At 39.6% G+C, this 72,089-nt stretch overlaps 2 non-coding genes and 1 pseudogene across 2 annotated transcripts; 2 read left to right on the forward strand and 1 right to left on the reverse strand.

Annotated features, from left to right (window-relative positions):
• Nucleotides 1-16,816: 16,816 nt before the first annotated feature.
• Nucleotides 16,817-16,923, reverse strand: LOC148561579 (small nucleolar RNA R71). Its single transcript, XR_015887876.1, has one exon. It is a non-coding gene; the product is annotated as a small nucleolar RNA R71 (small nucleolar RNA).
• A 19,886-nt stretch (nt 16,924-36,809) lies between these two features.
• On the forward strand, nt 36,810-37,493 carry LOC148561580 (uncharacterized; annotated as a pseudogene).
• An 11,103-nt stretch (nt 37,494-48,596) lies between these two features.
• On the forward strand, nt 48,597-48,704 carry LOC148561581 (small nucleolar RNA R71). The gene has a single exon (XR_015887867.1). It is a non-coding gene; the product is annotated as a small nucleolar RNA R71 (small nucleolar RNA).
• Nucleotides 48,705-72,089: the final 23,385 nt, after the last annotated feature.

Below are 72,089 nucleotides of genomic sequence, written 5' to 3' on the forward strand. Positions count from 1 at the left end.
GACCATGGTCAGAGGGAAGATTGTTCATACCACCCCTGACAAGATCAGAGAGATCTTAAAGCTACCTTAGCTAAAGGATGATCCAGACTCCTTCAACAGGAGGATGATGAGAGTAGACATTGACCTGGATAAGATTCTAGAGGACATATGTATCCATGGAGCCAGGTGGACCACCAACACAAAGGGTGTCCCAAATCAACTCAAGAGAGAGGATCTCAAACCAGTCGCCAGAGGATGGCTGGACATCATTGGGCGTTCTCTGTTGCCCACTAGCAACTGTTCTGAAGTCACAGTTAAAAGAGCAGTGATGATCCATTGCATCATGATGGGGAAGGAAGTGGAGGTTCATCAGCTGATTTCAACTGAACTCTACAAGATTGCTAACAAAAATTCAAAAGAGGCCAGGTTGGCTTATCCAAACGTGATTTATCTGCTCTGCAAGGACGCTGGAGTAAGGATGGGAATAACTGAGTATATCCTAATTGAAAAGCCAATCACCAAAGCATCAATGGAAAAACAACAAGCACAGGAGGATCCCATCAAAAAGAGAGCACAGGAATTCCTCCCAGAGATCCCTCAAGCTGAATACTGGGAGTATCTTGAGACGTCCGTTACCAAGATACGGGAAGCTATGGAGCAAATAATAAAAGAACAGAAGGAACACAGTCAAATGCTGACCTATATGTTTAAAGAACAAGAGGAGCAAGGGCGTGACTTAAGGGAATTGAAGCGCCAAAAATCTTCTCTTGTAGGACCAAGCACCCCAAGGATCAGAGGAACCCCTGTTCCCCCAGAATAAAGGTTGTTAATTTCCAATTTCTGCCTTAACTCTGTGACAGTGTCCTTATAGAAGTTTACCTTAGGAGTCATATAGTAGTAATTAGTATCTATTTTGATTTTATCTCCAATTAAGCTATAGTTTATTTTTCTCATCATCAGCAAACATGAATAAAGTAGTAGATCTTTTGAATAGGAGGCAATAAAATTTCGAGTTTTAATAAGAGAAATTCTAATTAGTTAAATGTGGTGGCAATGCTTTCTGTCTTCTGAATGAATGCTTGAACAGTGCATATGTCTTTTGAATTTGTTGCTTAAGACTGTTAAATATGTTGGCTCTTGAAAGAATGATGAACATGAGACATGTTATTGATAATCTGAAAAATCATAAAAATGATTCTTGGAGCAAGAAAAAGCAGCAAAGAACAAAGCTTGCAGAAAAAAAAAAGCGAAAAAAAATATAGAAAGAACAAGAAAAAGCAAGCAGAAAAAGCCAAAAGCTCTTAAAACCAAGAGGCAAGAGCAAAAAGCCAATAACCCTTAAAACCAAAAGGCAAGGGCAAATAAAAAGGATCCCAAGGCTTTGAGCATCAGTGGATAGGAGGGCCTAAAGGAATAAAATCCTGGTCTAAGCGGCTAAACCAAGCTGTCCCTAACCATGTGCTTGTGGCGTGTAGGTGTCAAGTGAAAACTTGAGACTGAGCGGTTAAAGTCAAGGTCCAAGGCAAAAAGAAGAGTGTGCTTAAGAACTCTGGACAACTCTAATTGGGGACTTTAGCAAAGCTGAGTCACAATCTAAAAAGGTTCACCCAGTTATGTGTCTGTGGCATTTATGTATCGAGTGGTAATACTGGAAAACAAAGTGCTTAGGGCCACAACCAAGACTCATAAAAAAGTTGTGTTCAAGAATCATCACACTGAACTAAGAGAATCAATAACACTATCTGAATTCTGAGTTCCTATAGATGCCAATCACTCTGAGCTTCAATGGGTAAAGTGAGATGCCAAAACTGTTCAGAAGCAAAAAGCTACTAGTCCCGCTCATCTAATTAGAATCTGAGCTTCACTCAAAAACTCTGAGATATTATTGCTTCTCAACCTATTAGTCTTCTATTTTATTTGTCTAGTTGCTTGAGGACAAGCAACAGTTTAAGTTTGGTGTTGTGATGAGCGGATATTTTATACGCTTTTTGGGGTTAATTTCATATAGTTTTGGGTATGTTCTAGTTAGTTTTTAGTCTATTTTCATTAGTTTTTAGGAAAAATTTATATTTCTGGACTTTACTATGAGTTGTGTGTTTTTCTGAAATTTCAGGTATTTTTCTGGCTGAAATTGAAGGAGCTGAGCAAAAATCTGATTCAGGCTGAAAAAAGACTGCTGATGCTATTGGATTCTGACCTCCCTGCACTCAAAATGGATTTTCTGGAGCTACAGAACTCGAAATGGCATGCTTCCAATTGCGTTGGAAAGTAGACATCCAGGCCTTTCCAGAAATATATAATAGTCCATATTTTGCACAAGGATAGATGACGTAAACTGGCGTTCAACGCCAGTTCTCTGCCCAATTCTGGCGTCCAGCGCCAGAAAAGGATCAAAAGCTGGAGTTGAACGCCCAAACTGGCACAAAAACTGGCGTTCAACTCCACAAATGGCCTCTGCACGTGACTTACTTAAATCTCAGTCCCAGCACACACCAAGTGGGCCCCAGAAGTGGATCTCTGCATCATCCATCATAGTCCACTTATTTTTTATAAACCTAGGCTACTAGTTTAGTATTTAAACAACTTTTAGAGACTTATTTTGTATCTCATGACATTTTAGATCAAACCCTTGTATTCTCTGACGGCATGAGTCTCTAAACCCCATTGTTGGGGGTGAGGAGCTCTGCTGTGTCTCGATGAATTAATGCAAGTATTTCTGTTTTCCATTCAAACACGCTTGTTCCTATCTAAGATGTTCATTCGCGCTTAAATGTAATGAAGGTGATGATCTGTGACATTCATCACCTTCCTCAAAACATGAACGTGTGCCTGACAACCACCTCTGTTCTATATCCGATTGAATGAGTATCTCTGAGATCTCTTAATCAGAATCTCCGTGGTATAAGCTAGAACTGATGGCGGCATTCAAGAGAATCCGGAAAGTCTAAACCTTGTCTGTGGTATTCTGAGTAGGATTCAAGGATTGAACGACTGTGACGAGCTTCAAACTCCTGAAGGCTGGGCGTTAGTGACAGACGCAAAAGGATAGTAAATCCTATTCCAACCGGATCGAGAACCAACCGGTGATTAGCCGTGCTGTGACAGAGCGCGTGTGTAGTTTTCACTGGAAGGATGGAAGGTAGCCATTGACAACGGTGATCCACCAACACACAGCTTGCCATAGGAGGACGTGCGTGCGTGAATTAGAAGACAGAGGAAAGCAGAGATTCAGAAGACAAAGCATCTCCAAAACTCCAACATATTCTCCATTACTGCACAACAAGTAACCTTTAATTTATACTCTCTTGGTTATTCGCAATTCAACTGATAAACATAATTGACTTCCTGACTAAGATTTACAAGATAACCATAGATTGCTTCAAACCAACAATCTCCGTGGGATTCGACCCTTACTCACGTAAGGTATTACTTGGATGACCCAGTGCACTTGCTGGTTAGTGGTACGCGTTGTGAAAAGTGTGATTCACAATTCGTGCATTATGGGCCCCTAAAGCTTTATAATATTGTATTCTATAGCATGCTTGTTTGCACTTGTCTTGGCACCCTTCCGGGTTTTAGAATACTGGAGCCTTGCTGCTCGGCCTCTTTGAACTGCTTTGTACTTGGAGGTCGTAGATTCTTGGATCCAATTCGTATTTGCTTGCTCTTACTTGTATTTTATCCATAACCGATTTCTTTGCATCCTCCTTTTCCAAGTTATTTTTGTAGTGGACCGGCTTCGTCATGTCGATCTCTTCTAAGTTATTTCGTAATCCACTTTCTTGGGCCTTTGTTAGGTCTCTTTCAGGGGCTACTTTTATAACTTTTCGTAGGAGGTCGACATCTTTACGTCGTCCTCTTTTTAAGTTATTTTTGTAATCCTCTTTCTTGGACCTTTGTCAGGTGTCTTTCAGGGATTACTTCTATAACTTTTCGTAGGAGGTCGACTTCTTTACGTCGTCTTCTTTCTAAGTTATTTTTGTAATCCTCTTTCTTGGACCTTTGTCAGGTCTCTTTCAAGGATTACTTTTATAACTTTTCGTAGGAGGTCGACTTCTTTACGTCGTCCTCTTTCTAACTTATTTTTGTAATCCTCTTTCTTGGACCCTTGTCAGGTCTCTTTCAGGGATTAATTCTATAACTTTTTGTAGGAGGTCGACTTCTTTACGTCGTCCTCTTTCTAAGTTATTTTTGTAATCCTCTTTCTTGGACCTTTGTCAGGTCTCTTTCAGGGATTACTTTTATAACTTTTTTCTTGTAGGAGACCGACTTATTTATGTCAATCTCTTCTAAGTTATTTTGTAATCCTCTTTCTTGGACCTTTGTCAGGTCTCTTTCAGGGATTACTTTTATAACTTGTTTTTCGTAGGAGACCGACTTCTTTATGTCGATCTATTCTAAGTTATTTTGTAATCCTCTTTCTTGGACCTTTGTCAGGTCTCTTTCAGGGATTACTTTTATAACTTGTTTTTCATAGGAGACCGACTTCTTTATGTCGATCTCTTCTAAGTTATTTTGTAATCCTCTTTCTTGGACCTTTGTCAGGTCTCTTTCAGGGATTACTTTTATAACTTGTTTTTCGTGGGAGACCGACTTCTTTATGTCGATCTCTTCTAAGTTATAGAAATTCCTCTTTTATAGGGTTGGCCAGACCTCTTTCTAGGGATTTGCTAATAACTTGGGTTGACTTGGTCCGACTTCTCAACGTCGGCCAATCTTTAAGTTATTATTTAGCAATCCATAAGACCTCGTCAGGTTCTTTTTTTTGGATCACTTTCGATAACTTCTTGCATTATTCTGTGTTCATCTTTGCCGATTTGTAGAAGGTCGTTTCTGTCTTTCTTTGGTCGACCTTTAGATGAATCGCGTTTTCATCTTTATTGGTCTTTTACCGTGATCGTGCAGTGAATCTGTTTTTCACTTTCTGCCGATCTGTTGCTTTATAATCGGACGATGAATGCTTCAAATTAATGCGTTTTGAGATTTGTAGAATATCTAAAATATTTTTTATTCAAAAGAAAGTACAAATATATACATGTTGGAGTTTTTCATTCTTTTAAGTCGGATAATATCTGGATCTCAACTTGGTGCCTCATTAAAAAACCTTTTCAGGAAAAAGAGTGCATTCTATGATGAGATCTTTTACCTTTTCTAGCTATAGTACCTTCTTAGGTTGCAGGTGTGCCACGATCTGGGAAGCTCTCGTCCATCGAGTTCGGACAGTCTGTAGTAGCCCTTCCCAAGTACTTCTATGACTCGGTAGGGTCCTTTCCAGTTTGCTGCCAACTTTGCTTCTCCGAGTCGAGTTTTTCCAATATCATTTCGGATTAGGATGAGATCATTCTCTGCGAAACCTCTTGGCACTACCTTTTGATTATATCTTGAAGCCATTCGGCGCTTTAGCACTTCTTCCCTTATCCGAGCTCTTTCTTGGATTTCCGGAAGTAGGTCGAGTTCTTCTCTTTGAAGTTGAGAGTTGGCTTCTTCATTGTAGTGGACTACTCTAGGCGACCCTTCCTCGACCTCTACTAGGATTATTGCCTCCACGCCGTACGCTAATCGGAACGGTGATTCGTTTGTGGTGGAATGTGGCGTAGTTCGATATGCCCATAGGACCTGTGGAAGTTCTTCAGCCCAAGCTCCCTTCGCATCTTACAGTCTCCGTTTCAACCCAGCCAATATGACTTTGTTGGCAGCTTCGGCTTGCCCATTGGCTTGAGGATGTTCGATGGAGGTGAACTGGTGCTTTATGTTCAAGTCGGCTACTAATTTCCTGAAGCCTGCATCTGTGAATTGAGTGCCATTGTCTGTGGTGATGGAGTATGGAACCCCGAACCTCGTGACAATGTTCCTATATAGAAATTTCTGACTTCTTTGAGCAGTGGCGTTGGCTAGGGGATCTGCCTCAATCCACTTTGTGAAATAGTCTACTCCGACTATGAGGAATTTGACTTGTCCTGATCCCTGGGGAAAGGGTCCGAGAAGATCGAGTCCCCATTTTGCAAATGGCCAAGGCGAAGTTACGCTGATGAGCTCTTCTGGCGGGGCGATGTGAAAGTTGGCATGTTTCTGGCATGGGGGACATGTCTTTACAAATTCTGTAGCTTCCTTTTGTAGAGTTGGCCAGTAAAATCCCACCCGAAGTACCTTTTTGGTGAGGGCTTGTGTCCCGAGATGATTGCCACAAATACCACTGTGTACTTCCTCTAAAACGTCCCTTGTGTTAGAAGTCGGCACACATTTTAACAATGGTATTGAAATTCCTCTTTTGTATAGGGTGTTGTTTATGATGGTGTAGTACTGAGCCTCCCGTTTTAACCTCTTTGCTTCCTTCTCATTTGTGGGGAGTGTTTCTTTTTTGAGGTAATTAATTATGGGGGTTATCCATCCTTGATCCTGACTTGTTATAGCTAGGACTTTTTCTGCTTCCGAGATTGACAGGTTTTGTAGCATTTCCTGGATGAGGCTTCTATTGTTGCCCCCTGGTTTGGGGCTGGCTAGCTTTGAGAGTGCATCAGCTCGGGCATTTTGTTCACGGGGTATGTGGCAGATCTTATATTCCCCGAGTTGTCCGAGCTGTTCCTTGGTTATATCCAAATACTTTTTCATGGTGGGATCTTTGGCTTGGTAACTCCCTGTTATCTGTAAGGTGACTACTTGTGAGTCGCTGAAGATGTTGAGTTTTTGAGCTCCAACCTCCTTAGCCAGCTTCAAACCAGCTAGTAACACTTCATATTCTGCCTGGTTGTTTGAGGCCAGGAACCCAAATTTGAGGGAAAGCTCAACTTGGGTTCCTTGGTTGCTTTCTATTATCACACCTACGCTTCCAGTCTTATTTGAAGACCCGTCCATGTAGAGATTCCATTCTGTGGGGGTTTCCAGGGTATCTGTGAATTCTGCAATGAAGTCGGCCAAGTATTGTGATTTGATGGCTGTCCGAGCTTCATATTGGAGGTCGAACTCGGATAACTCGACTGCCCATTGTAAAATTCTGCCTGCTAGATCTATTTTCTGCAGTATCCCTTTTATGGGCTGGTCGGTCCGAACCTTAATGGTGTGAGTCTGGAAGTACAGGCGTAGTCGTCGAGATGTCAGTATGAGAGCATAGGCAAAATTTTCTATTTTTTGGTAGTTCAGCTCGGATCCCTGCAGTGCTTTACTAATGAAGTATACAGGTTGTTGCTCTTTGTCATCCTCACGAACTAGTGCTGAGGCTACTGCCTGACTTCCTACCGCAAGGTACAATACGAGTGGCTCTTCCTTTCGTGGTCGAGTTAGGATAGGTGGTCGTCCCAGGAAACTTTTGAAATCCTGGAAGGCTTGCTCGCATTCCATTGTCCACTCGAAGCTCTTTCCTTTCCTTAGAGTGGCATAGAAAGGAAGGGATCTTATCGCTGATCCCGCTAGGAACCTGGACAAGGCCGCTAACCTCTCGTTGAGTTGTTGTACTTCTTTGACACAAGTTGGGCTTTTCATGTTGAGTATGGCCTGGCATTTATCCAGATTTGCCTCAATTCCTCTTTGTGTGAGCATAAAACTCAAGAACTTGCCTGCTTCTACTGCAAAAGTGCATTTTGCGGGATTGAGGCGCATGTCATGCTTCCTTATAGTGTCGAACACTTGGGCCAGGTTGGACAATAGTGTCTCTTCACTTTGTGTCTTTATTAACATGTCGTCCATGTAGACTTCCATGATCTTTCCGATATCATCTGAAAAGACTTTATTCATTAGCCTTTGATACGTAGCTCCCGCATTCTTGAGACTGAAAGGCATTACAATGTAGCAGTAATTTGCTTTTGGCATAAAAAACGAGGTCTTTTCTTGATCTGGTGGATACATGGGAATTTGGTTGTATCTGGAATATGCATCCATAAACGAGAGGTATCTATATCCGGATGAAGCATCTACCAGAGCGTCGATACTTGGGAGTCGGTAAGGATCTTTTGGGCAGGTTTTGTTGAGGTCAGTGTAGTCGGTGCACATTCGCCATTTTCCATTTAATTTTTTCACCAAGACAACGTTAGCTAGCCATAGTGGGTACTTGACTTCTCTTATGAATCCTGCCTCCAGTAGTGCTTGTACCTATTCTTCCACAGCTTGGGATCGTTCTGGCCCAAGTTTTCTTCGTCTCTGCTGTACCGACTGAGATCCTGGATAGACTGCCAACTTGTGACTCATTAGCTTGGGGTCTATGCCTGGCATGTCTGCGGCTTTCCATGCGAAGAGATCGACATTATCTCGTAAGAACTGTACTAGTAATTCTTTTGCTTCTCCCTTCAGGATCGTGCCAATATTAGTTGTTTTGTCCGAGGTATCTCCGATCTGAACTTTCTCTATTTCTCCTTCAGGTTGTGAACGGAGTTCTTCACGTCTCTGAACTGCACCAAGCTCAATTGTATGAAATTCTTCTCCTCTACCTCTGAGGTTTAAACTTTCGTTATAACAGCGGCGTGCCATCTTTTGATCTGCTTTTATCGTGGCTATCCCTTCTGTAGTTGGGAATTTCATGCATAGATGTGGAGTCGAGACTATTGCGCCGAGTTGATTTAGTGTTGTCCGACCTATTAGGGCATTGTAGGCTGAACTCACGTCAACCACAATGTAGTCTATCTTGAGTGTTCTGGATTGGTTCCCTTTTCCGAAGGTTGTATGTAGCGACACATATCCCAGTGGTTGTACTGGGTATCTCCCAGTCCGAACAGGCTGTTCGGGTATGCTCTAAGCTCCTTTTCTTCTAAGCCAAGTTTGTCGAAGGTAGTTTTGAATAAGATGTCGAAAAAACTCCCTTGGTCTATTAATGTGCGGTAGAGATTGGCGTTTGCCAGTATGATAGTGATGACCATGGGATCATCCTGTCCGGAGATGATACCGGATGCGTCTTCTTTGGTGAACGTGATTACAGGGATGTCGGGTGCTTTCTTCTTCCCTTTGACATGATATACTTCTTTGAGGTATCTTTTGCGGGATGAATTGGAGATTCCACCTCCTGCAAATCCTCCATGTATCATATGGACATGTCTTTCTAGCGTACGAGATGATCGCTCAGCTCGTCCGACATCTTCATCTCTTCGTCTTTTTCTTTGTTCATCATCTCGGTTGGCTAGATACTGATTTAGTTTTCCTTCCCTTACTAACTTTTCTATGATGTTTTTTAAGTCGAAGCACTCGTTGGTGGAATGTCCTCGGACCCGATGATATTCACAGTATTCGTTCCGATTTCCTCCTCCTCTTTTGCCTTTGAGTGGTCGAGTTGGAGGTATCTTTTCTGTGTTACAGACTTCTTTGTAAATATCCACAAGGGACACCCGAAGAGGGGTGTAATTATGATACTTTTTGATTTTTTCGACCATTCGATCTTCCTTCTTCTTGGATTCTTTATCTTTATCTCGGTAGGTGAAACCGAATTTCGAGGCTTCTCCAAGTCGGGAATTTTCTTCCATGTTGATGTTCTTCTCTGCCCGCTCTTGTACCTCATCTAGGGATGTGGGATATTTCTTTGATATAGATTGGCTAAAAGGTCCTTCTCGTAGGCCCATGATGAGGCCCATGACGGCAGCCTCTGTTGGTAAGCTTTGTATGTCTAGGCACATTTTGTTGAATCTTTCCATGTAGTTGCGAAGACTTTTCCGATCTCCTTGCTTGATACCTAGTAGACTGCGGGCGTGCTTAGCCTTGTCTTTTTTGATGGAGAATCTGGCCAGGAATTTTTTGGCCAGATCGTCAAAATTGGAGATGGACTTTGGAGGTAGGTTGTCAAACCATGTAATTGCTGTCTTCGTGAGAGTCGTTGGAAAAGCTTTGCAGCGAACGGCGTCTGAGGCGTTGGTGAGGTACATTCTGCTTCTGAAGTTGTTGAGGTGATGGTTGGGATCTGTAGTACCATCATACAAAGTCATATCCGGAAGTTTGAAGTCTTTAGGGATTTTAGTCTTCATGATTTCCCTAGTGAATGGATCTTGATCTTTGCGAGAGTTGTCTTCAGGGGTGGTCCGGGTAGTCTTTGCTTTGAGATCGGCTTCAAGTTGTAGAAGTTTATCTTCTAATTCTTGACGTCGCCTTACCACTCTTTGTAGATCCTTGCCGACTTCTTGCTAGTACTGGCTTTCTTTTTCGAGTTGCTTTAGGCGATCTTGAAGTGCTTCTATTACTCCCGGATGTGATGAGTTTTTGTCTCCGTTAGATTCCGGAGTGTCCTTTGGTGTGGCACCCGTGTTTTTGTGCGGTGTTCTGTCCTCTAAATCTGAGTTGTGGTCGTTATCCTGTTCGTCCGCCATGGTGATGGGATGACTTCCAGGTCCTCGGCAACAGCGCCAATGTTCCGAGGGTTACCTGAAACTGTAGGTCGATCTCGGACGAGATCTTTTGTACTGGTCGGAGATGACGTGTCCGGCTGGCTGGTAGCGGCCGGAGCTGTTGTGTTTGACTTGTTGGACAGGCTGCACTTCTGATCCTTGGTCACCGGAGGGTGGGAGGTACCTGCAAGAGACTCCGATGCTTAAGTTAGCACGGGTATTAAGCAGGTTTATTGTAGAATCAGAGTATGAGTTATACCTGGGTGCTCCAGTGTATTTATAGTAGTGTGGGCTGACCTTTCTGATAAGATTAGTTAGTTATCTTATCTTATCTTATCTTATTTTGGGTGAAGTCAGCTTATCTTCAAGGGAACCGCCTTTATCTCTATAGGCTTGGATTGCCTTTGGATTTGGGTCGTGTTCCTCTATTTGGGCCCTTTACTGGGCTTTCCTGTTGATTTGGCCGATCCCTTTAAGAAGAGATCGGGTAGTCGGAACTAAAGAGGTCAGTCGCCATGTCGCTAAACATCCCGGGTCGGACAGCTCGACCCAGGGTATGAACAATTCTTATTTGGGGTTTGTTACTTGTGACAACTCAAATTTTTTATGTGAGAATTGTTTGTTGGTTTGGGGCTATGCTCTCAACGAAGTTTCTATTTCTATAAGAAGAAAATCTAGACCATCAACTAATTCTCTTCATCAATGACAAAAGGAAAGCTGCAAGACACTCCTGAGAGGTTGTATTGTCACAAAATTTACTCTACTTTGAAATATTCTGAATGAGAAGCTGCTGTTTACCTTGATATTTAGTGCAAATAGTGCAAATTTTGATGTCTATTAAATACACTAGCTGTATTATGCTTGTTATCATTCATCTGCTTAAATTCTATCTTGTTTCCCTTTTGCATCAATAAGAGAAAATATTCAAAATAGAAAGTGTTTGTCTAATGTTGTAGGAATTAGAATAAATACTTGTGGTGGTAATTGCTTGATTAGATGATAAGCTCAATAATAAAAGCTGCAGAATAGAATGATCTTTGTAGTGTGAACTCATTTGCTGTTATAAAACCTTTTACTAATGAACATCCCTAGAAAATTATGAAAAGTAAGAAAGAAAAAGAAAAGAAAAACAAAGGATTGGCAACAAGAATGAAAGAAACAAATAATAAGGCTAGACACCAATAGCTTGGACCTTAGGACATATGCCTGTGGTGCTTCTTGTACTAGGATATGCTTGGACAATTAGGTTCTGAGGAGTCTTTTAAAACTTGGTAACTTAGATTAACTAATCCGGGATTACCAACCGAAAGTCCATTATCAAGAGCAACCTAGTTACAAAGCATTTAGTAACCCAAAGAGGTACTGGGCAACAATGTTCCTAAGAAGAATTGTGAGCCAAGTGTCTGTAGTAAAGAGGTGTTGAGAAAAATTGAGCCAAAAGGCTGCTGCAACACTTGACACTAAGCTATCAGTGAGAAATGAGTTTCTAAGCAAAAGAAAGAAGAAAAAAGCTAACAGGGATCAATAAAAGAACAAGGCATCATAACAGCAACTCTAATGGACCCTTAAAGAGACAATTCATATCTATCAGCAAAGAATAATTGAGCTGCATTTTTGTCTGCATAAAACCCCATGGTCCTAATTCAATTACCTGCTAAATAAGGACATATATACTTCTCTGTTTTGTTTCATTTCTTCTCATGTTTAGTGCTTGCATGGGGACAAGCAAGGTTTAAGTTTGGTGTTGTGATGACAAGTCATCTTATGCTAGTTTTACAAGCATTTTCACTTGTTTCATTAAGTTTTATGTACTTTCTTGCACAATAAGTAAGTGATTGGAGAGGATTTTCATGATCATTTCGAATCAATCAAACATCATTTATTTTACACAAAATCATAAGGTTTATGCTAGAATTAATTGATTTTATGAATGATGAAAAGATCTTGTGATTTTGGTGAGACTTTGATTTGTTGTTTGGTTGCTTGTAGGTAAAGAAATAAAGAGAAAGGGGAAGCAATCAGGGTAGCGTTAAGTTCACAAATAGAACGCCACGCTCAGCAACATTAAGGCTAGCGTTCACTTTGGAAGTGAGCGTGACGCTCACTAAGTCACCTTTTTCGTGACTTGCAAGCCTGGGCAAGGGAGAGCACTCAACCAAAAGAGCCAGTGCTCAATAAGTGAACTTAGAGTTCACTAAGTCAGCCCTAATGAAGGCCACGAAAGTATGGAGCAGCGCTCAAATTTGGAATGCAGCGCTAAAAAAGAGAGCGCTAGTGGGGGAAAAAGCGCACCAAGCAGTGCTGTGCACAAAAGAAGCCAAGGGAGAGCACTCAAGAAGTGAACTTAGCGTTCACTAAGGGAACGTGATGAGCGGATAATTTATACGCTTTTTGGCATTGTTTTTACATAGTTTTTAGTATGATTTAGTTAGTTTTTAATATAATTTTATTAGTTTTTAAATAAAAATTAAATTTTTGGACTTTACTAGGAGTTTGTGTGTTTTTCTGTGATTTCAGGTAATTTCTGGCTGAAATTGAGGAACTTGAGCAAAAATCTGATTCAGAGGCTGAAGAAGGACTACAGATGCTGTTGGATTCTGACCTCCCTGCACTCGAAGTGGATTTTCTGGAGCTACAAAAACCCAATTGGCACGCTCTTAATTGAGATGGAAAGTAGACATCCAGGGCTTTCCAGCAATATATAATAGTCTATACTTTGCCCGAGTTTAGATGACGCAAACTGGCGTTTAACGCCAGCTCTCTGCCCTATTCTGGCGTTAAACGCCAGAAACAAGTTGCAAAGCAGCGTTAAACGCTAGAAATAAGTTACAAACTGGCGTTTAACTCCAAGTAAGACCTCTACACGTGAAGGCTTCAATTCTCAGCCCAAGCACACACCAAGTGGGTCCGGAAGTGAATTTCTGCATCATTTACTTATCTCTGTAAACCCTAGTAACTAGTTTAGTATAAATAGGACTTTTTACTATTGTATTTGCATCTTTTTTATCATCCTTGATCAGGGATTGTTCTTTTTCCCTATTTTCACATTCATATGCCATTTGGGAAGGCTGGCCATCCGGCCATGCATAGACCTTATTCTTATGTATTTTCAATGGTAGAGTTTCTACACACCATAGATTAAGGTGTGGAGCTCTGTTGTTCCTCATGAATTAATGCAAAGTACTATTGTTTTTCTATTCAACTCAAGCCTATTTCTTTTCTAAGATATTCATTCGCACACAAGAACATGATGAATGTGATGATTATGTGACGCTCATCACCATTCTCACTTATGAACGCGTGCCTGACAAACACTTCCATTCTACATGAAAGCAAGCTTGAATGCATATCTCTTAGCCTCCTGATTTACGATCAGAGTCTTCGTGGTATAGGCTAGAATTATTGGTGGCCATTCTTGAGATCCGGAAAGTCTAAACGTTGTCTGTGGTATTCCGAGTAGGATCTGGGAAGGGATGGCTGTGACGAGCTTCAAACTCGCGAGTGCTGGGCGTAGTGACAGACGCAAAAGTATCACTGGATCCTATTCCAGCATGATCGAGAACCGACAGATGATTAGCCATGTGGTGACAGTGCATTTGGATCATTTTCACTGAGAGGGCAGGATGTAGCCATTGACAACGGTGATGTCCAACATACAGCTTGCCATGGAAAGGAGTATGAATGATTGGATGAAGATAGTAGGAAAGTAGAGATTCAGAGGGAGCAAAGCATCTCCATACGCTTATCTGAAACTCTCACCAATGAATTACATAAGTATCTCTATCTTATTCTATATTTTATTTATAATTCAATTATCTTAAATCCCAAAATCATTTGAATCTTCCTGACGGAGATTTACAAGATGACCATAGCTTGCTTCAAGCCGACAATCTCTGTGGGATCGACCCTTACTCACGTAAGGTTTATTACTTGGATGACCCAGTGTACTTGCTGGTTAGTTGTGCGAAGTTGTGAAAAAGAACTAAGATTATGAACGTGCGTATTAAGTTTTTGGCACTGTTACCAAGGAATGAACAATCACGATTTCGTGCACCAAGTTTTTGGTGCCGTTGCCGGGGATTGTTCGAGTTTGGACAACTGACGGTTCATCTTGTTGCTCAGATTAGGTAATTTTATTTTAATTTTAAGCTTTTTATTTTTGTTTTTATTTTCAAAAAAAAAACTTAAAAAAAAAACAAAACAATTTTGAAAATAAATTATTCTATGACTTCAGAATTTTTAAGAATGAATTCTAGAGTTTCATGATGATCTGTTGAAGTCTGGCTGGCTGTGAAGCCATGTCTAATCTTTTGGATCGAGGTTTCAACTCATCAGCACAAGAGCTTTTTTTATTCTCATCAATTCAGCTGTTGTATGCCTGATTTGTATCTTAAAGCTTGGCTGGCCATTGGCCATGTCTACTGTTTTGGACCGGAGCTTTCACTGAAAGCTTGGTTGGCTAATAAGTCATGTCTAATTCCTGGACCGGAGCTTTAGACTAACATTGCATGATTCCTGGAATTCTCATTAGAAATTTTGAAATCCTTATTTTTCTTTTTCAAATTAATTTTTGAAAAAAAATACAAAAAAATTATAATAAAATCATAAAAAAACCAAAAATTTGATGTTTCTTGTTTGAGTCTAGTGTCAATTTTTAAGTTTGGTGTCAATTTCATTCTTTTATTTTTCTAAAAAGATTTTCGAAAAATTGATGCATAATGTCCTTCATGATCTTCAGGTTGTTCTTGATGATCTTCTTTGTTTGATCTTTGCATTTTCTTGTTTTGTGTCTTTTCTTGTTTTTCCTATGCATTTTTAATTTGTTAGTGTCTAATTATTGAAAATTTCTAAGTTTGGTGTCTTGCATGTGTTTCTTTTCTTAAAAATTTTCAAAAACATGTTCTTGATGTTCATCTTGACCTTCAAAGTGTTCTTGGTGTTCATCTTGACATTCAAAGTGTTCTTGCATGCATTGTATATTTTGATTCATAAATTCCATGTTTTGAGTCTTTTTATTGTTTTTCTCTCTCTTTACTAAAAAAATTCAAAAATCAAAAAAATATCTTTCCCTTATTCTTCTCATAAAATGTCGAATATTTGAGTTGACATTTTCAAAAAAAATTTTTTAAATTTAGTTGTTTCTTATTAGTAAAGTCAAATTTTCAATTTAAAAATTCTATCTTTTTCAAATCTTTTTTTTAAAATCAAATCTTTTTCATTTTTCTTTCATATTCTCGAAAACTTCAAATTGATTTTTAAAATCTTTTTCTTATTTTGTTTCATAATCTCAAAATCTTTACTAACAATTAATGTGATAGATTCAAAAATTTTAAAGTTTGTTACTTGCCTATTAAGAAAGGTTCTATCTTTAAATTTTAGAATCATATCTTTTAGTTTCTTGTTAGTCAAGTAATCAACTTTAATTTTTAAAATCAAATCTTTTTAATCTCCTTTTCAAATTTTTTCAATTTCAATCACGTCTTTTTCAAAACTTAATTTCAAAATATTTTCTAACTTCCTATCTTTTCAAATTTGATTTTCAAATCTTTTTCAATTAACTACTTGAATTTTTTATTTTAAAAGTTTTCTATTTCAATCATATCTTTTTCAAAACCACCTAACTAATTTTCCCTCTCTAATTTTCGAAAACTCTTCCCCACTTTTTCAAAATTCCTTTTTAATTAACTATTTGTTTTAAATTCTAATTTAATTTAATTTTATTTTTCTTTAAATTTCGAATTATAACTAATAGTCAAAATAAAAACAAATTTTTTTTATTTATTTTATTTAATTTTCAAATTCTTCCCCCTCTCATCTCTTTCTATTTATTTAATTATCTACTAACACCCCTCTTCCATTCAAAAATTCGAACCCATTCTTCTCCTCTGTGTTCGAATTCTTATCTTCTCCTTCTTCTATTCTTCTCTTCTTCTACTCACATAAAGGAATCTCTATACTGTGACATAGAGGATTTCATATTTTCTTTTCTGTTCTCTTCTTTTTCATATGAGCAGGAACAAGGATAAGAATATTCTTGTTGAAGCTAACCCTGAACCTGAAAGGACTCTGAAGAGGAAGCTAAAAGAAGCTAAAGCACAACCCTCTGGAGAGGACCTGACAGAAATTTTCGAAAAAAAACAGACATGGCCGAACCGAATAACAATGGTGGAGATGCAAGGAAGATGCTTGGTGACTTTATTGCACCTTCTTCTAACTTCTATGGAAGAAGCATCTCACTTCCTGCAATTGGAGCAAACAATTTTGAGCTTAAACCTCAATTGGTTTCTCTAATGCAGCAGAATTGCAAGTGTCATGGACTTTCAATGGAAGATCCTCATCAGTTTTTAGCTAAATTCCTGCAAATCTGTGACATTGTCAAGACCAATGGAGTTGATCCCGAGGTCTACAGGCTTATGCTTTTCCCTTTTGCTGTAAGAGACAGAGCTAGAACATGGTTGGATTCACAACCTAAGGATAGTCTGAACTCTTGGGATAAGCTGGTCAGTGCTTTCCTGGCCAAATTCTTTCCACATCAAAAGATGAGCAACCTTAGAGTGGAAATCAAAACCTTCAGACAGAAGGAAGGAGAATTCCTCTATGAAGCTTGGGAAAGATATAAGCAACTGATCAAAAAGTGTCCTACTGACATGCTTCCAGAATGGAGAATCATAAGTATATTCTATGATGGTCTGTCTGAGTTGTCAAAAATGTCATTGGACCATTCTGCAGGAGGATCTCTTCACGTAAATACCCCTGCAGAAGCTCAGGAACTCATTGAAATAGTTGCAAATAACCAGTTCATGTACACCTGATGACAAGTCATCTTAGCCTAGTTTCACTAGTCTTTTTCCTCTGTTTTCATTTGGTTTTATGCACTTTCTTAAGCCATAAGTAAGCCAATTGGGTTGAATTTCATGTTTCCTTTGATTCAATCAACCATGGATAAATTGATGCATTTTCATGAGTTTTTGTGCCATAATTGCTCATGTGACAAGAAGAAGAACAACTCTCATGATTATGGCATAGCTTTGATACAATTGTTGATTGATGATAGGTGGAATAAAGCTTGGAAGAAGGTTGCAAGAATGGGCTTGAAAAGAGGGATTCACGTTTGAGCTAACGTTTGCCTCAAACGTTAACTCAAACGTGAGAAGCAGATGAAGAACACACTGGAGAAGAGCCAACGTTTGCGCCAACGTTTGACCTCAAACGTTGAGGCAAACGTTGGCTGAAGAAGAAGCAAGGGAAGGCAACGTTTGCGCCAACGTTTGCCTCAAACGTGAGGTCAAACGTTGGTGCCAAAAAGAAGAGAAAAAGCACCCCTGGAGCAAACCAACGTTTGCGCCAACGTTTGCCTCAAACGTGAGGTCAAACGTTGGCGCCATAAAAGCAAAGAAGAGCACCTCTGTTTGATGCATTGATTGAGCCACGTTTGCGCCAACGTTTGCGTCAAACGTTGGGCCAAACGTTGGCCAAAGGAGTAGCATGGGGGAACCACGTTTGAGCTCACGTTTGACCTCAAACGTTGGCTCAAACGTGGATGACAGCAAGTGGCCGAGCTGCATAATTGGTTTCACGAAGACGTTTGAGTCAAGGTTTGCCTCAAACGTTGACTCAAACGTGAATGGTTCATGGCCCGGTTCACTAATGGATTTCTTCCCAACACCAAGAGCAATCAACGGAGGCTATTATCAACCCAATTTCATCAAGACTAAAGGCCCAATTCAAGGCTTAATGATCATTTGAAGAAAGTGTATAAATAGTTTAGGATTTGAAGTTTTAGAGGAGCTTTTCTTTTTAGAGTTTTCTTGAAGAATTTTCATAGTATTCACAGTAGGGAGCTTTTCCTTTTTAGTTTTGCTGAGTTGTTTTTGGAGAGCTTTTGGGTTTTGAGCTATTTGGAGATTTTGAGTCTTGGGTGTTGAAGAATTGAGGAAATTCTGTCTCAATCTCACCTTGAGATCTCTCTGTTTTCTTTACTACAATTTTTGAGAAATCAATATTTGAATTCCTTTCTTCTACTGCTGGATCTTTACTTTTCTTGCAATTGAATTCTCAATTTGGATCTAGGAAGGCATTGAGATCTAGACTTGGTTATCTAGTCTCTTGGGTCCTGAGATCTACATTTTTCAATTTCAATTTTCTTGTTTCGTTGCTACACCAAGCTTATTTTCATTTTCATTTGAGATCCGGTTTAATTGAATCCATCTTTTACATTTCTGTTTGTTGAATTTTACTTTTCCTTGTTTAATTTCTGCAAATCCACTTCCCAATTCCCTTTATAATTCAAGCAATTTACATTTCTTGCACTTTAAGATTCTGTAATTTACATTTCTTGCGTTCTAAGTTTCTGCCATTTAATTTCTTGTTCTTTAAGATTCAGCACTTTCTCTTTGTTCCTTTTAATTTCCTGTAAATCACCCACTCCCCTTTACATTCTATGCAATTTAATTCCTGTCAACACAATTTCACACAATCAACACTTGTTTGGTTGACTAATTCAACCACTAAACTAAAGTTGCTCAATCCTTCAATCCTTGTGGGATCGACCTCACTCCCGTGAGTTTTATTACTTGATGCGACCCGGTACACTTGCCGGTGAGTTTTGTGTCGGATCATTTTCCGCACATCAAATTTTTGGCGCCGTTGCCGGGGATTGAATAGATTGACAATGATTAAGTGAGGTGGTAGTTTAGATCAAGCACTTTTTCTTTAATTTTGACTAACCTACTAACTGTTTGAATTTTTGCTTAAGCTAACTAAAACTTCATTCTAGCAATAGATTGAAGTATCACTGGTTGTGTGTTTCTTGTTTTGTTTGTATGTCAGGTACAGGGAGAGGTACTCCTATCTTATCCGAAGCTGACCAGAGGACTCTCAGGAGATTAAGAAGAGCTGAAAGAGGGAAAAGTATTGTTGGAGAGGAAGAATCTGAGGAAGAATATCACGAGATGGAAGGAGATCCATCTAATCCCAATCCACCACAGAGGAGAGTGTTGGCCTCCTACACTTTTGCAAATCCCAGACACTGTGAAAGCAGCATCTTAACCCCCAATGTCAATGCAAACAATTTTGAGCTAAAACCACAACTCATTACACTTGTCCAGAACAATTGTTCCTATAGAGGCAGCCCATTGGAAGATCCCAACCAGCATTTATCTACCTTCTTAAGGATTTGTGACACTGTCAAATCCAATGGCGTGAATCCTGAAACTTACAAGCTTCTGCTGTTCCCGTTCTCATTAAGGGACAAGGCCGCACAATGGCTTGAAACTTTTCCCCAAGGAAGTATCACTAGTTGGTATGATTTGGTGACTACATTTCTAGCCAAATTCTATCCACCCCAAAGGATCATCAGGCTGAAAACCGAGGTGCAGACATTCACACAATTAGATGTCGAATCCTTGTATGAAGCATGGGAGAGGTACAAAGCCTTAATCAGAAAGTGTCCTCCGGAGATGTTCAATGAATGGGACGTGCTGCAGAATTTCTATGAAGGCCTAACATTGAAATCTCAAGAGGCATTAGATCATTCTACTGGAGGTTCATTACAACTGATGAAAACTGCTGAGGAAGCCCAGAATCTTGTGGACATGGTGGCCAATAATCAATATTTCTTTGCTCATCAAAGAACCCGCCAACTATCATAGAGAAAGGGGTACTAGAACTGGAAGGAGTAGATTCCATTTTGGCTCAAAACAAGATGATGCAACAACAAATTCAACAACAGTTTGAACAAATGGCCAAAAGGATTGACAGCCTTCAAGTAGCAGCTGTGAACACAAGCCACTCATCAACTGTATGTGTGCAGAATGAAGAAAGCCAAGAAGAGCAACAACAGGAGCAAGTGCAGTACATGTATAACCAAAACTCTGGATAGAATGAAGTTTATGGTGATACCTACAATCCATCCTGGAAGAACCACCCAAACCTCAGATGGGGAGACAATCACAACCAGAACCAACAACCATGGCAGAGAAACTCAAACCAAAACACTTCAAGGAACAACCAAAACCACAACCAGCAGCAAACTAACCAAAACCCTTACAGAAAACCTTAAAACAACTACCCTAACCCCAACCATTATCAATTCAATAACCAACACACCAACCAAAATGCCTACCATCCACTATCCACATCTCACAACCCACCACAAGCATCACCAGAATCTCAAAGAATCACTAACTTGGAAACCTTGATAGACAAAATGTGGAAACACCAAGAAATGACAACCAAGAACCATGAAGCCTCCATGAAGAGCCTAGAGAGGCAGATTGGGCAAATCTCCAAGTAGATTTCTGTTGAGAGAACTTCAAGCTCACTACCAAGTGACACCATTCCTAATCCAAAAGAAGAGTGCAAAGCTGTACAACTACGGAGTGGAAAGACATTGGTAGACAACAACAAGGAGGTAACCAAGAAGCCTTTGGATAGCAACAAAGAATCATCAGAGAAAGGGGAAGCTAGCAATGAAGACATGACAACAAGAAGAAATGCCCCAAAGAAGCTCAAAGAGAAAGACAACCAGCCACATAGTTCAAAGGAAGCAATTCCGGGACAGCAGCAAGTGGAGAAGAGCATTACACCTCCACTACCATACCCTCAGAGGTTCAATAAAGAAACCAAGGATCAACACTTCTGCAAATTCCTGGAAACTTTCAAGAAGCTGGAAATCAACATTCCCCTGGCTGAAGCATTGGAACAGATGCCCTTATACGCCAAGTTCTTGAAGGAACTCATTAACAAGAAAAGAAGCTGGTTGGAGAAGGAAACTATACTTCTCACTGAAGAATGTAGCGCGGTGCTTCAAAAGGGAATCCCACCAAAGCTTAAAGATCCAGGAAGTTTTGTAGTTGCTTGCACCATAGGCAACATGACATTAGACAAGGCTCTTTGTGATCTCGGAGCTAGTATCAACCTAATGCCCCTGTCTATGATGAGGAAGCTTGCTATAGAAGAACTCAAACCCACCAGGATGTCACTAGTCATGGCTGATAGATCGATCAAGACACCCAATGGAATTGTGGAAAACCTGTTGGTGAAGGTTGGGGAGTTTATTTTTCCAGCAGATTTTGTGATTTTGGATACTGAAGAGGAAGGAAACAATTCAATCATTTTGGGAAGGCCATTTTTAGCTACCGCCAGAGCCATCATAGATGTAGAGCAAGGAGAACTAACTCTCAGGATGCATGAGGAAAGCATTACTCTGAAAGTGTTTCCAGAACAACAAAATTCTGAAGAAAGAAGCCAAGTAAGCAATGACTGTTTCCCAAGGCAAGCAATCAACAATTCAGTAAAGCAGAAGAATGAACATATGCAAGAAAAAGAAGGTACTCAAAAAGAAACTTGGAAGATAAACAAGAAGAAAAGTGCCACAACTAAAGCTACTGTCAAGGAAGAAAGGTTAACAAGAAAAAGGAAGAAAAATAAGAAGAAGGCTAACAAAGGGTGGAAGAATAAAAGAACCCCAACTGAAGGATTCTTCGAAGGTGACAAGGTGCAATTAGTATATCAACAGCTGGGAGCAAAAGATAACTACACTGTTAACCAAGTACTCTCTCTGGAGCACGTTGAAATTGAGCACCAAGGCACACAAAGAAGGCTCACAGTGAGGGGGGATAAGCTGCGACATTTCAACCATCAACCACCCTAAGAGGATCAATGTCAAGCTAGTGACATTAAAAGAGCGCTTGTTGGGAGGCAACCCAACCTGGGGTAGTCCTTTTCTTTCAATGCTAGTTCAATAAAAAGATTAAGTGGATTCACCTGCATTGCAAGGAGCTAAGTTTGGTGTCACACACCAAAACAATTTAAAGGAGAATGAAGGATTTTAAGTTTGGTGTTCCACCAAAAATCTAATCTAAAAATACATTCTCACCTTCTGCATAAAGGGTTGCTAGCTCCAAGCAATCAGATGAATCATTTAATCATTGTCTGCTTCTACTTTGTAGTTTTATTACTTTTAGCTAAGACACTAGGAATTCACATATGATCAACTCGATGCATCAAAGGTAGCGGCAAGGGACTAAGTTTGGTGTTCACACACCAAAGTAAGTTCAAAAGCCAACAAGAAGGTCCCGCACACTAACTAGTTATCTAAGGGCTTGAGAAACAAGCAACTTCCATTAACTCTGCAGGGATTCAAACACTTTCTTGGGAGGGCTTCACACCATCAGTTGAGAGTAAGAAGCCACCAAAAGGTTATATTGTCACTTAACCCCATCAGCATGCAATCTTTTTAAATTTGAAGTTTGAATATGCCCATCTTAGCAGTAACTGTTAGTTCAGTAGTTATGCATCTTGAATATTATTGTCAGTAAGAATGCTAGTCTAAGTGTACTTGTGTGTTTACTTTCACTTAACTAATGCATGCTTTGTCCCCTGCATCTTTTCAATTCAATAAAAGAAATGTTTGAAACATGAAGTAAGATGGTTCATTGTTAGCTAGAAGTCAAATAATAGTAAGTGGTGGCATGTATGTGTGATTGTGTGGCAACTCACTATTAGTGAATAAAAGGAATAGACTGTTCTCTTTTTAAGAAGAAAGTAGTTCACTGTCTATGGATCTCAACAAAATAAAAGTCCTTGAATGAAAAGTAAAACAAAAAGAGAAAAGAAATAGCCAAAGAGTGGCAACAGAACAAAAGAAAAATAAAAAGAAACAAAGCTAGACACCAATAGCTTGAACTTTAGAATATATGCCTGTGGTGTCTTTGTACTAGGATCTGCTTGGATTATTAAGTTCTTTGGAGTGCATTAACACTTGGTAACTTGGGTTAACTAACCCGGGATTATCAACTGAAAGTCCACTATCAAGAGCAACCTAGCTACAAGACATTTAGTAACCCAAAGAGGTGCTGGGCATCAATGCTCTAAGAGGGGATGTGAGCCAAGTGTCTAAAGTGAATAATGTGTCAAGCATAAATAAAGAAAAGAGCTTGTTACACATAACACTGAACTAAAGTTTATAAAGAAAAGAATTCAATAAACAAGGACAAAGGAATAATGAGAGGTCATAGCAGTGTGTTGCTTGATGCTTAGAGAGAACTTTCTAGGCCTACTTGTCAATAAGAAGTGAGTAGTTACATATCTGCATAAAACCCCATGAGCTACCAATAATACTCTGCTAACATGAGCATTCTCTTTTGTTTTCATTCTTTCTTCTTAATAATTCTGTTCTTGCTTGGGGACAAGCAAGTTTTAAGTTTGGTGTTGTGATGACAAGTCATCTTAGCCTAGTTTCACTAGTCTTTTTCCTCTGTTTTCATTTGGTTTTATGCACTTTCTTAAGCCATAAGTAAGCCAATTGGGTTGAATTTCATGTTCCCTTTGATTCAATTAACCATGGATAAATTGATGCATTTTCGTGAGTTTTTGTGCCATAATTGCTCATGTGACAAGAAGAAGAACAACTCTCATGATTATGGCATAGCTTTGATACAATTGTTGATTGATGATAGGTGGAATAAAGCTTGGAAGAAGGTTGCAAGAATAGGCTTGAAAAGAGGGATTCACGTTTGAGCTAACGTTTACCTCAAACGTTAACTCAAACGTGAGAAGCAGATGAAGAACACCCTGGAGAAGAGCCAACGTTTGCCTCAAACGTGAGGTCAAACGTTGGCGCCAAAAAGAAGAGAAAAAGCACCCCTGGAGCAAACCAATGTTTGTGCCAATGTTTGCCTCAAACGTGAGGTCAAACGTTGGCGCCATAAAAGCAAAGAAGAGCACCTCTGTTTGATGCATTGATTGAGCCACGTTTGCGCCAACGTTTGCATCAAACGTTGGGCCAAACGTTGGCCAAAGGAGTAGCATGGGGGAACCACGTTTGAGCTCACGTTTGACCTTAAACATTGGCTCAAACGTGGATGACAGCAAGTGGCCGAGCTGCATAATTGGTTTCACGAAGACGTTTGAGTCAACGTTTGCCTCAAACGTTGACTCAAACGTGAATGGTTCATGGCCCGGTTCACTAATGGATTTCTTCCCAACACCAAGAGCAATCAACGGAGGCTATTATCAACCCAATTTCATCAATACTAAAGGCCCAATTCAAGGCTTAATGATCATTTGAAGAAAGTGTATAAATAGTTTAGGATTTGAAGTTTTAGAGGAGCTTTTCTTTTTAGAGTTTTCTTGAAGAATTTTCATAGTATTCACAGTAGGGAGCTTTTCCTTTTTAGTTTTGCTGAGTAGTTTTTGGAGAGCTTTTGGGTTTTGAGCTATTTGGAGATTTTGAGTCTTGGGTGTTGAAGAATTGAGGAAATTCTGTCTCAATCTCACCTTGAGATCTCTCTGTTTTCTTTACTACACTTTTTGAGAAATCAATATTTGAATTCCTTTCTTCTACTGCTGGATCTTTACTTTTCTTGCAATTGAATTCTCAATTTGGATCTAGGAAGGCATTGAGATCTAGACTTGGTTATCTAGTCTCTTGGGTCCTGAGATCTACATTTTTCAATTTCAATTTCCTTGTTTCGTTGCTACACCAAGCTTATTTTCATTTTCATTTGAGATCCGGTTTAATTGAATCCATCTTTTACATTTCTGTTTGTTGAATTTTACTTTTCCTTGTTTAATTTCTGCAAATCCACTTCCCAATTCCCTTTATAATTCAAGCAATTTACATTTCTTGCACTTTAAGATTCTGCAATTTACATTTCTTGCGTTCTAAGTTTCTGCCATTTAATTTCTTGTTCTTTAAGATTCAGCTCTTTTTCTCTTTGTTCCCTTTAATTTCCTGCAAATCACCCACTCCCCTTTACATTCTATGCAATTTAATTCCTGTCAACACAATTTCACACAATCAACACTTGTTTGCTTGACTAATTCAAGCACTAAACTAAAGTTGCTCAATCCTTCAATCCTTGTGGGATCGACCTCACTCCCGTGAGTTTTATTACTTGATGCGACCCAGTACACTTGCCGGTGAGTTTTGTGTCTGATAATTTTCCGCACATCAACACCTCTGAGAGGAATCCTGTGAATAATGGGACGCCTCAGAAGAAGGGAGTTCTTGAAATTGATACTCTGAATGCCATATTGGCTCAGAACAAAATATTGACTCAGCAAGTCAATATGATTTCTCAGAGTCTGAATGGATTGCAAGCTGCATCCAATAGTACTAAAGAAGCATCTTCTGAAGAAGAAGCTTATGATCCTGAGAACCCTGCAATATTAGAGGTGAATTACATGGGAGAACCCTGTGGAAACACCTATAATCCTTCATGGAGAAATCATCCTAATCTCTCATGGAAGGATCAACAGAAGCCTCAACAAGGCTTCAATAATAATGGTGAAAGAAATAGGTTTAGCAATAGCAAGCCTTTTCCATCATCTTCTCAGCAACAGACAGAAAATTCTGAATAGAGCCATTCTATCCTGGCAACCATAGTCTCTGATCTATCCAAAACCACACTAAGTTTAATGAATGAAACAAGGTCCTCCATTAGAAATTTGGAGGCACAGGTGGGTCAGCTGAGTAAGAAGATTACTGAAACTCCTCTCAGTACTCTCCCAAGCAATACAGAAGAAAATTCCAACAGAGAGTGCAAGGCTATAACCTTACTTGGTGTGGCCGAATGCCCAGAGGAGGAGGATGACATGAATCCCAGTGAGGAAGACCTCTTGGGATGTCCTCTGGACAGAAAAGAGTTCCTTTTGAAGAACCAAAGAAATCTGAGGCTCATACAGAGACCCTAGAGATTCCATTGGACCTCCTTCTGCCATTCATGATCTCTGATGAATACTCTTCCTTTGAAGAGGATGAAGACACCATTGCAGAACAAGTTGCTAAGTATCTAGGAGCAATCATGAAGTTGAATGCCAGTTTATTTGGTAATGAGACTCGGGAGGATTAAACCCCCTTGCTCACCAATGAACTGAGTGCACTAATGAGGCAGACATTGCTTCAGAAGAAACCGGATCCCGGAAAGTTCTTCATACCTTGTACCATAGGCACCATGACCTTTGAGAAAGCTCTGTGTGACCTTGGGTCAGGGATAAACCTTATGCCACTCTCTGTAATGGAGAAACTGGGAATCTTTGAGGTACAAGCTGCAAGAATCTCATTAGAGACGGCAGGCAAATCAATGAAACAGGCTTATGGACTAGTAGAGGACGTGTTAGTAAAGGTTGAAAGCCTTTACATCCTTGCTGATTTCATAATCATAGACACTGGGAAGGAGGAGGATGAATCCATCATCCTTGACAGACCCTTCCTAGCCACAGCAAAAGCTGTGATTGATGTTGACAGAGGAGAGTTGGTCCTTCAGTTGAATGAGGGCTACCTTGTATTTAAGACTCAAGGTTCTCCTTCTGTAACCATGGAGAGGAAGCACGAAAAGCTTCTCTCAATACAGAGTCAAACAAAACCCCCACATTCAAACTCTAAGTTTGGTGTTGGGAAGCCACAACCAAACTCTAAGTTTGGTGTTAAGAGGCCCCAAACATTGCTCTGATTTTCTGTGAGGCTCCATGAGAGCTCACTGTCAAGCTATTGACATTAAAGAAGCGCTTGTTGGGAGGCAACCCAATGTTATTTAATTATATCTATTTATTTTCCATCGCTATTTTATGTTTTCTTTAGGTTGATGATCATGTGAAATCACAAAAACTACTGAAAAATAAAAAACAGAATGAAAAATAGCATTAAAAACAGCTCACCCTGAAGGAAGAGCTTACTGGCGTTTAAACGCCAGTAAGAAGCATCAAACTGGCGTTTAACGCCAGAAAGAAGCATCAAGCTGGCGTTAAACGCTAGAAACAAGCACCAGACTGGCGTTTAACGCCAGAACAGAGCATGAAATTGGCGTTTAATGCTAAGAATGGGAGAAAAGCTGGCGTTAAACGCTAGAAACAAGCAGCAAGCTGGCGTTTAACGCTAGACATGCATTCTAAAGGCGTTTTGCATGCCTACTTGGAGTAGGGATGCTAAGTCCTTGACCCCTTAGGATCTGTGGACCCCACAGGATTCCCACCTACCACGCCTCTTCTTCTCTCCTCTTCACACCTTCTCATAACACTCTTTCCCAAATACCCTTCACCAATCACCTTATTACCTCTTCCCCATAAACCCCACCTACCTCCAAACTCAAATTCTTTTCCCTCCCAAACCCAACCCTAATGGCCAAAACTTAACCTTCCCCCCACCCCTATATAAACCCCTTAACACTACTCTATTTTCACACATCACAACCACTACTTCTCCCCTTGGCCGAATACACTCTCTCACTCCATCTCCTCCATTTTCTTCTTCTTCTACTACTTTCTTTCTTCTTTTGCTCGACGACAAGCAAACCTTTTAAGTTTGGTGTGGTAAAAGCATTGCTTTTTGTTTTTCCATAACCATCAATGGCACCTAAGGCTAGAGAAACCTCAAGAAAGAGGAAAGGGAAGGCAATTGCTTCCACCTCTGAGTCATGGGAGATGGAGAGATTCATCTCAAAGGTCCATCAAGACCACTTCTATGAAGTTGTGGCCAAGAAGAAGGTGATCCCGGAGGTCCCTTTTAAGCTCAAAAAGAGCGAGTATCCGGAGATCCGACAAGAGATTAGAAGAAGAGGATGGGAAGTTCTCTCTAAACCTATTCAACAAGTCGGAATCTTAATGGTTCAAGAGTTCTATGCAAACGCATGGATCACTAGTAACCATGATCAAAGTATGAACCCAAACCCAAAGAACTGGCTTACAATGGTTCGGGGGAAATACTTGATTTCAGTCCGGAAAATGTAAGGTTGGCGTTCAACTTACCAATGATGCAAGAAAACGCACGCCCCTACACTAGAAGGGTCAACTTTGATCAAAGGTTGGACCAAGTCCTCATGGACAATGTGTGGAAGGAGCTCAATGGAAAGTTGACTCAAGAGGCAAGCCGGTTCAATTGAGAAGACCGGACCTTAAGCCTGTAGCTAGAGAATGGTTGGAGTTCATCCAACGCTAAATTATTCCTACTAGCAACCGGTCTGAAGTTACTGTAGACCGGGCCATCATGATCTATAGTATCATGATTGGGGAGGAAGTGGAAGTTCATGAGATTATACCTCAAGAACTCTACAAGGTGGCTGACAAGTCCTCCACTTTGGCAAGGTTAGCCTTTCCTCACCTCATTTGCCACCTCTACAATTTGGCTGGAATTGACATAGAGGGAGATATCCTCATTGATGAGGACAAGCCCATCACTAAGAAAAGGATGGATCAAACAAGAGATCATGGACCTCAACAAGAGCATGAGGAAATTCCTCACCATGAAATCCCTGAGATGCCTCAAGGGATGCACGTCCCTCCACAAAACTATTGGGAGCAAATCAACACCTCCCTAGGAGAATTAAGTTCCAACATGGGACAACTAAGGATGGAACACCAAGAGCACTCCATCATTCTCCATGAGATTAGAGAAGATCAAAGAGCTATGAGGGAGGAGCAACAAGGACAAGGAAGAGACATAGAGGAGCTCAAGAGCACCATTGGTTCTTCAAGAAGAGGAAGATGCCACCCTTACTAAGGTGGACCCGTTCCGTAATCTCCTTGTTCTTATTTTCCTGTTTTTTGGTTCTTGAGCCTTATGTTTTATTTATGTTTGTCTCTTTACTATGTGATCATTAGTGTTTAAGTGTCTATGTATTAAAGCTATGAATGTCCTATGAATCCATCACCTCTCTTAAATGAAAAATGCTTTTAATCACAAAAGAACAAGAAGTACATGATTTCGAATTCATCCTTGAAACTAGTTTAATTATTTTGATATGGTGACAATACTTTTTGTTTTCTGAATGAATGCTTGAACACTGCATATGTCTTTTGAATTTGTTGTTTATGAATGTTAAAATTGTTGGCTCTTGAAAGAATAATGAAAAAGGAGAAATGTTATTTGATGATCTGAAAAATCATAAAAATGATTCTTGAAGCAAGAAAAAATAGTGAATAGAAAAAATCTTGCGAAAAAAAAGAAGGCGAAAAAAAAGAAAGAAAAAGAAAAAAAGCAAGCAGAAAAAGCCAATAGCCCTTAAAACCAAAAGGCAAGGGTAAATTCGAGGTTTTTGGCGTGAAGGTGTCAAGTGAAAAGCTTGAGACTGAGCGGTTAAATTCGAGGTCCAAAGCAAAAACAGAGTGTGCTTAAGAACCCTAGACACCTCTAATTGGGGACTTTAGCAAAGCTGAGTCACAATCTGAAAAGGTTCACCCAATTATGTGTCTATGGTATTTATGTATCCGGTGGTAATACTGGAAAACAAAGTGCTTAGGACCACGGCCAAGACTCATAAAGTAGCTGTGTTTAAGAATCAACATACTGAACTAGGAGAATCAGTAACACTATCTGAATTCTGAGTTCCTATAGATGCCAATCATTCTGAACTTCAAAGGATAAAGTGAGATGCCAAAACTGTTCAGAGGCAAAAAGCTACTAGTCCCGCTCATCTGATTGGAGCTAAGTTTCATTGATATTTTGGGATTTATAGTATATTCTCTTCTTTTTATCCTATTTGATTTTCATTTGCTTGGGGACAAAAAACAATTTAAGTTTGGTGTTGTGATGAGCGGATAATTTATACGCTTTTTGGCATTGTTTTTACATAGTTTTTAGTATGATTTAGTTAGTTTTTAATATAATTTTATTAGTTTTTAAATAAAAATCACATTTCTAGACTTTACTAGGAGTTTGTGTATTTTTTTGTGATTTCAGGTAATTTCTGGCTGAAATTGAGGGACTTGAGCAAAAATCTGATTCAGAGGCTGAAGAAGGACTGCAGATGCTGTTGGATTCAGACCTCCCTGCACTCGAAGTGGATTTATAGGAGCTACAGAAATCCAATTGGCACGCTATCAATTGGGTTCGAAAGTAGATATTCAGGGCTTTCCAGCAATATATAATAAATCATACTTTGCCCAAGTTTCGACAACGGAAACAGGCATTCAAACGCCAGCTTCCTGCCCTATTCTGGAGTTAAACGCCAGAAACAGGTTGCAAATCAGAGTTAAATGCCAGAAATAGGCTACAACCTGGCGTTTAACTCCAAAAAGAGTCTCTACACATGAAAGCTCAATACTCAGCCCAAGCACACACCAAGTGGGCCCGGAAGTGGATTTCTACATCATTTACTTATCTTATGTAACCCTAACTACTAGTTTAGTATAAAAACTACTTTTAGTGATTTATTTTAGATCTTTTGATCATTATTGATCAGGGATCGGTCTTTTTCCCTATTTTCGAATTCATATGCCATTTGGGGAGGCTGGCCATTCGGCCATGCCTAGACCTTGTTCTTATGTATTTTCAACGGTAGAGTTTCTACACACCATAGATTAAGGTGTGGAGCTCTGCTGTTCCTCATGAATTAATGCAAAGTACTATTGTTTTTCTATTCAACTCAAGCCTATTTCTTCTCTAAGATATTCATTCGCACATAAGAACATGATGAATGTGATGATTATGTGACGCTCATCACCATTCTCACTTATGAACGCGTGCCTGACAAACACTTCCGTTCTATATGAAAGCAAGCTTGAATGCATATCTCTTAGCCTCCTGATTTACGATCAGAGTCTTCGTGGTATAGGCTAGAATTTTTGGCAGCCATTCTTGAGATCCGAAAACTCTAAACCTTGTCTGTGGTATTCCGAGTAGGATCTGGAAAGGGATGGCTGTGACGAGCTTCAAACTCACGAGTGCTGGGCGTAGTGACAGATGCAAAAGTATCACTGGATCCTATTCCAGCATGATCGAGAACCGACAGATGATTAGCCATGCGGTGACAGCGCATTTGGACCATTTTCGCTGAGAGGACAGGATGTAGCAATTGACAACGGTGATGCCCAACGTACAGCTTGCCATGGAAAGGAGTATGAATGATTGGATGAAGACAGTAGGAAAGCAGAGATTCAGAGGGAGCAAAGCATCTCCATACGCTTATCTGAAACTTTCACCAGTGAATTACATAAGTATCTCTATCCTATTCTATATTTTATTTATAATTCAATTATCTTAAATCCCATAATCATTTGAATCTGCCTGGCTGAGATTTACAAGATGACCATAGCTTGCTTCAAGCTAAAAATCTCCGTGGGATCGACCTTTACTCACGTAAGGTTTATTACTTGGACGACCCAGTGCACTTGCTGGTTAGTTGTGCGAAGTTGTGAAAAAGAACTAAGATTATGAACGTGCGTATTAAGTTTTTGGTGCCGTTACCAAGGAATGAACAATCACCATTTCATGCACCATTCATCTTCAAGGGACTCTACTTCCACATTTTGGGCCTCCTCGTGCTTCTTTTGAAGTATAGGTGCGTGAACTCGATCCATTAAGTCCCTAAGCCGATCCCTTCTCTCTTGTTTCGTGTCAATAGCATAATTGGGATCATGTTGCTCTTGAATTGATGCATCCACACGGGATATAAGAGTTTGGAGAGTAGAGGTGAGACCAGTGAGAGTAGAGGTAAGTATGGTTTGAAGCTTTATTTGCCCTTGGCGAATAACACTAAGGGTGTTGCCATCCAGTGGAGGTTGGGGTGGTTAGGAGGGTTCATTAAGGGCATGGAGATGGTGAATATGGAGGTGGTGGTTCATGAGAGTAATTATTTTGGAGTTGGGGTGGTTCTATGTATGGTTCGTATGGTTCATATGGTGGTTGTTATGATGGATAAGGGTTAGGGTCATATGGAGGTGAATGGTGGAAAGGGGCTTGTGAGTATCGTGGTTCAATCCTTGATGCATGTTCTCATTATAGCTTCCATTCCCTACAACATAATTTGAACCAAACTCGTAGCCAGAGGGATGAGAATTCATGGTAGCAAGTAAAAATAAAAACTAATAAGAATTAATGAAAATAAACTCCTAAAACTAGAAACAACTAACAAAGAAACGAAAAAGCAAAATTATTCACAATATTCATAATAACCAATAATAAGGCACACGTTTGTATCTAAACCAACAAAGAATCCTTTCATACAAAAATTTGCTTGTGACAAGTAACAAACCCCTATAAAATAAACCGAAGTATTTAAACCTCGGGTCGTCTCTCAAGGAATTGTAGGGAAGTGTACTTCTAATTGGTTATGAGTTTGTATCTTTTTGGGGTTTTGAATAAGGAACAAGAAAAGTAAATTTCAAATAAATTAATAACTAGAAAAGCTCTTGGCACGGTATGAGAACTAGACGTCCTATCCTAGTTATCCTTATCAATTGTGATAAGAATTGTCCATTGCTCCCATTTAGGTAACCTCTAACTGTGAAGAAAAGTCAAGTGGATGAATCAATTTGATTCCTCAAGTCCTAGTCAACTCCTAAGAAAAGACTAGCTTTAGAGGGATCCAAATCAACTAGCAACTTTTTATTATCAATCAGCAAAGGAGTTTGATAACTCAAGAGTCTCCAATTACTCAACCATAGCCAAGAGGATCGGAGGAAAATCTACTCTAAAACCCCACCAAGCATTTTGTCAAACACTTGGAAGGCATAATATAAAAACATAGAAATTAATAAGAGACAATAAAACCTAAGCAGCCAATTGCAAGGAATCAATAACAACAGTTGAGAGAAGAAGTAATAAATATGAAATACCTCAAATTGCATTAAATAGAAAATCAAATCTAACATGAGAATTCATAAACTAAAGTGGCAACATAAAATAATCAGTAAGGAAAATAGATAAATTAGAATGCTAAGACAAATAAAAGTAGAAGAGAAACTAAATCAAACTAAGATAGAAATCTGAAATTGAGAAAAATTAAAGCTAAAAACCCTAAAACCTAGAGAGAGCTCTCTAGAAAACTGCATCTAAAACCTAAAATTATGTGAATGAAAGTTGTATGAATGAATGGATGTGATTCCCCCACTCTGCAACCTCTAATATGTGTTTTTCGGGTTTGAAACTGGGCCAAAAATAGCCCAAAAATCGTCCCTAGTGATTTCTGATACGTACAGCACGTGGCTCTGTCACGCGTACGCGTCGCCCACGCGTACGCGTTGATTAAACTTTCGCAAGGTCACTCGTACGCGTGATCCACGCGTGCGCATCGCCTAACAGCATGGCAACTATAGCAAATTATATATCATTTCGAAGCCCCGGATGTTATCTTTCTAACGCAACTAGAACCGCCTCATTTGGACCTATGTAGCTCATGTTATGATGGATTTAGTACGAAGAGGTCAGGCTTAACAGCTCAACAATTCCTTCAATTTCCTGTATTCCTTCCACTTTTGCATGCTTCCTTTCCATCCTCTGAGCCATTCCTGCCCTATAAACCCTAAAAACACTTAACACACGTATCACGGCATCGAATGGTAATAAGAGAGAATTAAAATTAGTAATTTAAGGCTAAAGAAGCATGTTTTCAATCATAGCACATAATTAGGAAGGAAAATATAAAATATGTGAATTATATGAATAAGTGTGAGTTTAGTGGATAAAATCCACTCAATTAAGTACAAAATGTACCACGAAAAAGTGGTGCATCACTTATACACCACCTCAAAACCCTCACCTACATAATACACCTCCCAACTATATAACATTTTTCCCAACAATTGAACCCTCTTCACTTCAACATGAAGTCCCCCAACCCTTGTCCCAAGAACAATAAGACCTTCAAGCATTCTTCCAAGAGCAAGAAGGGTTCCGAAAGAAGCAAGGGAAGTTCATGGCTACCATAGCCGAAACAATGAACTACTTGACCTTACTACACTCAAGCAATCAAGACATCTCCCTTGAGGAATATGGAGGATTAACTAAGGAGTGTAGAGAAGAAGAGAACATGGAGCCTCAAGGGAAAGAAGTGGAGCTAGGGATTGAATCACAAGAGGAAAAAGGAGAATTGGAGAGATTGATCAAGATGAGGATTCCATCATTGATGATTTTTTGTCCTCCTCGGTCAATCCCCTTAATGACCCTAATGAGCCTCCTCCCATTGAGTTTGAGAGAGACATGGAGGTAGACTTCTCGCAACCTCCGTGTTTTGATTTGAGTGATGGGGAAGAGGAAGTTGGTGAGGAAGCAACTCCGGTCCAATAACACATTGAGTGGGTGGCAATTTCATCTATGAGCTTTGTTGGCCCCTATCAATATGCTATATTGGAGACGAATTACCAACTCAAGGTCGTTCTTGGGTTAGTACATGGTAAAGGGGTGGATGTTGGTTACTAAAGGAGTTCAAGGCATAAATGGTGCAAAGCCCAATTAGGAGGATTCCAAGGCTTAATTGGGTGCTCAAAAGGAGCTTGGAGAGGTTGTTCATTCCAGGGCACAAGTGAAAGTCAACAAGAGGATGATAGAGAAACCAAAGTGTGTGATCCGGGCATACACCTCTACAACCAACAATTTTGGATCCCAATTTCTTCCTTGAGGTTGTTTGAGAGATTAATGTACTTCATTTGGGATCCCGAAGAATTTTAGAAGAGCAAGCATGGTTAGCAACTCAAGGATGGATGGAAGCACAAGCCTCTTTGATGAGAGCTCCAACCAATAGTCCAGCTTAAGGACTTTAAACCAATATGCTAGGTGGGAGACACCCCACCATTGTAATATCTTTCTATCCCCTTCTCTCTTTTAGCCTTTATTTCTTGAATAATTGGTAATGTTGCTTAGTTTAGTTTAGTTACATTTTGATGTTTGCTAGGCAATTTTAGTGGAATAATGTGTTTTTGGAGTTTTAACATGTTTTGGGGCTTGAAAACCTGTTTTGGATGTATTGTTTAGTGCCTTAAAGGCATTATAATTTTTGCTGAAACAGAGTTCTGTGCGTACACACGAACCCGTGTGAGCGCACACCTCCCCTGGTTTTCATTACCTTTGCGAAAGCACAGCCCTGTGCATACGCACACTCCTAAACACCCAGTCTGCACGTGGCGTTCGCACGTCTTGTGCGTGTGCACCCCACCATCATTTCTCCATGTGCGTACGCACAACAGTTGTGCGCGCGCACACTTCACCTTGATTCGAAAAAAAAAAATCCCTACCTGTGCGTGCGCATAGCTTTGTGCGTACGCACAACTTTCAACACCCCTTTTGCTCGTAGCCCACGCACACAGTGTGCGTGGGAACAACCCCCTCTTTTCCCTTGTGTGCAAGCGCACACGTTGTTGTGCGCGCGCACAGACCCTAATGTCCCTTCTGTTCGTAGTGCACGCACGTTGCTGTGTGCACGTATAACCACATTTTCTCTCATGTGCGTCCGCACACTTCTCTGTGTGTACGCACAAGCCCCTTTTCGAATGTTAATTTGAAAGGGGAGATCAAGCGTGCTTTAAACACCACAGTTTCCCTAAACCCTTTCTTCTTCTTTCCTTCTTCTCTGAAGCACACCACCCAACCCTACGCCACCAACGCTGCGACCCCGCCACCCTCCATCATACACCACCACCGGCAACCACACCACCGTCGCCCACCGTCTCCCTTCCTTGTCTTTCTTCCCCATTCCTCCTTCTCTGCGCGATACCCCTGTTCGTGGCACCACCTCTGTTCGTGTTTCCAGTCCGACGAACACCACTAGCGGCAGCGAACTTCTGTGCTGCTGTGACCACCACGACTCTGCCTACCCCATTCTTCTTCTTTCTTCCCTCATCAAAGCGGGTTCCACCCTCTCCCTACCCCTGTTCCATTTTCTTTTATATTTCCTTAACTGCTTTTAATTCTGTTTCTAGTGATCTGAGGTTAGGTTAGGTTAGATAATTTCTGTGTTTTGGATTGAATGTGTTTGCTGTGGCTGAATTTTTTGGGTTGTTTGATGCCTACATTAAACTAAACATGCTGTCTGAATTTGTTGCACACCACATGCTTGATGTATTGCCCGAATGGAGTTTTTAATTTAAATCTTGTGTCTGATCAACATAGGCTTTGAATTTTATTTTCATGAGGCATTCTACTTCATAATTGTGCAATTTCTGTAACTTTGATGATGGTTAAGATTGAATTTTAATTATGCACTTAGTGTTATTTTTGCTGGAAATACAAAATTGACTTGAATTTTACAGCTTTTGTCATTTGTTTGGTGAATTTTATAGCAGTGCATACCATGTTTTGTTTAGTGAATTGCTGAGTTGCTTACTCATGTGTTCTTAAATATAAATGATCATATACAATTACTTATTCTTGGAAACTTTTTTGAGCAATACAATTTGATTTTGATCAAGTAATTACTTTTTGAACAAGGATTGTGGTTATATGATTATTTCCTATTTCTTGACATGGATAAGCAAGCCGCTTTAGTGTTAAATTGGTTGTTGCCTTTGAGTTAATTTTTATGAAATATGACACTTTCAAGGCAATTAGGCAATAACCAAGTTTTGTTTCAATTCACTTTCATTTTTTCTACCTAAGTTAATTGTGCTTTAATTATTGTTCATTTCTTTTAATTGCTACATAGGTTGCTTGATTGTGGAAAACTACATTTTCCTTTAACCATATCACTTCTTTTGAATATGTTTTCCTCAATTAAGTGTCTATTAACCTTATTGGCTCTAATATGCATTGTTTGACTATTTCCTCTTTGCTTTTGTGATTATTAATTGTTTCTCCTAAGCTGTATTCTATTTTTGTTCTCTTTCAGGATGCCTCGCAAGGAAAAGGAGAAAGCCAATCCTGTGGCCCCTCTTCCCGCATGTTCGAGCAGTCAGCCGGATACTTTTATCACTGAGGAAGCCCATGAGCAGTTAAAAAAGTTAGAAAAGAAAGCCTTGTACTAAGAGAGGAAGCTCAGTCTACCAGAGAAATATGTAGAAGTCATACATAACCGACTCAATTTCTACCAGTGGAAGTTCATAGAATTCGACCCTGTGGAGATTAATGAACACATGGTCAAAGAATTCTACAAAAATCTACTGAAGAGAGAGGCCACATCCATTTTTCTTCGGAGTGTCACCTTAGACATCTCCGACCACGCCTTAGAGGCCCTCTTACAGATTCCGCATATTCCTCCGGCCCGCGATGCTTATCCTAAGATAGTGGCAGACATGACTTCAGGCAAGCTTTCTTTAGATGTAGTTCTGAAGAGGATTGGGCTACCTGAGGCTCGTTGGGAGTATAGTAGAGAGGAGAACGCGGTCCCACAGAGCATTGCATGTGCACATCTCCATCCTAAGGCAAGGATCTGGCAGTAGATCATTGCCGATTATATCTTGCCGAGCACGCATGCCACTCACATTTGGGTCCATGTGGCAGTACTACTTTGGCCATTCTAGAGGGGAAGAGGATCTCTGTTCTTCCCCTTATCAGAGAGTCGATGTGGAAGGTGAACCAGAAGCAGAAGTACAACGTTCTCTTCTCATCGATGATCACCAGATTGGCCACTTTATCTGGGGTGGAGAGGCATCCGACAGACCGGACATCTGTCTACATCAATAACCACCCGTACCTGCCATACAGAGAGTATGATGGGCCACCACAGAAGAAGAGGAAGACTACAGAGCTGCCATCATCATCAGCTCCACCACTATCTTCAGCGCCTGTACCTACTCCTCGAATACCTCACGAGTTAGCCCAGGACATTCTTCAGGCCATCCAATGCACTGAGCACCGATTTCAGTGGTTGGCAGCCAAGCTTGATGGGAGAGATCTCAATCCACCTCCTGTCGCTACACCAGAGCCAGAGCCCAAGCCTGAGACGGAGCTGACGGCTGAGGCAGAGAAGCAGGTAGTGGCTGAGCCAGCAGTCGAGAGAGCTGAGGAGGTAGCCGAGCACATAGCAGTTAAGCCACCTGGAAAGATAGCTGAGATAGCAGCAGAGGTAGCTGACCAGGCCATTCGGGAGCCGGCAGCTGAGACCACCACAGAGCCGACCTGTGTGATCATTGTCTATTAGCGACTACAACACCCACCACCGCTAGACAGTGGAGCTTCTTAGAGTTGACCACCCCCCGGTCTGTTTTTTTGGCACAGAGGACCGTGCAACCATTTAAGTGTGGGGGAGGATCTACAATATTTTGGGTGTAAAATTCTCTCCTAAACACTTGTTATCTAGTTTCTTTTTAGTTTTTGTTATGCATTTTGTGGATATTTCTGGTATTTAGTTTTATGCTACATACTTTTGTTTTGATCATTTGTATATATGTTAGTTGCTTTTAGTTTATCTTTTGTATTGCATTTTCATTTTAGTATATATATACATATATTGCGCTTTAGATTGCTTGGTATATAGTATAGATATTGGTTGTGATTGGATGATGTGAATAGCATATGCTTAGTTCAATTTTGATCCTAATTGTTCATGTTAGTTTTTGGTTGTTGAAAATTAGGAAAAGAACTAAGAAATTTTGAACTTTGTATCCATCACATCATACATACATATAGGAAATAACTTTAGTGAAAAACAACAAAGATTTTCAAGAATTTTGTTTTTAGGGTGTTCTATTGAATTGATTTGGAAAATTGCTTTTAAAACTTGCTTGAATAATTTTTATGGAACATAGAAGAGAAAAGAACAAAATACCTTGGGAGTCTTTGAGCCTATAATGAGTGGTTACACATTTTAACCACTAATTTTGTTCATAGTGTGCTTTTCTCCTTCTATGATTGTAATATTGGTTTTGCTTGATTCTTTGCATAGCTCACTAACCCATATAAACCTACCCTTGCATCTACCTTTGCTATCCCCTGTTGAGCTTTAATTGACCCCATTGTTTGTAATATCACCACATTACAACCTTAAGTGGAAAACTACAATTTACCTTGGATTGTATTCTTGATTAGCTTAGGTTGAGGAGTGTGTGTCATTTAACTGTGGGGGAATTTTGGGAAACATTGGTAGTGAATGAAAAAGTTTGTTTTGGGTATGCATTGAAAGAAAAATTTTGGAAAATAGGTTCATTCATGTATGAACTAGTGAATAAAAGAGCATATGTAATGTGAAAAGAATAATGAATGCATATGTAATGTGAATGAAAGAGCATACATGAATGTGTATAAAAAGTGAGAATGGGAAGGTTAGGATTGCATACTCTTTATTATTGGATTGATAAAGGTTGAGTTGGATACTTAAACTAATCAAGCATTTAATTTAGTCCACTTAGCCATGTCTATCCCACCTTGACCCTAACTCCATTACAACCCTAATAAGTACTCATGATAATTGCATCCATGCATCACATGGTTGTTGATTGTTAGATGAAAAGAAAATCCTTTAAAGCATGATTAGGAGGAGACTTGAGTGAATTGACCCTAAACACCGAGCGGTTAGAGTGCATACACACCTAGTGAGGGTTCGATCACTTAATTCTATGTTTCCACACCTGTTGTCATGTATTCTTGCAAGTTGCTTCATTTTGAAACTTGAATCAATTCTCTAGATTTTGAATTGCACTGAATTATTTCTTTGCTTAGCCCTATATGTTCATACTCTTGCTTAGAGATTTGATTGTTTGTTTTCACCAATTCCATAGGATACTATAGATAGATAGATAGATAGATATAGATAGTATATAATATACTTGCATACATATAGATAGTTGCATTCAATAAGTTGATTACCCCTTTGATTATTCTCCTTGTTTGGTTTAGCATGAGGACATGCTATTGTTTAAGTGTGGGGGAATTGATGAATCCATATTTGATGAGATATTTGGGTTTGATTTGGATGGATTTCATCACATAAACTCACACTTAGGCACCAAAATAGCATACTTTTGTGATTTCTCCCTAATTTGGACATAAATATCAAAACATGCATTTTTGTGCTTAAATTAGTGATTTTTAATTCCACTTTTATGCGATTTGATGCCATGACATGTTCGTTGAGTGATTTCAGGCCCTAAAGGCAAGTATGGATAGTCAAAAGTGGAAGAAAGCATGTACAAGATAGAACACATGAAGACAACAAGGAAAAGCATATACAGTCAAGTGTTCATGCGCACAAGCATCTGTGCGTGCACACAAGAAGGATTTAGCATGTGTGCATGCGCACAACACTCTGTGCGTACGTACAAGTGGTGAAACAGCAAAGTGTGCATACGCACAGGTCGCTGCACGTGGATTCATTAATGAAGCACGTGGCTCACAATTTCAGGGCTCTCTTAGCCTAATTTTTGGAGTTGCTGAAGCCTTTTGTGATGCTATATCAAAGGGAATGAAGATATATCAAGGCATTAGTGAGTAGGAAGTTATTATTAGGTTTTAGTTTTAGTTTTCATTAGTTAGAAATTGTCCTTAGCAGTAGGAGTAGTGTAGATAGTAAATGCTCTCCTAGGGTTTTCATTGTAGCATTTTATAGCAAGGTTTGATTTTGGATTCTGCTTCTTTAATTGAAAGTACTCTCAATTTTCTCTTTAATTACATTATCTTTACTTTCAATTTCTTTTAGTTCAAGCACTTTGTTAATATTTGTAATTTTGAGTTCTTGAAGTTTTGATTAATGAATTTTGTCTTTCATGCTTTATATATGCTTGATTTCTCGTCTATTGTTGAGATTGTGAATAGTTGGTTATAGTTTTCCATTTTTCTTTACAATTTTCCATGTTTTGGTCTTATGCCCACAAGGTGTTTATGAAAATGCCAACCTTAGAATTTGAGTAGATTTTCACATCTTGGCTTGGGGTTTGAGTTCCTAGGATACTAGAGTTATGATGTCCGACATTTAGTGGTAATTCTTGGGTAGTTAGTTGACTCTTGCATCCGTTGAAGCTAGCTCTTTGCCAATTAATTTGGTAAGTTAGCTAGGAGTTATGGATCAAGGTCAATTATGCTTGCTTGACCTACTCCTCGATGTTAAGGTTAACTAAGCGAGATTGACTCATCATAATTATCATAGTCGCGGTTATGACGATGATAGGATTCCTTGGATCCTCATTCCCAAGTCAAGGCTCTTTATTGCATTTATAGCATTTTCACTAGTTTTGACCTTGTTTCCTTTTTACTTGCATTAATTCCAATTTTGATCACCCCTTAGTTCTTTTATTTCTTAGTTCTTTTAATCTTTAGCTCTTTGATTTGAAAACTCCTTTTTGCCTCCACAACCAAGAGCGTAACATTGCAATTACATCCTGATGCTAGGGCATTTTGGCTAGTTTCACAAGCCATTTTTAGTTTGATCTAGGGTAGTTTTATGCATTTTCCTAGGAAATAAGTAAGTATTTGGTGGAATATGCATTCATACCTTGATTCAAGCAAACATTGTGAATTCTAGACAATTTCATGAGAATAATGCAAGGATTGAATGATAAAATGGATGATACATCATCTCATGATTTAGAGCAAGACTTTGATGCACTTTGTTTGGTTGATGATAGGTGAAGAGAAGTAGAGGAAAGGTGAGAAAGTAGCAGAGAAGGCACCGTTGGTGGCCAAAGTTGGCTCAACAACGTTGCCACCAACGTTTGAAGGCTTGATATGCAACGTTGGTAGCCAAAGTTGGCACACCAACGTTGCTGGGAACATTATGAAAAAGAGGTGCCAACGTTGGAGGGAACATTGGTGAACCAATGTTACCTCCAACATCTTGGATAAAAGCTCACTTTGGAGATTGAAAAATTTTGATATGACGCGTACGCGTCGATGACACGTACGCGTGAAAGTGGAAAAACATCAAGTCTCGCACACACATGGGCGACTCGCACGTGCAAATTGGTAAAAATCCAGCTTGACGCGTACGCGTGGGCGACGTGTACGCATGACCATGAAAGCGTTGGTGTGTGGTATACAAAATTGTTACTCAGGTTGTGAATTATTGTTCGAAATTGATTCCCTGGCGATGGCTCCAAAAACGGATGCACAGAACCATGGTCTAAACATATCTTCACAACTTCGCATAACTAACCAGCAAGTGCACTGGGTCGTCCAAGTAATAAACCTTACGTGAGTAAGGGTCGATCCCACGGAGATTGTTGGTATGAAGCAAGCTATGGTCACCTTGTAAATCTCAGTCAGGCGGATATAAAATAGTTATGGAGTTTTCGAAATTAATACTAAAATAAGGATAGAAATACTTATGTAAATCATTGGTGAGAATTTCAGATAAGTGTATGGAGATGCATTCATTCCTCTGAACCCCTGCTTTCCTGCTGTCTTCATCCAATCAGTCTTACTCCTTTCTATGGCTGGCTTTGTGTAAGGATTTCACCGGTGCCAATGGCTACTTTTAATCCTCTCGGAAAAATAGTCCAAATGCTCTGTCACAGCATGGCTAATCGTCTGGAGGCATCACCCTTGTCGTTGGTTGCATCCTATTCCTCTCTGTGAAAATGGTCCGATGCGCTGTCACTGCATGGCTAATCATCTTGGAGGTTTTCGATCATACTGGAATAGAATTTACTATCCTTTTGCGTCTGTCACTATGCCCAGCACTCGCGAGTTTGGAGTTCGTCACAGTCATTCAATCCCAGAGTCCTACTCGGAATACCACGGACAAGGTTTAGACTTTCCGGACTCTCATGAATGCCGCCATCAATCTAGCTTATACCACGAAGATTCTGATTAAGAGATCTAAGAGATACTCATTCAATCTAATGTAGAACGGAAGTGGTTGTCAGGCACACGTTCATAGGAAAAGATGATGATTGTCACGTTCATCACATTCAGGTTGAAGTGCGAATGAATATCTTAGAAACTGAATAAGTTGAATTGAATAGAAAACAGTAGTACTTTGCATTAATCCTTGAGGAACAGCAGAGCTCCACACCTTAATCTATGGAGTGCAGAAACTCTACCATTGAAAATACATAAGTGATAATGGAGTTCATTGGTCTCGGCCCCAGAGGGGAACCGGAATAACCAAGACTTAGAATACAATGATAAAAAGTTCTATATATAATAAACTAGTCACTAGGGTTTACAGAAGTAAGTAATTGATGCATAAATCCACTTCCGGGGCCCACTTGGTGTGTGCTTGGACTGAGCTTGAAGTCTACACGTGGAGAGGTCATTCTTGGAGTTGAACGCCAGCTTTTGTGCCAGTTTGGGCGTTGAACTCCACTTTGCAACTTGTTTCTGGCGCTGGACGCCAGAATTGGGCAGAGAGCTGACGTTGAACGCCAGTTTGCGTCATCTAAACTTGAGCAAAGTATGGACTATTATATATTGCTGGAAAGCCCTGGATGTCTACTTTCCAATGCAATTTGAAGCGCGCCATTTTGAGTTCTGTAGCTCCAGAAAATCTATTTTGAGTTCAGTGAGGTCAGAATCCAACAACATCGGCAGTCCTTCTTCAACCTCTGAATCTGATATTTGCTCAAGTCCCTCAATTTCAGCCAGAAAATACCTGAAATCACAGAAAAACACACAAACTCATAGTAAAGTCCAGAAATGTGAATTTAACATAAAAACTAATGAAAACATCACTAAAAGTAACTAGATTCTACTAAAAACATACTAAAAACAACGCCAAAAAGCGTATAAATTATCCGCTCATCACAACACCAAACTTAAATTGTTGCTTGTCCCCAAGCAACTGAAAATCAAATAGGATAAAAAGAAGAGAATATACTATAAATTCCAAACTATCAATGAAACATAGCTCCAATCAAATGAGCGGGACTTATTGCTTTTTGCCTCTTGAATAGTTCTGGCATCTCACTTTATTCATTGAGGTTCAGAATGATTGGCATCTATAGGAACTCAGAGTTCAGATAGTGTTATTGATTCTCCTAGTTCAGTATAGTGATTCTTGAATACAGCTATTTTATGAGTCTTGGCCGTGGCCCTAAGCACTTTGTTTCCAATATTACCACCGGATACATAAATGCCACAGACACATAATTGGGTGAACCTTTTCAGATTGTGACTCAGCTTTGCTAAAGTCCCCAATTAGAGGTGTCCAGGGCTCTTAAGCACACTCTTTTTTTTTTGATTTGGACCTTGACTTTAACCGCTCAGTCTCAAGTTTTCACTTGACACCTACACGCCACAAGCACATGGTTAGGGACAGCTTGGTTTAGCCGCTTAGACCAGGATTTTATTCCTGTAGGCCCTCCTATCCACTGATGCTCAAAGCCTTGGGATCCTCTTTATTTACCCTTGCCTTTTGGTTTTAAGGGTTATTGGCTTTTTTTCTGCTTGCTTTTTCTTTCTATTTTTTTTCGCCTATTTTTTTTTCTGCAAGCTTTGTTCTTTGCTGCTTTTTCTTGCTCCAAGAATCATTTTTATGATTTTTCAGAATATCAAATAACATGTTTCCTAGTCATCATTCTTTCAAGAGCCAACATATTTAATATTCTTAAACAACAACTTCAAAAGACATATGCACTGTTCAAGCATACATTCAGAAAACAAGAAGCATTGTCACCACATCAATATAATTAAACTAAGTTCAAGGATAAATTCAAAACTCATGTACTTCTTGTTCTTTTGAATTAAAACATTTTTCATTTAAGAGAGGTGATGGATTCATAGGACATTCATAACTTTAAGACAAAGTTACTAACTACTAATGATCATGTAATGAAGACACAAACATAGATAAGCACTTAACATAGAGAAAACGAAAAACAGAAGAAATAAGAACAAGGAATGAATCCACCTTAGTGATGGTGGCGTTTCCTTCTTGAGGAACCAATGATGTCCTTGAGCTCTTCTATGTCTCTTCCTTGTCTTTGTTGCTCCTCCCTCATTGCTTTTTGATCTTCTCTAATTTCATGAAGGATGATGGAGTGCTCTTGATGTTCCACCCTTAATTGTCCCATGTTGGAACTTAATTCTTCTAGGGAGCTGTTGATTTGCTCTCAATATTTTTGTGGAGGAAAATGCATATGAGGCATCTCCGGGATCTCATGGTGATGAGCTTCCTGCGCCTCTTGAGCTCCACGAATGGGCTTTCTTTCTTGCTCTATCTTTTTCTTAGTGATGGGCTTCTCTTCCTCAATGTGAATGTCTCCTTCTATGGAAGCTCTAGCTGAGTAACATAGATGGCAGATAAGATGAGGAAAAGCTAGCCTTGCCCCAGGAGAGGGCTTTTCGGCTATTTTGTAGAGTACAAGGGAGATGACTTCATGAACCTCTACTTCTTCTCCAATCATGATGCTATGGATCATGATGGCCCGATCCACAGTAACTTTAGATCGGTTGCTAGTGGGGATGATGGAGCGTTGGATGAACTCCAACCATCCTCTAGCCACAGGCTTGAGGTCCAATCTTCTTAGTTGAACCAGCTTGCCTTTGGAGTCAATCTTCCATTGAGCTCCTTCCACACATATGTCCATGAGGACTTGGTCCAACCTTTGATTAAAGTTGACCCTTCTAGTGTAGGGGCGTTCATCTCCTTGCATCATAGGCAAGTTAAACGCCAACCTCACATTTTCCAGACTAAAATCCAAGTATTTCCCCCGAACCATTGTAACATAGTTCTTTGGATCCGGGTTCTTACTTTGATCATGGTTCTTGGTGATCCATGCATTGGCATAAAACTCTTGAACCATTAGGATGCCGACTTGTTGGATGGGATTTGTTAGAACTTTCCAACCTCTTCTTTGAATTTCATGTCGGATCTCCGGATACTCATTTCTTTTGAATTTGAAAGGGACCTCGGGGATCACCTTCTTCTTGGCCACAACATCATAGAAGTGGTCTTGATGAGCTTTGGAGATGAATCTTTCCATCTCCCATGACTCAGAGGTGAAAGTTTTTGTCTTTCCTTTCCCTTTTCTAGAGGATTCTCCGGTCTTGGGTGCCATCAATGGTAATGAAAAAACAAAAAGCTTATGCTTTTACCACACCAAACATAGAATATTGCTCACCCTCGAGCAAGAAAATAAAGAATTAGATGAAGAAGAAGAAGAAAAGATGGAGAAGAGGAGGGAGGTGTGTTTCGGCCAAGAAGAGAAGAGAGGGTTATGTTGTGTGAAAATGAGGAAGAATGGAAGGCTTTATATAGGGAAGGGAGGGGGGGTTAAGGTTCGGCCATATGGGTAGGTTTGGGTGGGAAATTGATTTGAATTTTGAAGGTAGGTGGAGTTTATTGGGTAGGTTTATGGGAAAGAGTGGGTGGATGTGAGTGGTGAAGGGTTAATAGGGAAGAGAGATGGAGGTGATAGGTGAAGGGTTTTGGGGAAGAGTGTTTATTGGGAATAGAGGATGATTGAGAAGAGAGAAGAGAGTGAGTGGAGGTAGGTGGGGATCCTGTGGGGTCCACAGATCCTGAGATGATCCTGTGGGGTCCACAGATCCTGAGGTGATCCTGTGGGGTCCACAGATCCTGAGGTGTTCAAGGATTTACAACCTTGCACCAAATTAGGCATGTAAAATGCCCTTGCACACAACTCTGGGCGTTCAGTGCCAGGTTGGTGCCCATTTTGGGCGTTCAACGCCCATTTGTTGCCCATTTCTGGCGTTGAATGCCAGAACCATGCTTGTTCTGGGCGTTCAAACCTAGCTCCTCTCCAGGGTGCAATTCTGGCATTTAGCACCCAGATGATGCCCATTTTGGGCGTTCAGCGCCAGGTTGATGCCCATTTTGGGCGTTCAGCGCCCAGATACTGCCCATTTTGGGCGTTCAGCGCCAGAACCATGCTCTGTTCTGGCATTGAACGCCAGACAGTTGCTTCCTCCAAGGTGTGATTTTTCTTCTGCTGTTTTTGATTCTGTTTCTAAATTTTTCGTTTATTTTGTGATTCCACATGATCATGAACTTAAGAAAATATGAAAAAAATAAAATTAGATAAATAAACATTGGGTTGCCTCCCAACAAGCGCTTTTTTAATGTCAATAGCTTGACAGTGGGCTCTCATGGAGCCTCACAGATGTGCAGAGCTTTGTTGAGACCTCCCAATACCAAACTTAGAGTTTGGATATGGGGGTTTGACACCAAACTTAGAGTTTGGTTATGGCCTCCCAACACCAAACTTAGAGTTTGACTGTGGGGGCTTTGGTTGACTCTGCTTTGAGAGAAGCTTTTTCTGCTTCCTCTCCATGGATGCAGAGAGAGATCCTTGAGTTGTAAACACAAGGTTGTCCTTATTTAATTGAAGGATCAATTCTCCTCTGTCCACATCAATCACAGCTCTTGCTGTGGCTAGGAAAGGTCTTCCTAGGATGATAGATTCATCCTCTTCCTTTCCAGTATCCAGGACTATGAAATCAGCAGGGATGTCAAGGCCTTCAACCTTTACTAACACGTCCTCTACTTGTCCATAAGCCTGTTTTCTTGAATTGTCTGCCATCTCTAATGAGATTTTAGCAGCTTGCACCCCATAGATTCCCAGTTTCTCTATTACAAAGAGGGGCATGGGGTTTATTCCTGAACCAAGGTCACACAGAGCCTTAAAGATCATGGTGCCTATGGTACAAGGTATTATGAACTTTCCAGGATCCTGTCTCTTCTGAGGCAATGTCAGTTGATCCAGATCACTTAGTTCGTTGGTGAACAAGGGAGGTTCATCTTCCCAAGTTTCAATACCAAATAATTTGGCATTTAGCTTCATGATTGCACCAAGGAACTTGGCAGCTTGCTCTTCAGTAACATCCTCATTCTCTTCAGAAGAGGAATACTCATCAGAGCTCATGAATGGCATAAGGAGGTTCAATGGAATCTCTATGGTCTCTAGATGAGTCTCAGATTCCTTAGGTTCCTCAGAGGGAAGCTCCTTATTGATCACTGGACGTCCCAGGAGGTCTTCCTCCTTGGGATTCACGTCCTTCTCCTCTCTTGTGGGTTCGGCCATGGCAATTAATTCAATGGCCTTGCACTCTCCTTTTGGATTCTCTTCTGTATTGCTTGGGAGAGTACTAGGAGGGATTTCAGTGATCCTTTTACTCAGCTGGCCCACTTGTGCTTCCAAATTTCTAATGGAAGACCTTGTTTCATTCATGAAACTCACAGTGGCCTTAGATAGATCAGAGACTAAATTTGCTAAGCTAGATAGATTATGCTCAGAATTCTCTGTCTGTTGCTGAGTGGATGATGGAAAAGGCTTGCTATTGCTAAACCTATTTCTTCCACCATTATTAAAGCCTTGTTGAGGCTTTTGATCCTTCCATGAGAGATTTGGGTGATTTCTCCATGATGGATTATAGGTGTTTCCATATGGTTCACCCATGTATTTTAACTCTGCTATTGCAGGGTTCTCAGGATCATAAGCTTCTCCCTCAGAAGATGCCTCTTGAGTACTATTGGATGCAGCTTGCATTCCATTCAGACTCTGAGAAATCATATTGACTCGCTGAGTTAATATTTTATTCTGAGCCAATATGGCATTCAGAGTATCAATTTCAAGAACTCCCTTCTTCATAGGCGTCCCATTACTCACAGGATTCCTCTCAGAAGTGTACATAAACTGGTTATTAGCAACCATGTCAATAAGTTCTTGAGCTTCTGCAGGCGTTTTCTTTAGGTGAATGGATCCACCTGCAGAAGTATCCAATGACATCTTTGATTGCTCAGATAAACCATCATAGAATATATCCAGGATGGTCCATTTTGAAAGCATGTCAGAAGGACACTTTTTGGTCAGCTGCTTGTATCTTTCCCAAGCTTCATAGAGGGATTCACCTTTTTTCTGTCTGAAGGTTTGAACATCAGCTCTAAGCTTGCTCAGCTTTTGAGGAGGAAAAAACTTGGCTAAGAAAGCCGTGACCAGCTTATCCCAAGAGTTCAGGGTGTCTTTGGGTTGAGAGTCCAACCATATTCTAGCTCTGTCTCTTACAGCAAAAGGGAAAAGCATGAGCCTGTAGACTTCAGGATCTACTCCATTAGTCTTAAGAACTGAAAAGGGTCTTCAAATGGAAGTCCATGAAATTTGCAGTTCTGCTACATCAGAGAAACTAGCTGAGGTTTCAGCTCAAAATTGTTTGCTCCAATGGTAGAATGGAGATGCTTCTTCCATATAAATTGGAATTAGGTGCAGTAAAGTCACCAAGCATTCTCCTTGCATTATTGTTGTTGGGTTCGGCTGCCATCTCCTTTACTTGTTCGAAATTTTCAATAAGGTTGTCTCTGGATTGTTGTAATTTAGCTTCTCTTAGTTTTCTCTTCAGAGTCCTTTCAGGTTCTGGATCAACTTCAACAAGAATGCCTTTTTCTTTGTCCCTGCTCATAAGAAAGAGAAGTGAAAAAGAAAAAAAGAGGAATCCTCTATGTCACAGTAAAGAGGTTCTTTATTGTTAGTAGAAGAAGAAAAGGAATAGGGGTGAAGAAGAATGAAGAATCCAAACACCAAGGTGATGATAGGAGCAGAGATGTGAGATGAAGAGAAGTGTTAGTAGATGAATAAATAAATAGAAGGAGATGAGGGAGAAGGATTTTCGAAAATAATTTTTGAAAAAGAGTTAGTGATTTTCGAAAATAGTTTTGGAAAAAGGTTAGTAGTTTTTTGAAAATTCAAATAAAAAATAAAATAATTAGCCTAATTAAAAAGAAATTTTGAAAAAGAGGGAGGATTTTTTCGAAAATTAGAGAGAGAGGGTTAGTTAGGTAGTTTTGAAAAAGGTAAGAAACAAACAAAAAGTTAGTTAGTTAGTTGAAACAAATTTTGAAAAGATAAGAAGTTAGGAGGTTAGAAAAGATATTTTGCAATCACTTTTTTGAAAAAGGTAAGATAAGAAGATATTTTCGAAAAGACATGATAGAAATTAGTTTTTGAAAAAGATTTGATTTTTAAAATCTCAATTAATGACTTGATTCACAAGAAATCACAAGATATGATTCTAGAACTTAAAGTTTGAATCTTTCTTAACAAGTAAGTAACAAACTTGAAATTTTTGAATCAAAACATTAATTGATGATGTTATTTTCAAAAATATGATGTAAAATTAAAAAAAAAGATTTTTGAAAAATATTTTTGAAATTTTCGAAAATAACTAAAAAAATTGAAAAAAGATTTGATTTTTGAAAAAGATTTTGAAAAAGATAAGATTTTTTTTTTAATTGAAAATTTGATTTGACTTATAAAAACAACTATATTTTAAAAATATTTGAAAAAGTCAAATCTAATTTTCAAAATTTTAAGTGAGAAAAAGGGAAAGATATTTTTTTTTATTTTTGAATTTTTATGATGAGAGAGAAAAACAAGAAAAATGATGCAATGCATGAAAGTTATGGATCAAAACAATGAATGCATGCAAGAATGCTATGAATGTCAAGATGAACACCAAGAACACTATGAAGATCATGATGAACATCAAGAACACATTTTTGAAAAATTTTTAATGCAAAGAAAACATGCAAGACACCAAACTTAGAATTCTTTAATGCTTAGACATAAAGAATTTAGGAATGCATATGAAAAACAAGAAAAGACACAAAACATGCAAATGCAAAGATCAAACAAGAAGACTTACCAAGAACAACTTGAAGATCATGAAGAACACTATGAATGCATGAATTTTTTTCAAAAAATGCAAGATGAACATGCAATTGACACCAAACTTATAACATGACTCAAGACTCAAACAAGAAACACAAAAAATATTTTTGATTTTTATGATTTTATGATTTTTTTGTATTTTTTTTTAATTTTTTTCGAAAATCATTTTGAAAAAGAAAAATAAGGATTCCAAAATTTTTTTAATATGAATTCCAGGAATCTTATGCTCTTTAGTCTAAAGCTCCAATCAAAGGGTCAGGCATGGCTTAATAGCCAGCCAAGCTTTAGTATGTAACTCAGACATGACACGCCTAACATGCCCTACAGGCATGGCTTTACAGCCAGCCAGGCTTCAACATGCTTTATGAAACACTAGAATTCATTCTTAAAAATTCTGAAGAAAAAATTTTTTTTGAAAACATTTAAAAGTTTTTTTTTTCGAAAACAAAGGAGAAATTTTTGAAAGATTTTTTTGAAAAATTTTTTTTGAAAACTTTTTGAAAAGAAAACGAAAAGAAAGTTACCCAATCTGAGCAACAAGATGAACCGTCAGTTGTCCAAACTCGAACAATCCCCGGCAACAGCGCCAAAAACTTGGTATGCGAAATTGTTACTCAGGTTGTGAATTATTGTTCGAAATTGATTCCCTAGCGATGGCTCCAAAAACGGATGCACAGAACCATGGTCTAAACATATCTTCACAACTTCGCATAACTAACCAGCAGGTGCACTGGGTCGTCCAAGTAATAAACCTTACGTGAGTAAGGGTCGATCCCACGGAGATTGTTGGTATGAAGCAAGCTATGGTCACCTTGTAAATCTCAGTCAGGCGGATATAAAATAGTTATGGAGTTTTCGAAATTAATACTAAAATAAGGATAGAAATACTTATGTAAATCATTGGTGAGAATTTTAGATAAGCGTATGGAGATGCATTCATTCCTCTGAACCCCTGCTTTCCTGCTGTCTTCATCCAATCAGTCTTACTCCTTTCTATGGCTGGCTTTGTGTAAGGATGTCACCGGTGCCAATGGCTACTTTCAATCCTCTCGGAAAAATGGTCCAAATGCTCTATCACAGCACGGCTAATTGTCTAGAGGCATCACCCTTGTCGTTGGTTGCATCCTATTCCTCTCTGTGAAAATGGTTCGATGCGCTGTCACTGCATGGCTAATCATCTTGGAGGTTCTCGATCATACTGGAATAGAATTTACTATCCTTTTGCGTCTGTCACTACGCCCAGCACTCGCGAGTTTGGAGTTCGTCACAGTCATTCAATCCCAGAGTCCTACTCGGAATACCACGGACAAGGTTTAGACTTTCCGGACTCTCATGAATGCCGCCATCAATCTAGCTTATACCACGAAGATTCTGATTAAGAGATCTAAGAGATACTCATTCAATCTAATGTAGAACGAAAGTGGTTGTCAGGCACGTGTTCATAGGGAATGATGATTATTGTCACGTTCATCACATTCAGGTTGAAGTGCGAATGAATATCTTAGAAACTGAATAAGTTGAATTGAATAGAAAATAGTAGTACTTTGCATTAATCCTTGAGGAACAGCAGAGCTCCACACCTTAATCTATGGAGTGCAGAAATTCTACCGTTGAAAATACATAAGTGATAATAGAGTTCATTGGTCTCGGCCCCAGAGGGGAACCAGAGTAACCAAGACTCCGAATACAATGATAAAAAGTTCTATTTATAATAAACTAGTTACTAGGGTTTACAGAAGTAAGTAATTGATGCATAAATCCACTTCCGGGGCCCACTTGGTGTGTGCTTGGACTGAGCTTGAAGTCTACACGTGGAGAGGTCATTCTTGGAGTTGAATGCCAGCTTTTGTGCCAGTTTGGGCGTTGAACTCCACTTTGCAACTTGTTTCTGGCGCTGGACGCCAGAATTGGGCAGAGAGCTGGCGTTGAACGCCAGTTTGCGTCATCTAAACTTGGGCAAAGTATGGACTATTATATATTTCTGGAAAGCCCTGGATGTCTACTTTCCAATGCAACTGGAAGCGCGCCATTTTGAGTTTTGTAGCTCCAGAAAATCCATTTTGAGTGCAGGGAGGTCAGAATCCAACAGCATCGGTAGTCCTTCTTCAACCTCTGAATCTGATTTTTGCTCAAGTCCCTCAATTTCAGCCAGAAAATACCTGAAATCATAGAAAAACACACAAACTCATAGTAAAGTCTAGAAATGTGAATTTAACATAAAAACTAATGAAAACATCCCTAAAAGTAACTAGATTCTACTAAAAACATACTAAAAACAACGCCAGAAAGCGTATAAATTATCTGCTCATCAGTGTGCAAATGTTTCCACCAACATTTTTGATAGTTTTGAAGAGAATCACATAGAAAACTGGTCATCAATGCGCACGCGTGAGCGACGCGTACGCATGGCCAGGCCAATGTTGGTAGTAACGTTGGTGCACAAACGTTGCCTCAAACGTTCTTCATTGGTTTAAAGAGAACGTTGGCCAACGTTAGTAGACACCAACGTTAGTGACTAACATCCTTGCTGAGCTCATTTTCAGTGGCACCCATGCAAGCTTGTAAAAGTTGGTTAGCTCAAGCCCACGTCAACTTCACTCAAAGCCACTCTTAACTTGCTTTAACAAAGGCCAAAGCCCACTTCCAAGACTTGAAGATTGATTGGGAAAGTGTATAAATAAGATAGAATTTAAGTTAGATGAGATTGGCACCTGGGGAATCTAGGATTGTAACACCCTGTATTTTACTTTCTCTGTAATTCAGTTTTACTTTTAGAATGCAATTTACATTTCAATTCTCCATTCTCAGAGCTATGAACAACTAAACCCACTTCATTGGGTTAGGGAGCTCTGTTGTAATTCAATGGATCATTAATAGTTCTTATTTTTCTTCTTCTTTCCTTTCTCTTTGATTTACTTGAAAGTTTTCGATCTTCATCTGTAAGAGCCCGAGCTTTTTACGCAAAACCGTTTTTATAAAAATAATAATTTAAGTGCCCAAGATAGACTCAAAATTTAGAAGTTTTAATTTGAAAATAAAAAGGTGAATTTTGGTTTCAATGAATTTTTCTGAGTCAGAAAATGTATTTTCTGAGTCAGAAAATATATTTTCTGTGAAAGACCGAGAACCAACAATCGAACCAGTCGAACCATTTTAAGCCTGCCCGGTACTATGTTTTGAGAAAAAATAAGATTTAGAAAATTGGTTTATTGTTTTGAAAGGACAAAAAATAATATGAACTGAAAACCGGGCACTAATCTTAAAGGTTTTGGCCTAAAGTGGGCCAAACGGGCTAAAAATACCAATGGGTTCGACCGGGTCCAAACTGGGCCCAAGGTCCAACATATATAAACTCAGTTAATGAGCTTTTCAGCTCATTCTCCTCCCCAAATGAGAGAGAGCTCGGATTGAGAGAAAAGAGAGGTGAGGGTGGGGTTTCACTATTCACCTCCACCTTCCGGGAGCCATAACTTGAGTTACGGAGCTCCGATTGACGAGCCGTTTATGGCCACGCGAAGCTCTTATTGAGCTCTATGTTTCTATGAAAGAATACCTGGTAAAAACTCGAATTTCAAGTCCCAGTTTCGTGCCCTAGATTTTTGTGTTTTTGAGGTTATGGTTTTGAGTAGATTTTGTGGTTTTGCTTATTTAGGTGATCTCTAGTAGCGGGTAATTGATGGATTTTACCCCTAATCTCATTAGATAAGGTAAGGAACCCCTTTATCCTTGTGGTTTGGTATAGTATGAGCTTTAGTTGTTGATGTATGGTTATGTTGTATGTATGAAGCTTGTTTTTGGAGTTGGTGGTGGCTTTTGGTTTGGCTTTGATGGTTTGGAGATTGGTGGAATCTTGATTGGAATCAAGTTTGGTGTTTGAGCATATTAGGAATCGGCCAAGGTATGGTTTCGGTTTCCTTTATGTAATATATAATGTTTATGGACACTTAGGCTAGTTGAGCCTAAGATAGGATTGAATGTTATTAGTGTATGAATATTTAAATGTGAATTGATGTTAATTATTGGTTGTATTGGATTAGTGTGGTTGATGATGATTATTAGGGATTGTTGGTGTTAATGAGTATTGATGATTGGTGTTGTTGATGAGGGTTGATAAATGGAGTGGTGGTGTTGTGTGGAATGAATCCAAATAGTAATAATAATAATTATATGATTAGACGAGGTTATTGGTATTTAATGATTATGAAGGTTGATGAGGAATGTGTGATTTATTATTGTTAATAAGGATTTATTGAGGTGGTTGATGATTGATGATAAATATTGATATTGTTGGTAATTGAAGGTGAGTGTTGGGATTGTTTATAAATGATGTGAGTTATGAAGTTAGGATAAGGTATAATAATTGATGAATTGGAATGATTGATAAATGGCTATATTGCTGTTGATAGTATGATGTTGGAGATTGATGTCGAAATTGATGATGATGATGGTTAGTAAGGGTATTATTAGGTATTTGATAGTGAGAATTGATGATCTTTATGTGTTGCTAGGCTATGGATTAAAGGAAAGGTATATAAATATGGTTTAGGTACCTTGGGACAATTTTGAATGTGGGATATGTGATTTTGGATTGAGAGTTGGTTAAAATTAAGGTTATGAGGTTTTGGGTACAAATGGATTTTTGCTGAACTTTGTCTGATCAAAACTTTTGCTTCGGTTTTCAAAACTTGTTGAATTTGGTTTAGAATTAAAGATTATTGAAAACCCTTCGATTTGATATAAAATTTGTAAAATTTGGAATTTTGTAGAGGAAGTTATGATCATTCAAATATTGGTGTCGAAATCTGAAATTCTGCAGAGTTGCCTAATTTTGTGATTTCTGGTATGTGCGCATGCACACACCAAGGAAGTTTTACAACATGTGCGTACGCACAGACCTGTGTGAATGCACAAATTGGGAAGGGTGGTCTGTTGGGGGCACTAGCACAGGTTGTGCGACTGAACAGACTTGTGAATTTTCATACCTGTGTATACGCACACTCCTGTGCATACGCACACTTTAAAAATCTTCCTGGGTGTGCGCACGCACACCCCTGTGCATACGCACACGCCCTGTTTCTCAAATTTAAACTTTGTTTTCAACTATTTCACCTTCCCAACAAACTTGTAAGTTTCTGTGACACCATTTTAAGACTTTTGGGCCTATTTTTGGGTATCAGAATAAGGGAAGGTCCTAGGAGTTTTAATTTGGTTTTTACTTTGAAAAGTTAGCAAACAGAGGTTTAGGTTTCTGGTGTAGTGAGGATGAACTGGTTGAGAGAGAAGGAAGAGTGGTGAATATGGTGATTGCTGATAACGAAATTGAGAAACTGATGAACTAGGGAGTTTGGAATGGAACTTATGACTTGATGATGGTTGTGATGAGTATGAGTGGAAATATGTTTAGAGGAGTGGCCTCTAAGATTGAATATGTAATTACGATATGCATTATTCTCCGTCGTAAGGGCTATGGCAATCTCCCGCTTACACTCAGATGTGAGAGGAGAAGCTGGGCTTCTCACTCATATTTCTCGCAACCAGAGAAAGGTGGTATGGCACGCTCCCTCGGAATATTTCCCTCTGAAAGGAGAAGTTGGTAGGTCACTTATCCCTCGGAATTATTCCTCCTGAAAATGCGATTTCTCTTTGATTGCAAGGTGCTAGTGCACTAACCCACAGAATTATGCGGCAACCAGAGGAAGGTGGTAGGGCACACTCCCTTGGAATGTTTCCCTCTGAAAAGAGAAGGTGGTAGGGCACTCATCCCTCGGAATTATTCCTCCTTATGCGCAATAGAGAGACTAATCCGGGAGTTGTCGGCCAGATTTTCTATCAGGTTTGGCATTAACCGACATGTGATATCACAGCCAATAGGGCAGACATTCGTCATGTGCATCTTCTATATGCTTACTTGCCATGTTTACTTGAGTTTTCCTAATTGTATAACATGCCTACATGCTTCTTGAACTACTTGTTGTATATGAATATTATCTGTATTTTACTTGTTTGCATTAATTGTTGTATATGAATATTATCTGGCCTTAGAGGCTTATTTGAGAGTTAGGTTGTATAAGCTGTTTTAATTCTAAAACTCTGTACCTTTCGATTTGTAACTAGTCGGCTAAAACTCCACAAGCTGCGGCTAATTCTCTATGAATATTATATTTTTATATTTATATATGTTTTATTCTCTTATACCTATACCTTGTATCTTATGCATTAGCTTCGTGTGAACGTTTCACGCTTTTGTAATTCTGTCTTTGAGTTTAATCCTTCATCAGGCTTCTAGAATATAATATTCCCTCCTATATATAAATATGTATAAGCCTTAGAATTGTCGTAAGCTCTGGTTAACCTTTGCTTTATGACTAGGGGTAAAGCTTAGGGTAATTAGGGTGTTACATCATCCAATTGAGTATCTGTCTCGGAAGAGAAGTTGCTCATACTTGGATTTCCTCTGAACCTTGGAAGAGGAATGAGGAAATCATGCTAGAAATGCTTTCTCATGTTGGACCGGATTGGGGGTTGGATGGATATAGTGACATATAATTCTACTAATACTTTGATTTGGAAAAACATGTGGTATAATCAGTGATCGTACTTCATCTCTTCCCATAAGCAATTAGATAAAAGAATTGGACAATTGTTAAAGCTTAAAGAGATTGAATTGCCAAGGAATTGGGATTCAATCACCTAAGATTGCCAAGAGATCAATGAGTTGCATGGATTGAGGAAGAGATGAGAATAAACTTGATCCAGAGAATACAATATCTCCTGAGCCCAATGAACTTTCCATTTCTGATCTCTCCATTCTCTATATTCTACTATTTTACATTTATGATCCTCGTCCCCATTCCCATTTAAGTTTCTACAATTTACTTTCTACCATTTATATTCTGCCATTTACTTTCTGTTATTTACATTTCTTACTATTTACATTTCCCGCCATTTTAATTTCTACAATTGCCAATTTAAATCTGCTTAGTTCAACTAGAACACTCCTCTGATTAAAGTTGCTCAACCAATCAATCCATGTTGGATTCGACCTCACTCTACTGTGAGTTTTACTTGACGATAATTCAGTATACTTGCCGAAGGAAATTTGTAGAGATACAGATTTTCGTGCATCAAGTTTATGGCGCTGTTGCCGAGGATTGATTTTGTATTGACAATAATTAAATTGGAGGAAAACTAGATTGAACACTTTTCTTTTCATTGTAGATTAGTTTTATTTCAATTTGTTTATTGCTATTCTATGTAAATTAAGTTGTTTTTCCTTGTTTAGTTACTTTCTAGCACACTAATCCACTAACTGTTTGATCAATTGCACTAACCACTCTAACCATAATTTTCAATAATAGTGAATCCTTCACTTGCATTCACTTGTTTGTTTGCTGAGTGTTTGATAGGTAGAAGAGGAGGAGCCTCTACCTTTTTTGATAGTGAACCTGAGAGGACCTTCCTTAGATTAAGGAGGGAAGCAAGAGGTAAAGGCATAGTCAGTGAAGAAGAGTTGGAAGAAGATCTAGACGCTCCAATGGAGGAGGGAGCACATAATCATGTTGGAGCGAGTGCTGGTAATCATGTTGGGCAGGAAAGAAGAGTGCTAGGCTCTTATATCAATCCCAATCCTGGGAATTGTGGAAGCAGCATCTTGAAACCTACCATACATGCCAACAATTTTGATCTCAAACCACAACTAATAACTCTTGTTCAAAACAAGTGTTCATTTGGAAGAAATGCTCAAGAAGATCCAAACTAACATCTAACCAAATTCTTGAGAATTTATGACATAGTGAAGGCTAATGGTGTTCACCCTGACACCTACAAACTGCTTTTGTTTCCTTTTTCTCCCAGGGATAAAGCATCAAAGTAGCTAGAGTCATTTCCAAAAGAGAGTTTGACAACTTGGAAAGAGGTGGTGAATAAGTTCTTGGCAAGATTTTACCCTTCCCAAAGAATTAATAAGTTGAGGGCTGAGGTACAAATGTTTAGACAATAAGATGGGGAAACGCTCTATGAAGCATGGGAGAGATACAAGGAGTTGACAAGAAGGTGCCCTCCGGACATGTTCAATGAATGGGTACAGTTGCACATTTTCTACAAAGGATTGTCACAAGAATCAAAGAAGGCCATAGATCACTCTTCAGGAGGCTCTCTCAATAAGAAGAAGACAATTGAAGAGGCCATAGACATCATAGAAACCATGGCCAACAATGAATACTTCTACGCCTCTGATAGTAACCCAAGAAAAGGAGTGATGGAGCTAAGTCACATGGATTCATTGCTAGCTCAAAACAATTTGATTACCAAGCAATTAGCAGACCTCACCAAGCAAATGGAGAGGAACCAAGTTACATCAGTCAATACTCAATCACTAGCTCAAGAAGGCTTGAATGCAAAGGAAGGAGGCGATTGAGAGCAAGCCAATTATGTTGAAAACTCATCAAGACAATCCTATGATCCACACTCCAAAATCTATAATCCTGGTTGGAAGAACCACCCAAACTTTGGGTGGAGAAACCAGCAAAACCAGAGCAAAGATCATAGACCTCACAACTCCAACCATTACAACAATTGCACTTACCAATACTCCAACCAAAGACCATCTCAAACCCCACACAACAACTCCTTCCAACCTCCATATCAAGCACAAAACAGTCATCTTCAACTTTCTAATTCCAACCTACCATCACCATCTGAGGATAGATTATCCCAGATTGAGGCCTTGCTTGGAGAACTTTACAAGGAGCCTAAGGACATGAGAGTTTTCAGGGAGGAGGTAATATCTAATATGCAAAACTAAGGGGCTACCATCAAGAAGCTTGAGGCACAAGTGGGATACCTATCTAAGCAAATTCCAACCCATAGTTCTCCTAGTGATACCATGGCAAACCCAAGGGAGGAATGTAAAGCCATTACACTAAGAAGTAGGAAGGAATTGAAGGAAGCCTCAAGGGAAACACAAGGAAAGAAAATGGATGAACACTTAAGTGATAAAGAAGAAGCACAATGATGCCAAGTATTTCATCTGGGATGAACCATACCTATTCAAAAAATATTCAAATAGAATACTTAGAAGATGCATCTCAGAGGAAGAAGGATGGAAAGTCTTATGGAATTGTCATGGTTCTTGTTATGGAAGGCATTTTGGAGGACAAAGAACTGCAGCCAAAGTATTGCATTGTGGATTCTTTTGGCTCACTATCTTCAAAGATGCAAAAGAATTGGTGAAGAATTGTAATGAATGCCAGAGAGCTGAAAACTTGCCCAAAACAAATGAGATGCCACAACACTTCATTCTAGAACTTGAATTGTTTGATGTATGGGGGATTGATTTCATGGGACCATTTCTACCCTCATACTCAAACAAATATATTTTGGTGGCTGTGGACTATGTATCCAAGTGGGTGGGGGCCATTGCAATCCCAACAAATGATAACAAAATAGTGATGAAATTTCTCAGAAGGAACATCTTCAGCCGGTTTAGAGTTCCCAAAGCTCTTATCAGTGATGGAGGAAGTCATTTTTGTAACAAACCATTAGAGACTCTCCTCTTGAGATATGGAGTCAAGCATAAGGTGGTCAGACCTTATCACCCCCAAACAAGCGGGCAAACAGAGATATCCAATAGAGAGCTCAAAAGGATTCTCGAAAAAACTGTGGGAGCTTCAAGAAAAGATTGGTCAAAGAAGTTGGATGACGATCTTTGGGCATATAGTGTTCAAGACACTAATTGGGATGTCTCCATATCAACTGGTGTATGGAAAGGCGTGTCATCTACCAGTGTAGCTTGAACACAAGGCATTCTGGGCTCTCAAACTACTAAACCTTGATAATAATGCCGCTGGTGAAAGGAAGATCCTACAACTACAAGAATTCGAAGAGTTCAGATCCCAAGCCTATGAAAATACCAAAATTTATAAGAAAAGGGCAAAGAAAAAGCATGACCTCGATTTGGCACCAAGGAGCTTTGAAGAAGGAAAGAAAGTGCTCCTTTACAACTCCAAGCTAAAGCTCTTTCCTGGAAAGCTAAAGTCAAGGTGGTCAAGACCATTTCTTATCACCAAGGTCTCACCTTATGGACACATAGAGATCATGAAAGAAAGCTCACAGCGAACCTTTACTATGAATGGACAAAGGCTCAAACACTATATGGGCAATATGGGAGAAAGCCCCAAGATGAAGTACAAGCTCAACTAATGAAATAACCATCAAGCTAGTGACGTTAAAAGAGCACTTGTTGAAAAGCAACCCAACCAGAGGTAAACCTTCTTTATGATTCTTTTCTTTGTTTAATAAAGGATCAAGTAACCTTCTATGCATTGCAAGGAATCAAGTTTGGTGTTTCACACCAAAAGTGATTATCTCATGAGTCAATAATTCAAAGATGAATGTGTGATACTATGTTTGGTGTTCCACCATGAAGTTCACATGAACACACTGCAATCCTTCAATTATCATAAGATATAACCAATTCCATGCAATCACAGAAGCAATTTGACTCTCGAATCTAGTCTAATATATGTTTTCAAAAAGATTAAGGTCACATGATGACACTGTATACAATCCATTGCACAAGGAAGTAAGCAAAGAACTAAGTTTGGTGTTCACATACCAAAGTAAGTTCAGAGGCTTACAAGTACACACGAATGCTAATCATTCAAGTTCTTGAGAAGCAAGCAACTTCTACTACTCTTGCAGGAAAAGCAGTAAAATCCTTAGAAGGAATATGCATCATCACCCAGGATGGAAAAAGAAAGACACAACAGCTAAAGGAGGTGGTGACAAGGAAGAAACAAGAAGCTATCAAGAGGTTGTACTGCTCCCTAACTGTTCTTAAGATGGCAATTGAAAGTGTGCTTATTTTGGTGTAATCAGTGTTCCTTCAATCTTTCAGTCATCTGCATTTGGTTTAGTTTCTTTAGTTTATCTTTTTGCATGCTAGCCTAGTGCCTAGACCACTGCATCCTTGCTTGAATTGTATGCTGTGTCCTTGAACTTAATAAAAGAATAAAAGAAAAAAATGTTGTGAAAGACAATAGTGAAATCCAATGTTGTAGAATAAAGTCTTAGTGTTTGTGGTAGTGTTTGCTAGCTAAGTTGGTTCATCAATAAGGTACAAAGCTAATATTTCTCTTGAATTATGAGCTTGAAGTGCATTCTATGAGACTTAAATGAATAATAAGATCCTAAAAAGAGTAAAAAAGAATGAAAAATAAAGAAGAGAGTAGAAAATAAAGCTAGGCACCAATAGTTTGAACCTTGAGGCATGTGTCTGTGGTGTTGTTGTGCAAGGATTTGCTTGGATGAGTAAGTTTTTGGGAGTGCTTCATCACTTGATAACTTCGGTTAACTAACCCAGAATTATCAACTGAAAGTCCACTATCAAGAGCAACCTTGTCACAAAACATTTAGTAACCCAAAGAGGTGCTGGACACCAAGGTCTAAGGAATGAATAACAAACCATGTGTCTGTGGTGTGTATGTGCTGAGGAGAGACTTTGGTGATTACGTCCTTAGGGGTGTTTCAACGCCTAGCACCTTGAACCAACTGGTTTGGGAGTGGTGGCTGAAAGCCTATCCTAAAGAGTCGTCCCAACACAGAACACTTAGCTACAGAAAGAAAACAAAAATAGAGCTAAGTTAAAGATCAAGAATAAGAGTCTCAAAGAAGGCAATAGAGTGAGAATTCAAGAGCATATGATAGCCTAGCCTAGAAATTAGCAAGAACATGAGCCTAAATTGCTTTGCATGAAGCTCCATGAACCAAGGATTTGAATTCTCTGAATAAGGACTTGTATCTCTTGTATTTTCATTTTCTTCTTCTTATGCTCTATCACTTGCTTGAGGACAAGCAAGATTTAAGTTTGGTGTTGTGATGATAGGGCATCTTGGCTAGTTTCACAAGCCATTTTTAGTTTGTTTTAAGGTAGTTTCATGCATTTTCCTAGGAAATAAGCAAGTATTTGGTTGAATATGCATTCATACCTTGATTCGAGTCAACAATGTGAATTCTAGACAATTTCATGAGAATAATGCAATGATTGAATGATAAAATAGATGATGCATCATCTCATGATTTAGAGCAAGACTTTGATACAATTTGTTTGGATGATGATAGGTGAAGAGAAGTAGAGGAAGGGTGAGAAAGTAGCAGAAAAGGCAACGATGGTGGCCAAAGTTTGCTCACCAACGTTGCCACCAATGTTCCAAGGCTTGATATGCAACACCAACGTTGCTGGCAACATTATGAAAAAGAGGTGCCAATGTTAGAAGGAACGTTGGTGAACCAGCGTTACCTCCAACGTCTTCAATAAAAGCTCACTTTGGAGATTGGAAAATTTCGATATGACGCGTACGCGTCGATGACGCTTATCCGCAAAAGTGGAAAAACATCAAGTCTCGCGTACGCATGGGCGACGCGCATGCGCAAATTGGCGAAAATCCAGCTTGACGCCTACAGCTGGGCGCCGCATACGCGTGACCATGAAAGCGTTGATGTGCAAACGTTGCCACCAACGTTTTCGATAGTTTTGCAGAGAATCGCATAGAAGACTGATCATCGACGCGCACGCGTGAGCGACGCGTACGCCTGACCAAGCCAACATTGGTAGTAACGTTGGTGCAAAAATGTTGCCTCAAACGTTCTTTACTGGTTTAAAGAGAACGTTGGCCAACATTAGTAGATACCAACGTTAGTGGCTAATGTAACACCCTAATTACCCCAAGCTTTACCTCTAGCCGTAAAGCAAAGGATAATCAAGGATTGTGACAATTCTAAGGCTTATACATTTTTATATATATAGAAGGGAATAATATATTCTAGAAGCCTGATGAAGGATTGAGCTCAAAGACAGAATTATAAAAGCGTAAAACATTCACACGAAGCTAACACATAAGATACAAGGTATAGGTATATGAGAATAAAATATATATAAATATAAGAATATAATAATCATAGAGAACTAGCCGCAGTTTACGGAGTTTAAGCCGACTAGTTACAAATAGAAAGATATCGAGTTTTAGAATTAAAACAGCTTATACAACCTATCTCTCAAATAAGCCTCTAAGGCCATAAAGATAAATATACAAAAGGTGAGAGAATACTATGACGAAAGTAAAATAGAAGTAAACAAGGAATAAATCATTCTCCGCTCTGTCACCATATCTACAATCTCACCGAAGTAGATTACGACCTGCATCTAAAAAACAACAACAAAGTATGGAATGAGAACCGGAGGTTCTCAGTATGGTAGCAATGCCTAATGATGTAAGATGTAAGGCTCCGGGACACTGAAGGCAATTGATTTGATGATAATTGTCGTGTCGGTATAGAATTTCACACAAAATGAATTTTCTGTGCAAGTATAGTTCTACACCAACAAAAAATCCTCCCAATCAAAAATTTGGTTGTCACAAGTAACAAACCCCAAATAAGAATTAACAAAAGTATTTGAACTCCGGGTCGTCTCACAAGGAATGAAGTGCTCAATTATTGGCTATAAAGGGGTAATGGGTTTTGATTTTGTGTTTTGGCAAGAAAATAAATGGCAAGAAAAGTAAATGAACAATGAACCAACAAAAGAGATGGAAAAGAACTCTTGGCTAGACATAGGTAATTGAGATCACCATCCTTGTCTACAAACCATATATTGAAAATTATGAGGTACCAACCTATTAAGTCTACTTCTAAAAGCTTTAAGTACGTAATATCTACTCTTAAGCTTGAAGTACGTCAAATAGGCTTTGATCACATTAACCCATAAGTCCCAACCTACCTACTAATTAGATTAGTAGTGGGTTGGCATCAATGAGTATCAAATTTAACACCAAGGGTTCTCAAATCACCAATTCAATGAGACCCAATGACTCAAGGTCACTTAATTCCCTTAGCCTAGGCCAAAGGTCAAGAGAACTACTCAAAAACTAGAAGAAACATTTTAACAAAAACCTAGTGTGTAAGAAAAGTAAACATCATAAAATGCAAGAATTAAAAGAACCCACAACTAACATAAGCAAGAAATCATAATAACAATCAAGATCAACATAAAAGAAACAAGGAAACATAAAATTGCATTAAAGGAAATTAAGATCCAACAATTGTTTATAAACATAAAAGGGAGCAAAATAAGAAATTAACAAGAGAAATTAGAAGATTAAGACAATAGAACACTAAAATATAATGAGAATTAAAAATCAAAACAAGAATTGAAAGAGAAATTTGAGAGTGGGTAACCTAACTTTATCCTAATTTCCATCCTAAATCTAGAGAAAGGAGAGAGCCTCTCTCTCTAGAATTCTATCCTAAAACATGATGAAAACTAAACTATGACTACTTGATTCATTCTCCCCTTAATCCTTGGGTTCAATAGCATCAGAAATGAGTTGGATTGGGCCCAAAATGAGCTAGAAATCGCTGGCCACGATTTCTCTTTAGTGGACCCACGTGCTCTATCGGCGCGCGCGCTTCATGGCGCGTGCGCGCCCCTATGCGTCAGGCAACATATGGCTAATTTTATATCATTTTGAAGCCCCAGATGTTAGCTTTCCAACGCAACTGAAACCGCTTCATTTGGACCTCTGTAGCTCAAGTTATGGTCGATTGAGTGCGAAGAGGTCAGGGTTGACAACTTTATGGTTCCTTCATTTCTTCATGAGTTCTCCCACTTTGCATGCTTTTCTCCTCACTTATTCCATCCAATACTTGCCTTATGAACTTGAAATTACTCCACAAACATATGAAGGCATCGAATGGAATTAAAGTGAATTAAATTTAGCTATTTTATGGCCTAAAAAGCATGTTTTCACATTTAAGCACAAATCAAGGGAGAATTGCAAAACCATGCTATTTCATTGAATAAATGTGAGAAAAGTTGATAAAACCACCCAAATTAAGCCCAAGATAAACCACAAAATTGGGGTTTATCAGCAATCTTAAAACTTCACACCACATATGGATATTCAAGCTTAGAACAAAAATAAGTAAATATATAATGAACTTCAACCATAAACCAGGTTATCTAAACTTAGAAGGATTCTAACTATACTAATCATACTGCTGTATCCCACAGCCTTTGCCAACCTAACCTCCGTGCGATCCCATCTCCACTGCCTACCTAAGCTCCTCAGCCCCAGACAATCACAATTAATGCAAACAAGTAAATCACAAATAGTATTCATTTACAGCAAGTAATTCAAGAAGCAAGGAGGCAGGTTATACAATTAGGAAAGCTCAAGTAAAAAAAGCAAGCAAGTATATAGAAGATGCATATGATGAATGTTTGTCCTAATGGCTCGTGATATAGTGCCAGATGTAGCCTTTTCTGCCACGCCAGGGATATAGTGCCCTGCTGATGACTTGCATCATTTACCCTTCTTTCTTGCATAAAGAGGAGCATAAAAGAGCATAAATCTCAATTGATCATTGCAATTTATGCATTAATTGATGAATATTATGGTACATTGCTTTGAGATGAGTTGTACTGAATTTCAGGAGAATAAGGCATCAAAAATGGGAAGAAAGCAACAAAGAGGCTGGGCGTGTGAAACTGGCGTGTCACTTGGAACAAACGCCACAAAAATGCACTGGCGTGGCATGCCAGTACTAAATTCCAGAGGAGAATTCTCAAGCATTCACAAGGGCGAGGCACGCCAGACCCAGGACGTCCCACGCTAGTACAAAGTTCCAGAGAGCAACAATGGAGGACACAAAAGGGGCGTGGCACGCCAGGTTGGGCATGGCACGCCTAACCCATCAGCTACTATGGGCGTGCCACTTGAGCCAAGGGGCGTGGCACGCCAACTCATCACTCGAGGAGGAACCTTCACTATGGCGTGCCACTTGGTATCGAAGGCGTGGCACGCCAACTCTAAAAAGTCACTTGGGCGTGCCACTTAAGGATCCAGGCGTGGCACGCCAAGCTTGAAGAGTCCACAAATGTATAGGCGTGCCACTTGAACAGCATGGCATCGCACGCTGGTACAAAAATCCATAGAAGGGGCTGAAGGAAATTGAAGACTGGGAGTGCCACTTGATGTCGAAGCCGTGGCACGCCAGGCTCTCAATCTCACTTAGGCGTGCCACTTGAGCGACCAGGCGTGGCACGCCAATGCACAAAGAGGCCAAAGCAAGGGCTGGGCGTGCCACTTGATGTCAAAGGCGTGGCACGCCAGCTACTGGAACCAAGGCAAGATTATGGGCGTGGCACGCCAGCGTCTAGGCGTGGCACAATGGTATAAGTTTCCAGAAAAGGTGAAGGAGGCCAAATACATGGGACGTGCTACTTGATGTCGAAGGCGTGGCACGCCATCCACTATTCCTCACTTGGGCGTGCCACTTGAACCCCAAGCGTGGCACGCCAGTGTCATTCAGAGAGCAAAAGAACCATTGGGGCGTGCCATTTGAGTTCGTGGCGTGGCACGCCAAACAGAAGAGTCACTTGTTCACAAAGGGGCGTGGCACGCCAAACCCTGGGTGTGCCACGATAGTTCAACTTTCTAGAGAGCTTGATCAAGCGTGTAACAAGGGCGTGGCACGCCAAACCCTGGGGTGCCACGCTAGTTCAAGTTTCCAGAGGCAAAGAGAAGTGGAAAAAGGCTGGGGTGTGCCACTTGAACTCAAAGGCGTGGCACACCAAGGTTGTTATAAAGACGAGCGTGCCACTTGAGGGACTGGGCGTGGCACGCTAAGCCAGAATTGAGGGAGCACGTGACACGCCACTGAAGCGCCAACCACACGCTAGTTGGGAAGTCATGCTTATTAAGTTTCTTTTCCCTCCAAAATGTAATTTTCCTTTTTCACTTTTGTAATTCTTTTATTTTTGCTGGGAGTAGTATAAATACTCCCAAGAAGTATTGAAGAGGGGGTTAAACGGTTGGAGAGATTAGTTTTTGATTTACTTTTACACTTCATCATCTTCTTTACTTTTGAGTACTTTTCTTTGAGGTATGAGTAGCTAAATTCCCTCTCATTGAGAGAGGGAGCTCTGTTGTACCTGATGGCTGATGATAGTGAAATTCTTCTTCTCTTCATCTTCTCTTTGATTTGCTAGAAGGAATTTCGTTTCTAATGCTTAGTGTTCAATTATCTTGGAAAAGAGATTGAACGCAAAATGGGTTTCATGGGAACCTTGGAAAAGGAAACATGAAACCATGCTTGAAATCCCTTCTCACATTTAAGTAGGATCTGGGTTTTGGTGTTTGGATATGGTGACATATAATCCTCCCTCTACTTGGACCTATGATAATGTGTGGTATAGTCAGGGACCAAGCATATCTCTCTTCATGAACAATTAGACCAAGGAATTGGCTATTGATCAAGATCTAAGAGATTGAGTCACTAAGGGATTGGGGCTCAATCAATCATCATTGCCAAGAGGTCAATGAGTTGCATGATTGAAGAGGATATAAGCTGAAATTGATCCAAAGAGACAACATCTCCCGATCTCAATGAATTTCCCCATTCTTATATATCCCTTTCTTTATAGCTTATTTTTACACTCAGTAATTCCCCATTCCCATTTACATTCAAGTCATTTATGATTCTGCACTTTACATTCTGTCATTTCCATTTCTGCACTTTATTGCTTCCCTTTACCTTCTAGCCATTTACATTTCTGTCATTTATAATTCTGCAAATCACAATCTATCTGATCCGCTTGACTAATTCACCAATTGATTAAAACTGGTCAAATTTGCCAATCTCTGTGGATACGATCCCACTCCACTGTGGGTTATTACTTGACGATAATTTTGGTGCGCTTGCCAAAAGAACTAATTCACCATTTTTTGAATGGGGGTGTGAATTGGATTCATCAAGTTTTATGGCACCGTTGTCGGGGACTGGCTTAAATTTGACAGTGATTAAATTGATTAGAGAGCTAGATTAAGCAATTTAATTCCTTTGTTATTTTACTTTATTTTAATTCTTCTAGCACTTTTTATTTTTCTTTTATCTCTGCTTTGAGTTCCATTTCTTTTTCTTTGATTATTTTAGTTACCCATCGTCCATATTTCCACATTTCTAACTGTTCGATTAATTGCATCAACAAAGCTAACCACTAATCTCAACAAGATTTTTTCTTACTGTACTTGTTCTATGCTGGTTATTTGCCAAGTGTATGACAGGTAGAAGAGGAGAGACTTCATCTCCCTTATAGTGAAATTGAGAGGACCTTCCTTAGACTAAGGAGGGAAGCAAGAGGCAAAGGCATAGTTGGAGAGGAACTAGTGGAGGAAGATCCGCAAACCACCATGGATGACGAAGTACAGGACAATGTTGGAGGAGATGCTGGAAATCATGTTGGATAAGAAAGGTGAGTCTTAGGCTCCTACATCAACCCAAATCCAGGAAATTATGGCAGCAGCATCCTAAAGCCAACAATTCATGCTAATAATTTTGAGTTGAAGTTTCAGCTCATCACACTTGTCCAGAATAATTGTTCATATGGAGGAAGTGCTCAAGAAGACCCAAATCAACATCTCAACACATTCTTGAGGATATGTGATACTGTGAAGTCCAATGGGGTACACCCTTACATCTACAAGCTACTCTTGTTCCCTTTCTCACTCAGAGATAAGGCAGCAAAGTGGCTAGAATTATTTCCCAAGGAGAGCCTAACCACATGGGAGGATGTTGTAAACAGATTCTTTGCCAGATTTACCCCCCACAAAGAATCAACGGGCTAAGAGCTGAGATGCAAACTTTCAGACAAACTAGATGGAGAAACACTCTACGAGGCCTGGGAGAGATTCAAAGATTTGACAAGAAGATGCCCACCAAAAATGTTCAATGAGTGGGTACAACTACACATCTTCTATGAAGCGTTATCCTATAAATCAAAGAAGGCCGTGGATCATTCTTCAGGAGGCTCTCTCAACAAGAAGAAAACCATTGAAGAAGCCATAGATGTCATCGAGACTGTAGCTGAAAATGAGTATTTCTATGCTTCAGAAAGAACTCAGAAGAAAGGAGTTCTAGAACTTAACTCTGTAGATGCTTTGTTAGCTCAAAATAAGGCAATTGCAGCACAAATAGCAGCCTTAACCAAGAAGATGGAGGCTAATCAAATCAAGTCTCAGCCATACAAAATTAAACTCCTCAACAAGAAGGAAGTGCATCAGAACCTGAAGGTGACTGGGAACAAGAAAATTATGTGAACAATTCATCTAGACCACCATATGATCCAAACTCTAAGACATACAACCCAGGTTGGAAGAACCACCCAAATTTTGGGTGGGGAAACCAGCAAGGCTACAACTAGGACCACAACAAACCTTATCCATTAAATTAACACTCCACTCACAACCCCAACCATCAAACAGGCAACCATAGACCCTACCATAATTCACAAAACACATCATACCATAGCAACCAACCAATACACAACAACCTCCATCAAGACACACCACCGTCAACTATGCAACCATGTGAAATCAAGAGAAACTTTGAGAGGATGGAGGCTCCAATAGCACAATTGTCATCACAGATTATAGAAGTAGTCTCCACACTTATGGAGAGACAAGCACAGACTAAAGGAAGGATAGACGCCAATCAAGAAGAATATAGGTCAAATCTGAAAAATCAAGGCGCAACAATCTCAAAGTTAGAAGCACAAGTGGGGATCTTATCCAAGCAAATCCCAATGCCCATACACATATTTTTCAGTGATACCATGGCCAACCCAAGAGGGAAATGCAAGGCCATTACACTAAGAAGTGGAAAAGTTGTGGAGGAAGGAACCCTAAGCAAAGACAACCACGAAGAAGAAGTTGTAGACGAGCATGGGAATAGGAATGAAGAAGAGACCCCTGCTCCACCTTCACCAAAACCAGTCCTAAAGCCCTATGTGCCAACGGCACCATACCCATAAAGGCTGGGAAAAGATAGGAAGGATGGCCAATTCTTTAAGTTCCTAGAGATCTTCAAAAAGCTCCAAATCAACATATCATTTGCTGAGGCATTGGAGCAAATGCCACTATGTGCCAAATTCTTGAAAGAGCTTATAAGAAGAAAAAGGAACTGGGAGGCAAAGGAGACCATAGTACTAACTGAGGAATGTAGCGCCATCATACAAAAGAAGCTACCTCAGAAGATGAAGGACCTAGGAAGTTTCCAAATCCCCTGCATCATAGGGGACATCACTATTGAGAAAGCTTTGTGTGACTTGGGAGCTAGCATAAATCTCATGTCCTTAACCATGATGAGAAGGATGAAGATTGAGGAAGCCACGCCAACAAGAATGGCACTCCAATTGGCTGACAGAACATTTAAGTTTCCACATGGGGTGGTGGAAGACTTCTTAGTAAAAGTGGGGGAATTCATTTTTCCAGCTGATTTTGTCGTGCTGGACATGGAAAAAGAGGCCAACACATCAATCATCCTAGGAAGACCATTTCTAGCTACTGCTGGAGCCATCATTGATGTGCAAAAAGGGGAACTAGTCTTGAGATTGCATGAAGAGAAGATGGTCTTCAACGTCTTTAAGGCAATGAGTTACCCCAAAGAATCCATAGGAGAATGCATGATGCTAGACACCATGGAACAGATAGTTCAAAGGGTCTTGGAAGAAGAACAATATGAAGGAACTATTGAGCTGGAACAAGCATCAAATGGAGAACCACCACAAGGAACCATGAAGAATCCAATCATACCATCCACTACAGATAACAAAGAAGCAGAGGCACCAAAATTAGAATTGAAAACCTTACCACCCAGCTTGAAATATGCATATTTGGGTGCTAACAACACTCACCCAGTAATCATAAATTTAAGTCTGAGTGAGGAGCAAGAAGTGGAGCTTATCCAAATGCTAAGACAGCACAAGGATGCCATAGGCTGGACACTTGCAGATTTAAAAGGGATCAGTCCTTCAATGTGCATGCACAAAATCCTACTTGAAGAAGATGCCAAACCTTCAAGGCAACAACAAAGGAGGCTGAAGCCAACCATGAATGAAGTGGTTCAAAAAGAAGTGTTGAAATTATGGCAAGCAGGGGTGATCTATCCCATCTCAGACAGCCCTTGCGTAAGCCCGGTGCAAGTAGTCCCAAAGAAGGGAGGGATCACTGTTATGTCAAATGAGAAGAATGAACTGATACCCACAAGGACAGTGACCGGATGGCGTATGTGCATTGACTATCGGAAACTCAATGAAGCCACCCGGAAGGACCACTTTTCCCTACCCTTCATGGACCAGATGCTTGAAAGATTGGCAGGACATGAGTATTATTGCTTCCTGGATGGGTATTCGGGCTATAATCAAATTGTTGTAGACCCCAAAGATTAGGAAAAAACTTCATTTACTTGTCCATATGGTATTTTTGCTTATAGGAGAATGCCCTTAGGATTGTGCAATGCACCTGCAACATTTCAAAGGTGCATGCTCTCCATTTTTTCAGAATGGTTGAGAAGTTCATAGAAGTATTCATGGACGACTTTTCTGTGTTTGGAAACTCATATTCTGATTGCCTATGCCATCTTGCTCTTGTTCTAAAAAGGTGCCAAGAAACCAACCTGGTTTTGAACTGGGAGAAGTGCCATTTTATGGTAACTGAAGGGGTGGTTCTTGGTCACAAGATTTCGAAAAATGGCATAGAAGTAGACAAGGCAAAG

The sequence above is a fragment of the Arachis ipaensis genome, chromosome B6 (genome assembly GCF_059453495.1).
Source record: "Arachis ipaensis isolate K30076 ecotype BB chromosome B6, ASM5945349v1, whole genome shotgun sequence".
Lineage (NCBI taxonomy): Eukaryota > Viridiplantae > Streptophyta > Magnoliopsida > Fabales > Fabaceae > Arachis > Arachis ipaensis.